At 43.5% G+C, this 60,948-nt stretch overlaps 1 protein-coding gene across 1 annotated transcript; it reads right to left on the reverse strand.

Annotated features, from left to right (window-relative positions):
• Positions 1-17,305: 17,305 nt before the first annotated feature.
• On the reverse strand, positions 17,306-59,680 carry SIAH3 (siah E3 ubiquitin protein ligase family member 3). Its single transcript, XM_021528456.3, has 2 exons — positions 59,119-59,680; positions 17,306-18,123 (listed from the first exon to the last, which is right to left on the reverse strand). Exons 1-2 carry the CDS (start codon positions 59,593-59,595, stop codon positions 17,530-17,532), a joined length of 1,071 nt encoding a protein of 356 aa, XP_021384131.2. The 5' UTR covers positions 59,596-59,680; the 3' UTR covers positions 17,306-17,529.
• Between the last annotated feature and the right edge of the window lie 1,268 nt (positions 59,681-60,948).

The following is a 60,948-nucleotide window of genomic DNA, read 5'->3' on the forward strand; positions in this document are numbered from 1 at the left end:
CACTGCCTGCCAGCTGTGTTGTAGGGCTGCCTCTGTCCCTGTCCCCACAGGGCATTGGCCACTTCAGGCTCTGCCATGGGCTGTGAGCTCCTTGTTACAGAACACATAATTGCATTGCTTCAGAGTGCTGCTGAGAAAGCTGCCTGCACAAACTGTCCTGCTGACATTAAAAGCAGCTTTTAGGGATGTTAGGATTTGGCTGAATTGGGAGCCTCAGAGACGCCAGGATCACCCCTGGTTATGCAGATGATGCAGAATATAAATACCATTGAACAATTGCTCATAATGACCAGAGAACCAAGGAGGCAGAGGGGCTGAAGTGCCCTGGCATGCTGGCACTCTCCCTGACAGCCTGCCTGCTTGCTGCTGATTCACACCTGTGTACGTGGAAACAAAAGTTTATGGATTGCTTCAGTGTCTTACAAAACACCATGTAACCCCCAAGGGATGGAAAAAGATCCTGATGGTTAGCTTCCCTGGTGGTGTTGGTAGTCTTGGGGTGCTAATGAAGCAATCAGAGAGCAGAGAGCTCTGCTACACCAGTCACTGCAAGCAGCAGTGTTTGCTTTCTTATGGTTTTCTAATTAGAGGGAGAGAAAAAGCAATATCCATGCCTGCCATCTTCTAAGAGAAAATTGAATTTTAGCATGTAACTTCAGGAAAAGATAGAGATATCTTTTCTCAGGACCCAAACTAATCTCCCCTTTCCACAGGAGAGGATTAGGGTTAGGGTGCTAGGATTTGCAGTTTTAATCAGAGGAGACTTGACAACTTTCATTGTCTGCTCCAGATTACTCTGGCGTCTCCATATCCTCCCATCCCTTTGAATAATGAGGAGCCGTGGACTGAATCCTATCTTAGTGATACTGCTGGACCTTTATGGCTTTGTGAAAATTGGCAGTAACTTCGGCTGCTGCCTCTCCTTTCAGAGAAAAATGAAGATTTTGTTGGTACTGAGCTCTTGCCCTCCTCCCTTCAGTGACCCAAACGATCTGGAAAACTTAATAAACCTATTTCTGCTGGTGGTGAGAACAGCAGGTCCAGTCCTGCCTGGGGAGGGGAGGGGAGGGGAGGGGAGGGGAGGAGAGGAGAGGAGAGGAGAGGAGAGGAGCTCTCAGCAGCAGGGTCTGTCTCTCTGACCTCACGAAGTTCAAAGGTTTACAGGGAAAAATATTAGTATTCTTCAGGACTGAATGATTCAAGAAATTGATGAATTATTATAAATGTTTTGTTCCATTTTATGTGCAATAGTAATGTTGTTAGTATAGGCCAATGTATTTTGGCAAACAGCCATTTATTCACACAAAATTAAAATGAAATCTCATCCCCCTTATTGAAGTAGAAACAAACATATCTAGCCTCTTACTGCCTCAGAAATCCATTCTGCTGAGCTCTGTGACCAAACCCAATCTCATCTCTGTCTTTGCATAGCCGGTCTGCACCTGCCCCTTCTGTCTTCACTGCTGCCAGCACCCTCACAGGGCAAATCTAAGGGGTCAGCTCTTCATTGTACAGTCAGAAAAACCAATGACCAGCATTGTCCAGCAATGACCAGACCTTGAGAGGATGATAATTGTCTTGGTTGAGGAGCTAACATAATGTCCAGCTACCTGACAATAGAAAGAAGCTTGAATTTTCTTTCAGCTCGGATGGCTGGGAAAATATATTTAGGCTAGTGGCAGAGAATTTTTTCTTTTTAATTTAAAAAAATATATTTTTTTACTAGCTTCTATTATTTTTTTCCTGAAGAAGACATTCTGTGATCATGTATTGATTTTGACTTGTTTTCCCATTCTGTATTAGTGAAGTTTGAGGTGGACCATCTGGTTAAATCTTGAGGGAGGGAAACAAAGAGGGAGAAATACAGAAAGACCAGAAAAGCCTGACCTTTTCAATCTTCCAAGGGACCTTTTCAATCTCCCTTGACATAATCCTCTTCTGTGAAAACCATCAGAAGTTATGGGATTTCTTCTAATGGGGAAATTAAAGCAGATTTCAGAACTTCAAAAGTTATCGTGACACCAAAGTGCATTTCCACCCTCCAGCCTCCCCCTGTGCCTCGCCCAGCCAGGTGCTTTAACCTGACCTTCAGCTGGCCTTGAGCCTTATCTCCCCTCTGCTGGCCACCACTTTGCCTCCTCCAACTCAAGAGCACTTCAGCTTATGTGTGACAGGTCTGTCCCAAGGATGCTACTGAGTGTCCCTGTGGCAGCAGCTCTCTGGCTACAGACAGCAACAGGAAGCTTTCCCGGGCCTTTCTGGGGAAAGATCAGAGAAAAGGATGAAAAACAATTCTTATCTTAACTTGCTACACCTGTTGTTGTGAACATGTGGAACATGTTATGGAGATTTGTTTACCAAAGGGTGGTTTCTTAATTAGAAAAAGGTGATGGTGTTTTAATTAAAGAACCAATCAATTCCAGCTGTATCATAGCTGTCTATGAAAGCAATGGGTCACCCCCAGAAGAGGGTTGAAGAGAGGAGAATGTAGGGAATTCCTCTGTGTGGGGAACTGCTTGCCTTTAAGTTCTGGGAGGCAAGACATGCTGCAGGGCTCAGCAGCTGAGGAAACTCATGGCTCCAGTTATTTAGATTGAGGCATGGTGAATAAAAGACATTTTCACTTTGAGCTGGGTGAGAGGGCATCTGATGTATCACATGAGAACCTCTTACTTGCTAAGGAAAACAACCCTGAAAAAATTCTCAGGAGCAGCAGTGATCCAGAAAGGGAGAAAGCACGTGTATAGTAAAAAGAAAATAATAACTCCCCCAGCACTGGTGTATTTATATGGGTTACACACAGATGTGCTTATATTTGAGGTCGGATACTCTTGGCCTAGGGACACAAGAATCTCCATCCACTGGTGAATGGGGGTTGCACTGTATTCCCTGAAGTGTCCTGATATGGCCCTAAATCTGGTATTATACTTCCTGAGAGAAAACACCAAAATTTGCACAAGATTCTCTTGTAATTGTTTTGGATTAATCTCAGTGATCCTGCTGGCATGATAACTCATCTTTTTTCTATTTCACCTCTAGTGCTTGATGTGGGACTGATCAGTTTTCAGTCAAAGCTGGTATTTTTATAAACAAATTTGAAAGCAAATTGAGTTTGCATTCACTCTCTTTGTCTATAATGTAGTTTTCATTGATGCAGCAAGTATGCAGAATTAATTTCTTCTGAGAGTCTTTATTTGTTAACAAGAGCAAGGCTATTCCAGTGAAGCATTTATGCTATAGTATTTTAAATACAGAGATGTTTTAATCTCTCAGATGCTCTTACTAAACTTAGTGACTTAAAATACATGACTCCATCTGGGCAGTTGCAGGCATAAAGAATTTATCATTTGTTAAAAACCACTCATATGTTTCCTGAATCCACCCTTGGTTTGCCTGTAGCTCTGGGAAAACAATTTTTTTTTTTTTTTTTTTTTTTTTTTTACAGATGTCTGCAGCCTCCTGCAATACCCTGTCACTTCCAGAAAATAGGATTTCTCACCTACAGATGGTGAGGAGAGAGGAGGGTAGCCGTGAACATTAGGTTGAAATTACTTGTCAAGTTTGATCAATTCACAGAAAGACAAAAATCCCTTTTGAAAAGGCACAGTTGATTTTTGAAGATTAGTGGCGGTGTCCTCGCAGCTCCTTTGTTTGGGTAAATTATACAAGGGTGCAGTTTATTACCTAAATGAAGGATACATTTGCATGTAGATGGTACATAAATTATTTAATTCTGCACCGGACGGTGCAATAAACAACCCCTCTCCTACACACACACACAAAAATACACACACACATTCACCTACCCAGGACTTATGGTACAGGGGGTGGTTCTTTATTTTGTGCATTCTTTTCCCTTTTATTGCCTTGTAAGTATTATTATTTGACAAAGCACTAGGGAAGAGTACATGAATCTATTAAAGATAACAAAGCTCCATTGTGACACAATACTCATGAAAGCAGACAAATAAATCTTCCATAATGTGGAATAGCTGGTCCCTAGCTCTTCAAGGAATGAAGAAGCAGTTGATCTTGAAATGAACACTAATCTGAATCCTGCTGTTCTTGGGGTGACTTCTTGTTGCAGCAATTTCTCCTTACAATTTAGGCATGCTATGATGTATTAATTACCATCTGTGTGCTTTGTTTAATGAGACCCATTCAGAGACAATACCTGTTTTTTTCCCTCCCAGAGTAGCAATTATTCCTATAAATAAAGAAGATGAGTGAGTGTGTGAGATGAGCGTGCCTGTGCCAGAAAGCACAGAAAACAGCTCCTGATCTGCTCTTATGCCCCACCAACGTGCATGCTCTTATGGTCCACCAACATAGACTGCTAACAAGCAGGTAGTTGGCTCACTCTGATGGGAAGAAAAAAAAAGGTATTTCCTGACCACTTATCTTCCTGCTGTGATTTTCAGCCTGGTTTCCTTCAGACGTGTAGTTTACACAGACCTGCATCATTCAATGTCCTTACCATGCCCAAACCATTGGGCAATTTTGCCTGGGTGCACCAGAGTTGGGGATGGCTCAGCTTTACTGCCAGCAGCTGCATGCCATCCTGGATTTGGGTTCTGCTGTGCCCACGCTCCTAACAGACATCAGCAAGTCCTTCCCTCTGGCTTGTCTTCCTCCCAGGGTAGTGGGATGTCCATCCCCAGGGAAACTCTGTGTGTGAGCCAAAGGGGCAGATGGTATCAGTGGTGTGGCACAAAAGCAAGTGTCCCAGGCCAACCTGAGCTGCCAGGTGGGTTTTGGGTGTAGAGATGACCAAGCTGATGACAGGGAGCTTCCAGTGGTGGCTGCAACAGAGGCAACAAATTGGGAAAAAGAGTCAAAGTCCCTCTTTGTAAAAAATATCCTGAACCCCCATCTTGTGCTGTGTGGAAATCCATCTGAAGTGTTATGAAAGCCTGCTCTGACCCACTTTGTTTGCTGATCACATGTGAGCAGCCTCAGGAAAAATAAAGCAACTCTTGCTTTGAGTTGTTTTCTTCTTTGTCCATTACAATTTCATTTTTCTAAGATTAAGGAGAAAAAATTGAAGACCCAAACAGCCTCATGTTTCTGAACATTTTGCAGCAGCAGAAAGAAACAAAATGAAACAACCCCTTAAATTATTGCATTTTCAAAAAGAATCATCATCTCATTGTGCAGATGGTGTGCGCCAGGCCCTCATTAGCATCTTGCTCTATTTTTAGCCCCTCTTCTTGCTGCACATGAAATCTGGCTGTATTAAAGGAGTTACCACAATGCCTTCCCCAAACATAATTTTGGTTCCCAAATGGCACTCTGCACCTTCCTGCCTGAGGTTTTAAGGCACAACTGACTTCTCTGCAAATCAGTGTCTGCTCTGCTACCACCAGTGTGTTTGTTCATGGGCAAATGGAGGAAAATCACCTCTCACATCACCTTCCTCCATCATCAGCAATTTTTTGTGTGTCTGTTGTGAAGTTGTTAATCCTGAAAGTAGATTCTCTTGTTTGAACCTTGGTGAAAGAAAGGCTAGCATTGCTCTGGCAGACCAGAGAAGTGAGGATAGTGAAAATCTAATTCTCTGCTTGCTGCTGAACTGGATCCCAGTGCTAACCCACAGCCCAGGATGCTCCTTTGGTAATCTCTTGTTGTTGTCAGCTGGTAAATGAATGACCTTTCTCAGCAATTTTAACATCTGGGAGGAGTGCAAGCACAAAGTACCCTTTTCTCCTAGCCTGTGGTATTTGGGGTAGGTTTCAGTCTGGTTTTCCTGGAGATTTGAGCCCCCAAAAGAGTGGAGGTTGATGTGAGCAATTTATGGATTTTATTCCTTGCCTCCTGAAGTTGATGTCAAAATACCTGAAATGTATCACCTCCTCAAAGTGCCCTAACTCCACCCTCCACAACAGAAACTATAGGTCACCTGGGCAAATGCAGACACTTATCTTCTACTTGTCTAAAATCAAAGGGAGCAACACCCTTGCTTCATCTCCAATGGGAGAAGCCAGTTCTTGTAGTCCCTTCAAGTCCACTTCCATTTGCAGATACAGCAGGAAATTTCAGGTGCCTCCACTCTGGATCAGATACAGTTCTCTTTCACTTTTTTTTTCTGAATTATTAAACACGAGCTCAATGTCCCTTGCAGCTGAGTTCCAGAGGAAGGAATGGTAATGAGGTAGTAATTTGTATGAGAGACAACAGGTCAGCTGAAGGTATCCTGCTCTGAGGGTGGAGGTTGCTTCAATAAACCATGAATATTCATCTTGCATGTCTGGTCAGTTTTGATCATTCAGATGAATTTTCAAGGCAATTCCTATCAAGCTTCATGAGAGCCTGAAACAGGTTTTGGCAATAAGAAAGCAAAGAAAAAAATATGATGTTAAAAGGAATTGACAGGCAATAGGGTTAGAGATCCTGCCCAAATCCTAGCTTGCAAATAACCAACCTGAAATGAAGTAATTAATCTGTGAAGGTCTTTGATAACTTATGTGGTAACGCTGAAGTATATTCCCCTTTATATATTATTATATAAAGTATACTTCCCGCTAAAGTATATTCCCCGCTAAAGTATATTAATTGTCCAGAAGAAAAATCCCAAACAGACAAAAATTGATGCCCAAAGCCTTCAAGAAATGAGGAGCAGATTGATGTTGTTTCCATTTAATGAAATGACAGAAATATTAAAAAATGCCAAGAGCCCCTTTCTTTGCTTCTCCACAGGACCAGCTCTGGGCTAGACACAGGTTCAAAACTGATTCCTATGAGGATTCTTAAGCTCCGGCCACAAATTGCAGGTCATGCTAAATCCAGCTCATGAGGGGCAGCCCAAGCAAGAGTACAGGGAGCTCTGTTTTACCTTTGGTGACAGTGACACTTTTCTCTTCAAACCAGTTGTGACTGAGAAGATTAAATATAGCAAACGAATTGTAAGACAAGCTTTAGCAGGCACTGCATTTTGGCAAAATTTCTTTTCCTCCTAGTATTTTATTTCAGCTGTCTCATGATGCACCACCCTCTCATAAAAGTAGCCTTCCAATGCAAGCAGGTGATACAAGCTGAAAATGTAAAATAGGATTTACGTGGCACTCGTGAAATATTTTAAAGATACCCATAGAAAGGTTTATTGCTGCTCTTTCATGTAATACATCATCATAAGGATTTCTAGAAGATTATATACATTGGTTCAGATTAAGAAATTATCTCAGAGGTACCATTGCATGTTCTATGAGAGCATTTCACGTAATGTAACATGTTAAGTCAAAGTCAAATATTTGGGGAGACAGTGGCATATGAATGACAACAAATACAAATATGTGTCAAAATATGTGTGGAGAAAAACACTGCTCAGGATTTGTGCAATAAATAACCTATTCCTGTGCTACTTTCTTTACTTAAATTCCAATCTGGCATACCTAACCTGAGTTCAGGCAGGTCATTTGTGCTTGTCTTCAAGTCAGTGCTTGACTAACGGCATCCTGGCCTGTATCAACAACAGTGTGGCCAGCAGGATCAGGGCAGTGATTGTTCCCCTGTTGTTAAGGACACTGGTGAGGCCACAACTCGAATCCTATGTTCAGATTGGGGCCACTCACTATAAGAAGGACTCCCAGGTGCTGGAGCATGTCCAGAGAAGGGCAATGGAGCTGGGGAAGGGTCTGGAGCACAAGACTGATGAGGAGCAGCTGAGGGAGCTGGGATTGTTTAGCCTGGAGAAGAGAAAGCTCAGGAGGGACTTTATCACTCCTACAATTGCCTGAAAGGAGAGTGGAGCCAGGTGGAGTCAGTCTCTTCTCCCAGGCAACCAGCAACAGGATGAGAAGACAAAGCCTCAAGCTCCCCAGGGGAAGTTCAGGTTGGACATCAGGACGAATTTCTTCAAGGGTAGTAAAGCATTGGAATAGGCTTCCCATTGGAAGTGATTGATTCCCCATCCCTGGAGGTATTTAAAATATTTGAGATGTGGCACTGAGGGACATGGTTTAGATGTGGCCTTGGAAATGCTGTGTTAATGAGAGGACTCAATAATCTTAGAGGTCTTTTCCAACCTAAATAATTCTATGGTTCTGTAAGGATCAGTCTTGCACTGTATATCCAAAAAAAGAACAGTTTTAATTTCTCAAAGGATTAATTTTCTTGACATAGCAGTACAGTTATACTGCTTGAATTTTAAAAGAGGAAGTGGGCTTTTGCAATTCTGTCATTGATGCTCACAGATGGATGCACCTCACCGTCTCAGAGGATGATCTAAGCATTTGGATTAAGTGACCTGAACTGTCATTAATAATGCAGTAGTCATCTTCCAGGAAACCCTCTCCTCCACAGTCCTCTGCCGAGTTCCAGGGGTGCTCACCTTGCCAGCCCAGCTCCAAGCCCTCCAAAGTGCACTCCTTGATGCCTCTTCTAACTTGCTGGAGCTAGAAGGATGCCTCAGTCTCTGGCTGGTTTTCTGACAGCTGTGTGATGTGTGATGCCATGCACTAGTTTGCCTTAGGGTTCAGTGTGTCTGTCCTGGGAAATGACACTGTTTCATGACATGTGGCATCTAAGGCAAGGCTGAAGAGAAGCCCAGGATCACCTACCCCTCTGGCGATATGAATACTTGTGCTATTATGTTGGCATAATACAAAGGTGGTTCAAGTTCACTTTTTCAGCTGGAAAATGTTCATTTTAAAAGAATTAAAGAGAGGGCCTTTAAGCATTGGAAGGGGATGAGATTGTTACCTGTGGAAGAACAAGGATATCTTTGTGGCGTGTTTGGGCTGGGGGCAAGGCTGCTTGCCGGGAATAAACCTGGGGGTGGGGTAATGAGAGGATAGCCAGCTCTTCTTGTGAATGGTGACCCCATACCCCATGACACTGATCTGGAGCTGCAGCCTGAAGGCTGTGGTCTGAGGGACTGAAGATCGTGCTTGGAGCCATGCACCTCCATGAACACAATCAAAATTGATGAAGCGATCTGAATGTAGTCATCACCTCTGGATGAGAAGAGAGCAGTAAGCTATAGAGATTTTAGTGATAATGAAGACGCTTCCCACCAATATTATTTCTTCCTTTTCCCAGAGAGCCTGAGGCCAAAGATTTTTGAAGATCTCCCGATCACAGCCTCACATGGACCTAGCCAAAAGCAGTGTCTAACTACACAGCCCGTTTCTGACACACTCCCACTTGAGTACAAACAAGTCCCCAGTCCAGTTTGATTAGTGCTTCTCTGATCAGAGACAACTCCCAACGAGTCTTTCAACATGCAATTATACTTTGAAAGGTCACTCTGGGAAAACTGTGCCATGAGGATCCATGTTTATTGACTCCCTTCCCTGAGCAATTTGCTCAGTTTACATGTAATGAATAAAAGCTGTTCTTGGCTGCTGTCCAACCTGACTGGTCTAAAAGCTAAGCTGTGTCAGCCTTCTGCCAAGGCATTAACACCAAAACTAAAGGTTGTTCCAGAAAAACTTCTTGACCTAGGAGTGTCTTTTTCCTGTCACCTTTGCATTTGGATACATTACCATAATCCCCATTTACCATAATCAGTATCAGTATTTCCCATTCTTGTTTCAAGCTGCTGATTAAGTCCACTAATCCTTGCACCCAAATAAAATTTTCCTATCATTTGTCCCACTGTCAATTTTCACCTGCACATTCGCTTCTAACTTAACTGTGATGGTTCAGACCTGTCTCTAGAGCTGGCTGTTGTGTCTACTCAGGGCAGACGGGAGAGGAGAATGGGGTTTGTTTTGTTAGACAGCGTATCAACCTTGTAGATGGGTGTCATGTGTATGGTAAGTTTAGCTCCAGGATGGGCAGCTGACCCACCATGGCTGAGCAAGTGCCTTAACCTGGCCAAGCAGTGGGACTATTATGGCAGGATGGATTCTGATGCTTGTGCTGTAGTCAGATCACAGACCACACAGCAAATGCAGTGTGAAATAACAGCTTTACAGCTCTGGGTCTGGGATGGACCATTCTGATCTTGTGGCCAGATGGTGCAGAGAGGATTTCTGCAGCAAGTCTGCACCTAGGGGAGTATCACTCAGTCTGGAGAAGAGCTATGCTGTGCCTATAGAGGAAAGTCATATCACTGAGGAACTGAGAGCCCATCTCACCTGCCAGTCTTCAAGGCCAAATAGGAAGTGCAACCACCACTGCATATGGAAATTTCATAAGTCATGGCAGAGCTTTCACTGAGGTTGCAAATTGAGTGAAGATGAGTGTGTTTTGCAGAAATAAATCCTCTGATGTGTGGAAACACGACATTATGGCTCACATATAAAGATTTCTCCATATTTGAATCGGAGCTCTTTGGTGTTACCCTCTGCATAGCCATGGGCCCTCCAGGATGAACACCCCTGTGGTGTTCATTGTGGGCCTCAGTGCCTGGAGATCTCTGTGGCTGATGATTCAGCTCTGGTTCATCCATGTTTCCAGCAGAGAGAAGAGCAATCAGGAGGCATGGGTGAGGTGTGATCCAGCACAGACAGTTTGATTATGTGCTTGCCCTCAATACACTAAGGACATCTCATGCAGAAATCCTTTTTCAACATGACTTCTCAGTGTACACACAACCACCAACACATGCCAGTCCTGCATATGGGCTGTAAGGCCAATGAGTTTGGCATCATCCACAGCCTGGCTGTCAGCATCAGCCAGTGCAGACATACACTGCTGGAGGGCCCAGGTTTAATCTTCACTGGTTTTCAGAGTGGGAGTTTATCACACACAGCCACTGTGCAATTGCAACAACAATTTACAGTCTGCCAGGAATCCAGCCAGTCCTCCTCATACCTGGGGCTGTCCCTGTCTTCTGCCAATCCAGCAGAGGAGCTGTGTGGAGGTTTACCCAGAGGAAGGCAGATAAATCTCCTTGGCAGCTCTCACACTGGTCACACCATCCAGTGGATGTTTATACTCTCTTTTTTTTTTTTAGTAGTCCTGATTAAGTATTTCTTAGTGAAAACTCTGCAGTAGCTGTGACATGCTGAAGTTCAACCCTCTCTGCCTACTGGAATTCCTTTTTCAAGGACACATGCCACAAGAAACTGCTGCCCAGAGGCAACACCAATATATATTTCTGTTTCACTCAGGACTCTTGTAGTTGATTTTTTTTTCATTCAGCATTTCTTTGAGTAATCAAGGGAGTCCTGAGACTGTCACTCTTCTGGATATCTCCTTCCACATCTCAATTAGGCAAAAACACAGGCCTCCCCTGAAGCTCACTTTAGGTAATGACCCCTTTCAATTACATCTGCTACTTTAAAGACGTTGTCAACCCTCATTGTGTTATTATTTTATGTTAGTATATTATACAATTATTTTTTTGTGTTACTGTAGTTCCCAGAGATCTCTCTCTGGATCAGAACTGCACTGTGGAAGTTGCAGTAGCACTCAGCTATGTTTTGTATTGTCAGAAGCCAAGAGGAACCTCTATCCTGAAATAGGAAATATCTGGTAGTGATAAGAACGGGCCTAATGTTTCTGATGTCAGATCCTGTTTTAATTCTCAAAGCTAAGGGAGGAACTCACATTGATTTTGGCTGCTGTTAAACTGAACCACTCTAGAATGGTAGCATCCAGTTTTGTGGCCCAGCTACTTGCTACAGTTTGTTAGGAAAGACTCAGATGGGTCCCTGTGGGTGGATCTAGTGGTCCTGCTGTGAAAGGCACAGGCAGAGGTGTAAGGCTTGCCTGCATCCCTTCCATGCACTCATGCTGAGCAGCCTTGCGGAGCCTCTGTGGAGTCTTCCTGTCTCTGCCCTGGTACCATCTCAGCCTAAAAATGAATCTTAGTAGCTATTTAGAGAACAGTCTCAGAGTCATTGAAGTTTTCAAGCCAGCTGCTTGGCAGCTATTATCTTCAGTGACTAAAGCAGAGATTGCAACATGAAGAAAATTCCTACACAGACTCTGCTTGCCAGTCTGGATTCACCTTGAAAAGGTGGGAGATGTAGTCCTTTCTCCACAGTCTGCTCGCCAGGCAGTCTGATCTGAAAACAAAGATGCTTTCCAGACTTGTTTCATGCTTTACAGTGTTTGCTTTACTTTTTTAAGTTGTCTCACTTAGCAGATCACCAAAGACTATCTGAATTTTTCCTGAACTCAAGCCAATAGGACCTGGCTGGCAGTGAGATAGATCTTGCTATGCAGACAACCAATCTCAGCAATAAGAAAAGTGCTTTTAAAATCACCTGGAAACTCTGCCCTAAATCTCACATTTGCATTTGAATAAGTTTATTTCTTTGTCTAAAAGCTTTGATTTTTCAGTCTGTGCTGCATGGATGTTGAAGCACTTTGTCACTGTTGCTGTGAAAGTTCAAAGCCATTTATCATCAATAAGGTTACTTGATGCAATTTCTAACAGGAAGAACCTCTCTGTCCTGGAGCTTTCTGCAGGATTAAGTAATGTATTCAGATAGGCAATATCTCAGGAAGATTTTTCCTACTTGGAAGACATAAAGCTCATTCTGGTTGAAGTACAGCAGGTTTTGCAATTGGTGTTTCCCATTTTCCTTCCACCAGAGTTTGTTAGTTTCTTTCTTGGAGCCTGGCACCCTTTTGTGAAAGTACTGTGAGAAGAGACATCTTTGCAATGAAAGTTAATCCTCATTATTCCCTTGAAGATGATCACTGCTTCCTAATCTTTCACATGTATTTTCTAGAGTGGCAGAGCCCAAAGGGCAATAAGAAAGCTATGTGTTAGTCTATTGCCTGTGTGGAGAAAGAATGACTGCTTGTAGTCCTAGCCGGAGGTATGAGGTAGAGGTTTAATATGATGTTCTGTCAAAGATTTTTTGTGTCGTTTTCAGCAAGTACTTTATTGCCCTGGTGGGAACTGTGCAGGTGAAAGGCAGCAGAACTGTCAGGTGTCAGGACCTGGAGGAACCATTAGCAGCTGCAGGCAGCTGGGTACCCACCAAACCCAAAGGTGCCAGGCTGGACTGGGGTTGGGTGTTTGCATTCAGGATGCAGCATCCTTGTGCAGGACCATTCAGATGCAGACCCAGCTGATCTGATCACCTGCACTGCTCCAGAGACAAGGTTCCCAGGAGAGGAGACACTTTATAGCCAGGTGGAAGGTGCTGATGAGAAGAGAAACGTCTCTACACAGAGCTTTAACTCCTGCTGTTTGCTACTCCCAGGAGGTCCAATTGCTTTCCTACCAGTCCCACCATGACCACACTCCAAGGGGTTCCTATTGAGTAGTTTCTGTCTGGAGGATGAGCTCTGCCCTCAGCTCTATGTGCACACCTCTGGAGCCTGCAGGTGCTGCCCTATGCTACCCTGCTGTGAAACCCTCTCTGTTCTGCAGGCTCATCTCTGCAGAAGATGAATCATATTTGTGCGTGAGGAGTTCTGGTGATGACACATGGCAATCTTTGTTTTCCGCCCTTCACTCTGATGGTGTGAGCAGGCAGAGTTTATTGAACTAAAAAAAAAAAAAAAATTAAAAAAAACCTTAAAACTTATGCTTGTGTCTGAACAGTTCAAAATCTGAAGCTCTTCCATGTGAGAAGCTGTTTCTGATTCAATTGCAGAAGAAGTACCTCTGAGTCTGTTCTGACAGACTCTTCTCCAAATAAAGTGTTTGTCAGGTGTGTGTTAGGCTAGAAAAACAAATAAATCACCTGTACTACAGTACTGTCAATTGGATTTAGTTTGTCTGATGCACAAAAGAGAGAGCCATGAAGTAGCATCCAGCAATTTATTGTAAGTGACTAATTTTGCTATAACCCTAATTTGTCCAAAATTTACCACCTCTTGTTCCTTCAGTATTTACTGGCCTGTATTCATTAGGATGGTATGAAACAGAGGGTGTGATATCAAGTCCAGTGAGAGGAAGACTACTGCCCTACTTCTCAACAAGCCCTACAGCCAGCACTGGCACAGCAAGATCTTCAACATGATGAGACTTGAGATGCTTCAGCTGATTTATAAGGACTCATGGATCTATGATGTGAGCTTAATTCATAATGGAATTGAGCTGAAAGCACTAATGCTGTTTTACTGCAGATCTGACATTTACATTCACATGGTATCTGATGGATAGTGCAGATGAACCAAAGTAGGTTTTCTAGTGTGTCTGGTAGCAATCCATCTGTCTCAGTCTGATGCAATTATTGTTGCAATTTACTAAACTAAGCACAAGAAAATCCATCTGTGAACAGAGATATATAAAAACCCTAAAAATAAAACCACAAACCCAAAGCCAATATTATGTCTGTGTAGAAAACCAAAAGACAACTGAAACCCCACCAAAAGAAAGGGAGAACACCACTCCCAGATAGCTGGGAAAACAGAATTTTGCAACAGCTGCATAGCAGTTTTGAAAGACCTTGTTTTCTCCTGCACCACATGGAGGGTACTTCCTTACTTCAAAGAGATATAAGGCTGTGTTCTTCACAGGAAGGCAGGAATTCAAATTTAATACACTATAAAGATGCAAAATATTAGAGTGCGAAATTAGTTTTAGAAGCCCTGATTTCAGATCAAATTTAGGAAGCCAAGCTTCAGCTACCTTTCAAACATAAGCAGAGCTGTAAAAAGTGTTATACTATGAGCACTGAAAGAATGCTGGCAAACTGAATTTTATTGTTGAGCCTACTTGCCAGTATTTTAGGATTTATGCCCTATCGTGTGGAATATTTGCTTCACCTTTGCTTTATAGCAGTATAAGGTTGCTCACAGGCTTTGAATTATGACAGAATTAGACTGTCTTCTATGGTAGAAAGTCCTTAAATATACCTTAAAACATTTGCACTTCATGTTGAGACACTTATGAAGGCTGGATTTAGGCAACCGCATCTCATTTCTTCCCAAAATATGTCTTCCTTTTCTTTATAGGGAGAACTTACTGGACAGATTTTAATCAGTACACCAATGTATCTGAATTTCTGAAATCCCCGAGAGAGCTGGGTCTTTTTTCAGATGTGGAGAAAACTGATAAAGGAGGTTACTTGGTTAGCTTCAGAAAGCAGGGAGAACAATTTAGACAATCCCATCCAACAGGTACAAATGTGAGAAAGCAAGAAGTGCCATGGGCTCTGCAAGTCAAAGGGTGAAACCACAGTAGAGGGCTTGAAAATGGGCTGAGAAAAGCAGCTATCAGATGAGGGGAGAAGACTGAAAACAAAATGGAAAAGCTGAACTGTTGGTGTGGTTGCTAGAAAGCTCTGGGAGATGAACACATGGGATGTTTGGAAGGTTATGTCGGGAAGGTTACATTTCCACTATCCCTCCTTCAAAACCAGGGTGCTGGCAAGGGATGGAGATATCCATTCCAGAGAGCTGATACTGTTACACTCATCCTACCTGAAATATGCTGGTCCTTTAGCAAGGACCATGCCCTAAAATACCTACTTTTCCATAGATATTTCAAGGAAAAAAATGGTGCAAACTAACAAGAAGAAAACAGACTGAAAAAATAAATAAGTAATATACCTCCCCCTAGAACGTGTGTGGTCAGGCAACAAAAACATCATTAAATTTGGTCTCTACCCCATTGTAGAAAGAGGTCAGGAAGTTTAAACTAGAGGAACTGGTTTTATTGAGGTTTTATTACTTTTGCTTTGTTTTACTTCAGCAGCAGAACAATTGTTAGAGGAGCTGGAGAAGCCAGTTTCAGTCCACAAAAACACCAATGATTTATTTATTGCTATCACTTAGGGAAAGGGCAGCATTTGCTGGTCCTGAATATTTAACATCGCAGGGAAAAAGCCAGCTTCTCTGAAGTCTGACTGTTCCAGTGAGGCACTGCAAATCAGTGTGCTACCCTTGGCCTTCTAAACTCAGAGATGGGAGAGCTGGGAAGTTAAGCTCAAGTGCCTTCTGACAGGGACTGAGACTTCCTCAGATCTCAGCTTGTGTGGTCATGAGCAGCCTGTAGAAGAGACCCTCACACTTCTCTGACCTGCTGTGAAAGTCCAGGTGAGGAGGCAAGGTGCATCTATGCCTCAGAAGTCATTTACCTGCATGGTATTCATCTCAGGAAAGCCACAATTCATTTTACTTCATGCATCATTTATAGTAATCCTCAGGAGAGCAACAAGTGGGAGAGATCAGCATCAGTGTTTTTGCCTACCCAAAGCTAGAGTGAGATGCATTTTGAAACACTGAAGGACTGTGCATAGCTTGTTTCCCCAGCTTCCTTGGTTTTCCAAGAGGCTCAAGTTATGAGCCTCAGTCTCTCTAGCTACTAACTGACCCAACCCACCAGATGTTTCTTGAAAAAGCATTCAGGAGCAGCCAGACCACAGCCACACACAGGCAGAAGGGAAAACGGGAAAAGACACTTTCCCATGCTTCTCATGTGTCACACTATCTGTTGAGGCCCTCCTTCAACACGTCACATACTGCAGTGGGATTTCACTGCTGCTGTTGGCTGTGGAGGAAACAGGCCTGACTGCAGATGGGAATGCGTGACAAGAGATGGCCAGCACCTGCCTCCAACTCTCCCCCAAGTAACCATTCAAGGGAGAATCTCTTAGAGAAACCTGTGTCTTTTTGTGACCATCACTGTTTGTGAAACACCCTCAGGAGAAGGTGATAGTCACCCCTCACCACCACCCCACAAAATGTATGCAAGGGAAAAAACGTTGAGGTTTTCTTCAAAGGAGTGCCTGCCAAATCTCAAAGCCAGTTTGCAAACAGGTCTCCTATCTATATTGCTGTACATCAACATTTAGCAGCACAAACTGAGGATCTAACTGGCACAGAATTCAGTAGCAAGATCAGTACCCAGCTTAGGACTCTTCTTATGCTTTATTTTCTGAAAATCTCTTATTGAATATTTAAGGAAACAGCAGCTAAAAAGATGAATGCTCCAATGGCTTGGTATGGTTATATCCATCCTATGGCCAGACCATCTAGAAATCCCTCCCTGCTGTTTATGATACAAGAGTAAGATTTAACCATGCTCACAGTGACCAACCACTTACTGTTATTCCCAGTTTAATGCAGGATGAGGTTTCCCAGCCCTCTGCTCAGCAGAGGAGTGACTTTATCTTCTAAGCTTTCAGTGTCTGGGTGAGAAAGTTTTTCCTCAGAAGCAAAGGGAGCCCTGAAACTGCCAGCTCCCACAGGGCTTGGCTGTGCCCAAAATACAGGAGTTAAATTACTATTGCTAATATGGAAACCTGTGTGCTCTTGTCCCGTAGTGGAATACTTCACCTTTCAACAGGCACAGGGGCCTCTGGTCCATTAGGCAGGCAATGAAGGAAACATATTTGCCTAGCATGGTCAGAACAAAGGTTTCTGCGAGTCACCCAGGGTGCACTCTCCATTAACAAGTGTTGTTTCCAGTGCTGCTGGAGGGAAACAATAAATTGATTAGCCTCTTTAAAATTTCTCATAAAATTGTATTAGCAAAACGGTAAATACATGACACAGGGACCGTAACCACGGGATGTTTACATAATGCCCATTGTGGACAAGTACTAAATACCATAAAAGACTCGAGACATCCCCCTCCCCCCCAATAAAAAGTCCATGAGTTCTGGCTCGCAGAAGAAAGATAGAGCACCATATTGTTGCTGTTGTTCCTCCTCCTCTTCCTTCTCCCCATCACATTTCAGCTTCGGAGCTGTGAACTTTGCTGGTGGTTATGGCAATTCCTATCGCTAGGCTTCCATTGTCAGAAAAGAGTTGAGCCAGGGAAGTGTTCAGCACAAGGCAATCCCCGTCCGAAAGGACAGAGTCAACACACTCCAGGATGGACCTGGGGGTCGCCTCCCACTTGAGGCGCCGCTGGTTCCTGTTGAGCTCCAGCCGGTAGGTGAAGTTGTTGGCTTGGGTGGGCGTGCCGATCAGCATCATCGTGGCGAAGAACTGGGGGTGGCCCTCATACTTCTCCTGCTTCCTGAGGACCAGCAAAAACTGGTGGCCAAGGCAAGAGTGCATGATGATCCAGTCCGTTGGTGCGGGCAGGTGCATGTCCGTGGCCAGGAAGACAATCTCCGCGCCCTGAAGGATGTTGATGCGGTGGGTCTGCCTCAGGTGGGACACCACCACCTCTAGGTGCCCTTCCCATGGGCAGGAGAAGAGCGGGCACGTGCAGGGGACCAGCTGGGGGTCGTGCACTGCTTCGTGGTGATGGCAGGGAGGAAGGATGCCTTGCTCCGTGGATGCCTGCGCAGCTGCACAGCGGGTCGGTGCATACTATGGGAAGAGAGAAATTTAATGTGAGACAGAGTGGGCCAGAAACCAGTGGAGATATGCAAGGTGCAGACCCCACAGACATCATACTCCACCTAAAGCAGCATTAGTGGGGGTGCAGAGAACTCAGCACACCGGGCATCAGAGGCAGTTGTGACCTGGACCTGCACAGCACAAGGAGATGGCAGTTGCCTTGTTCTCCAGGAGAACAGACAAACTGCTTGAGCCATGATAAGTCACTTCAAATGAAAATGATGTATGTGCTTAAAGAGCAATTTCATTAGTTCAGGGGGAAAAATCTGATTAAAAGGAAAAAACAACCCAACAAAGCAAGGACAGCATGGGGCATTTTATATAGTTAAGAGTTTTGCTGCTCAGAACAAGGGAATGAAATATGTATGGCATTATTATTCTTTAATGAAACATACGGGCAAATACAGTAATTTTTCCTGAAACAATAGTCTTTATTACACTCATAATTTGTGAAATAAATGTAGGTTTTTATTGTATATACCGTCACTATTTTTTTTGGTCAATGTATTTGTGCCTAATTGATGCTCTTACCACCATAAAACTTAAATTGCTCTCAAAGGTGATTGGATGGCAGATTTAGGGCATTTTTACACTAAAGTACATTTGGATTAAGCTATGACAGTTCACTAAAAAGGTAGCAGCTCTTGCAGAATTATTCTACGTGAGGAATAAAAAGCAAACTGCTCTGCCTCTCTCAACAGAATGTTGTTGAAGAGAAATAAGTCTTACTCAACCAAAAGTGTATTCACATGCAATGTAATTCAGGAAGAATAATGTCTCTCCACAGTAACTGTGTGCATAGACAAACCATAAGGCACAGACATGGTGGTCATGATTATCTTACACAATTTTAAGCATTTACTTCACCCACCCAAGATATAAACCTGGTTACCTGGAACTGCCTCTACAGCCTGTAGAGTGAGGGAGCCCTGGGAGTGCAGGATTCAGATCTTAGCTGAAGTAGTTCAGCTTCTAAAGGTGACACCAGCTGATGCTAGAGAGACTGACATCCAGTCTGCCTAGCTATGCCTAAATTTTAGCTGTTTAAACATTTTCTCTCTGAACTCCTCTTATAAAGATGCATCTCTTACATCCATTAATGTCCCTTATAGCAGAACGTACATATATACATACATTTTGCTTTAACGTAAGTCCTAGGAAGATTAATGTAATTCCCTAACTAGTGTCTCACATCCCCTTATTTTAATATATGTACCAAAAATTGCATGAACTACATTATAGTTCTAACATTTAACAGTTGTTCTCCTCCACGCCCCATCCAACTAGTAGCAGATTTTGGATTTTTGAGCAGAGATTTGTTTTATCCAGTGGCAAGCATAATCCCATATAATGGATGGTAGATTTCCTACAAAGGGTGTGTTGTCTTGTTATGGATACTGTGAAAGTTTTCATTACAGCCTTGCTGTAAGATGTTTTTCCCACCAAAACTTGCACATTTCTTTACAGGATGTTTTGGAAGGCAATCTCTTGCGTAAACTGTCCTAAATCTCAGAGGACCAGGGCTTCCTTGCCAACCAGGATAACAATTCCATCTGTTTTCATTGTGTCAGTAGCTGCCAAAGGCTATGATGGATAGAGCAGGGTTGTGATTGCTGTTGCTGTGAAATTCATTGCTCTTCCCAAGGCACTGGATGTCAAAGGGAGCTGTTCCTACTTCCTCTGACATTTGATATAAAGAATAATTGACAAGTTAAGCCTGACTATTGAAACTGGCAGCTTTTTCTTTTGACAATTATTACTTCAGTAACTACTGTTCTACTTTTCCCTTCCTTATATTTTATTTGTTTTGCTATATAAAATCCAAGAATATAAGCTTTCTGAGAAGATAATGAATTGAGGACAGATAAATTCCTATCATTGTCCAGGAAATAAAACAGGTCATTATAACCTAATCAAGGTTTGTGGCTTTAGCTGCCTGCTTATCTCAGTGGGATTACTGGTTCACACTTAATTCTACATTAATTTTTGCATCCCATTAGGATGAAAGTTATGGTTAATTTAGATTCTTTGGTGAAGGAGGCTACTGCAGTGGCAGATCATAAAAGCCTTAAAAAAAAAAAAAAACTGAAATGCTAATTGCCTCATAAAATGAATTCTAATCTCCCAATCTAATACAGTGGGTGTGAGCAATTGCATTCTCTTACCAAACTGTTAATGCAAAATTAGTGATTATACTAATTAAAACTAATGAACTCGTACTCACATGCTGATAAACCTTTCAACCACTCGACAAGTTCCAGCCTTCTATCAGTTTTATTTAACTCCCCTTTTGGAAGATGAATCTCAAATTAACCTCTTGACTAACATTCAAAATTAGGTTTTGAAATTTGAAGCTTTATAGACTATGTATAATTCTTCTCCAAAGATTACTAGAGTGAGAGAAACCATTTCCACTGAGGATGAAATTGAATTTAGAAATGGATTCTCCTAATTTGAGAAACATGGAGAACAATAGTAGCTCATCCATCTAAACTGCATCCAAGGTAAGAAAATACAAATATCTTCAAAAATCATTTTATGACAAGCATGTGTCTATGGATCAGGAACTGGAAAAATAAATTACAATGAGCAACGTATACAATATATCTTTCTTCTTTCCTAAATTTGTGAATTTTTGTGTGTGTGTGCATAATTATGAATTCCCTTTCACAACTCACATTTCTGAAATATTTCCACAAATCACTTCAACAAAGGATTTCTGGTCTAACTTTGTTCATTTCAGGTTTATTGAAAATTCTGGAAACTCAGCACAAACCTCATGATCTATTTTTATTCTTTCGCTTGGTAAGAACCATTTTCAAAATCTGGCTTCTGAATTGTTTGACACTCCTGTTTCAAAATTCTAAATTTGTAGTATTTTGAAAGAAATGTTTAATAATTCCCTGTCACTTTTTAGAAAAAGTCTCAGAGAAAAATATTATTTTACATTTACTTTTGAGGTATGAGTTTGTGATCTTGTTGGTCATTCATATGGCTGTGAATTGAAATGCTGAAATTGAAATGCAAAACAGGCAAAAAATGGTCACCTTGAGTGTATTTAAATGCTTGAATAAATATTTATGAACAGTTTTTTCCATGTTTAATCTGCTCCAGTATTTATTTTCTACCATTTATTGCCCAATTACCTAATAAAATTAGATTTATTATATTATTGTGTTAGTCCAGTATTATTCTCAATTATCTTTTAGCCTGTTGGCCAGTTTCAGTCAAATTGAACTGTGGGATGGAATTCTCAAATGCTTTAATTTTCAACCATTTCTGAGAGAAGAGGCATCAGGGTAGAGCAGCATAACTCTTTCATGTCTCCAGGGAGGAACAGCTGGCCACGTGAGCAGTATTACATTGACGGATAGGAGAGAACCTAAACAATGGCAGTTTGATCCCAAATGGATTATAGACACTAGAGAACTCACATGAGACAGTGTCTTTATGAACAGGAGAAAAGGCTTCAGCCAGAGTGCTCCTCATTAGATGCAACATAATCCTACCATGAGGCACCAAACCGCAGGAAACCAGGCTCTGCTGCTCACAGAAAAAATTATTTTTAATGATGCAGCTTATTACAGAGCAGCTCTTTTTAAGACCAAGTAATTTGGCAAAGACCAATTTATAAACACATGGTGCTTTTCTTATGGAAAAAAAACCCCAACTAAACCATGACTAGATTTGGACCATGACACAGGGCTTCTGCTAAAAATTCAACAAATTGATTTAGATGTGATACGTTTGTTCTAACTTTGATGTTTGAGGGGGAAGTCCCTAACTCTGAAGACTGTCAGCTCCTTTTACAGCCCATGAAGAGCCCTGGAGTGCAATTCACTTGATTCCAAGTGGTGCTGAAAGAACATCCCCCTGGACACCCTCTCTACATGCAGATCCATCCTCAGCACAGACCCACAGATGTTTAACTGTTTTCTAGACAGAAAACAGAAAGGCAACCCAATTTCAGTCAGGAAAGATGTGTACCACAATGGGCTTCTCCTTCTCCTGCTGCGCTGAAGACAACGCAGCCCAAGGAGAGAGCAATGGATGCCTGCTCACATGAGGGTGTACATCTGTGGCTCCTTCTCATCATTACAACTCCAATGACTTGATAGAAAAATCAGGGGAAGGATGAAAGGTAGATCCAAGAGTTAAAGACCTCCAAGAAGTAAAGAATACACAAGCACATCTCTGAGTCTGCAGCTGCAAAGCAGAGGCACCCATCCAAGAGAAAGGGCTTTGCTATTGCTCCTCATGCTCCGAGGGACCTTCTGTGTTTGAACTAGTGAAGTCTTCAGATCAGCTATGGTGAAAATAGTGGAAACAGAGGCAGCAACCCACACTGCACCTCTGCTGGCTGAGCTCATGGCCCTTTAGGGTGCAGGCACTCGATACACCACCATCCCTCAAGCCTTGCTTCTCTGCTGCACATTGGCACAGCTTCAGCAGGGAGAACAAGTGCAACTGCTGCCCTGAACAGCTAAGTGTCTTGCCATTGAAGTTCTGACTTAAAAATTATGAATTTGTCAAGATAAATCCCACAGGGTGAGGGAGTGTTGAAAGCAGTGCTCTATCCCATGGGAGAGGGCCTGGACACTGCTAACCTAGAGTATAAGGAAGGTGAGTAGCATCACCAAATTGTAGAATTAAAAACACTGCTTGGGTCTTCAGAGTAAAGGTTAGGGGTCACCTTTCAGCACTTTCCAATGTTCCTCATGCCTCGTTCATACTTTTACTTGCTGTAATGCACATAATGTTCAAAAATCAGCCTTTCACATCCCTGTGAACAGTGCCAGTACGTGCCTCCCAAGGAGGAAGGACAGGGACTGGTTCACTGCCCAGTAAATAAGTGTTTCTGACAGGAAAGCAGGTGCTGCAAATAATCATCTTTTTCCAGACACTTCACACCCATGCAACTGCATTTTCTCCAGTGGTCACACACACTTTGCAAACACTTATTGATTCACCCATTCGCTGGGCTCTTTGCTTGGGGCAGTCAGTGGTGTGGTCTGAAGGCCACCATGGTGGAGCTTCTAAGCAGGGCCACACAGAAAACTGCAAAGATGAAAACAAAGCCACCACACATGTCACCCAGACCAAACCAGAAGACAGTGCTCCCTCTCTACCCTAGTCCAACTTTAGCACACCCTGAGACATTGCAAACTAAACCTCCTCCCAAGAGGAAACTACTCCTTCCATGAACCCAAACTCTTTCATCTTCATCCACAGTTTTCTTGGCTGTGTTATGGGAGAGTTGATAGGAGCTGTACATGTTCATGGCAGCTGCAATCTTTGGTGGGAGCCAGGGATTGAGAGGGGCTGTGCTCACACCTCCTGTTAAAACCCATCAACCTGCCTGTGACAAGAAGCAAGAAGAGACACAGTCACCCTGTAGGTGTGTAAGCAGCTGGAAATGTGCAGTGAAAACTCAGTGGATTTTTGACATTGACCTAAGGATTTCTGCAGACAAGGAGGGACCTGGGCCTGCAGCTGTGAGAATGCTTTGAGCAAGCAGCTTCCAGGGTTTTCAGCAAATTTAGGAACCATAGTAACTTTTAGGGTTTCTGCTGAAACAAATTGACATTTTCTTTGCCAGAGAAATGTGCCATTTATTCAGTTTTCTTGCTGTCTTCCTCCTATTTCTTGGCTTCTCAGGGACTGACTGCTTCTTCTCATCTGTATGGAAACTGCCTCCAGTAATTTTCTAATCCTCAATTTCTTTCTGCCTCACAAAAGCTTTACCACCCACTAACATCCACCTCCATGTTACTTACACCCACCTCACAGGGACAGAAGCTCAAAAGAACTATAAAGGTGACATGAAGAAAGTAGTGAGTCTTTTAATCCTGGTCTTCATTTAATTTATCTTCTGCTCTTTTTTTAATATGCTGATGAGATTTTTTTAAGTCTTTCAGATGAAAGAAAAGAGAAGAAAAAAATCCCCAACCCCCTCAACCTATTTTGTCAAAAGCTGTACTTTCATATCTGAAATTAAGAAATCCAAGCCAGGGACCATGTTGGGGATTTATTTAAAATTTTAATTTCATAAAATCCTGTTCATTATGAATGCATCAGTTGAATTTCTTAAGTACTGAATATTAGTTGCAGCTTTGGCAGTGGAAGGATTTGTTTTCCCTACTATCAAATGGCAGTGAGAGGACAACTTCAAGCTCATTTTACTAATCTCACTTTGCAACATAATCAGGCGTGACTTGGTGACACAGCACATGGGATGTGTTAATGGCTGTCCTCATGCTAATTACACACCTCTGACTATGCAGAGAAAATGCAGCTTTAGTACATGTCCACACACTTCTCTCTATTGGATGACCCCGAATTTGAGATGAATCCACATATATACAGGGGTATTTTGGAAAAAAACCACTGATTTTGTGGTAGATCTAGCAAATCTATGATTCATTATTTTAAATGTATCTCAGGTGAAAAGAAATATGCTATTCTCAAATTAAATCCCCTTGCTCTCTTTTCAAAAATCATTTTTTTCAGCATTAACTGTTATGAACTATTGAAGTGCAAGCAAAAAAATTCAAGAAACTTAACCTTCTTCAATATATTGGAAACAATGTAATTATAATGAAATATAAACAGGATCCACGCTTAAACATTTCAATCCATAGATGCTTTCTAAGAGAGCCCATGTGGACAGTGGTAGGATGGAGCAAGGCCATGCTCTCCAGCTCTCCTTTCAAATCTAAGTTTGATGAACCTTTCCAAGCCCAGGTGGGCACCAAAACTTCCTGTGCTTCAAACTGAAGGGAGACATACCACCTTGCTGACCCTCAGCCAAAGCTGCAGCAGGGTCATGGACACCCCAGAAAAAGATCCCAATTTAGCTGCTGTGTTTGGTGGATCTCACCTGAGATCACTTTCTGTACTTTATTTCAGAAATAAAATACACTGATTAGATGCAAGCAAAACCATATGCACAGGCAGTTCCTTGTGAAGCATCTGGCAGTTATTTGCTAGTCAAAATAAAAAGCTAGGCTGGAGGTGGGACATGCCCTTGGGACCTGATTTGCAACTTGTATTCTCTCTGCTGCATTTTAGGACTGAGCACAGTGCAGTGACAGCAAACCATAGCATATTGAACTTGATGCTGCATTGCAACTGGTGATGCACTGGGGTGTGCAAACATTTACCACCTCCTCTTTGGGCTAGATTTTATATCTTGATTTAAGCAAGGGTGATGCCTCTAAATGCCATCCCTTTTGGCCAAACAAGGCAATATCAGAAGCCAAGGCACACCCTATCAGCTGTTTCTCCACAAGGGCAGGGTGCAGCATTGTTTATCAGCAGCTTGCTCATGAGACACTGCTGATCCTGGCTCTGGGTGAGGGAGTGAGCAGCCTGCATATGTACAATAGAGATAATCAAAAATGCAGAGTTATCTGAAGATTTGCTTTATCCTTTATCCACTTTGTATTTTGGATAAAGCCTGTTCACAAAATGCAAAACCATTATAGGCTTTAATTAAAAGCAAAGTGATAAAGTGTTTCCAAGCTGCATCTGCGCTGACTGATAGGGAAGGCAGAGTTCACAAGAGCCCTATATCTGACCTGTTGATTTTGTGGTTTGCATTCACACTGAAAAAGAAATTAATATGGAAAAACATTTAAAAAAAAAAAAGAAATTATTGCCCACTGTGCTCATAAACTCAGCAGTTCAGACTGCCTCTAAATTACTCATCATCTGATATTCATTTACAAGTTACTACAGTAACAGCGTGTCTCCAAGAGCAGCAGATTTGCTGGTGTCATCTGAGATAATTAGACCAAATCCACCCTGAGACAATTGAATTTCTCCCCTTCCATCAGACAATCTCTAGCTATCACGATTGTCTGACAAGTAAATCCATTAACTGCTCTTTCAGAGACGCACCCCAGGAGTGCCAAAGGATGGCACAAATGTTACTGGCCTGCTGGAAGGAGAGAAGGGATAAGGTGGTGGCTGTTGAACAAGCCCCCAGCCTCTCTTGCTGGGACCAGTGTCTCCAGTCCCATCTATGTGCCTTTCCTGGCAAGGATTTGCTCTGTGGTCTATGTCACATTGCTCTGACAACTGTCACAGGGCAACGTGCAGCTAAACCTGTGTCAGACTGGCCACAGCAGAGTGCAGACAGTAGGCTGGGGGCAGGTAGGTGTAGTGAGGAGGGAACACAGGGCTCTCAGTGCTGCCAACCCTGTCTCCCTGTCCTGTCTTGTAAGCTCTGCCTGTGTCTACACCTCTGTAGCAGTCACTGAGCAATGTACGAGCCATAAAACACTCCACATTTTTAGTTAAGACTTTCTCCTGAGAGCTGTTTCTGAGGAAATGCAAGGGTATCTTAAAGTCATGTCTGTCTCCTTCTTACTGAGGCATTGCTGGTACCAGCAAGCAATGGGCAACCCAAACACACCCACAATGGCCTGGTGTGGTAGGGGTCACGCTCAGGTTATAGAAGAGGGGAAAATAAATTGTTTCTAACTCAGAGCAATTCTCTGTTCCCCTGCACATCTCTGCCCATTCTTCACTAGTGTCTTTCAGCTTGCCCTTGCTCTGGGTACCTTGCAATGTAGAGATGGAACTGAAAGAAAAGTGTCCTTGTGACAAACCAACCCAAAATTCATCCTTATTCCACTGTCAGATGAAAGTGTGTCTTGAGTTTGTGCAGTCAAGCTTAAGAAAGAGGAATAAACCTACAAAACAACCCAGAAAATCTATGTGAGCTGTTAGCTTTGGGAATGAAGAGCAAAAGGCAAGTCTGGATAAATTAATTTAGTTGGTGTAATGTATGCAAATGCTTCATTGACATATTCTTTGCAGTAAAGAAAGGGGCATTTCTCTGGGAACATTTGTCTGTGTCTCAAATATTCTTTTAATTTTGTGCAAATCATAGCCTGTTCCTTCATCATCCTCCCCCTCAAATTCTCAAAGAATAGTTCTTCTAGAAGTTTTCTTCATGTGGGGAGGATGCAGGTAGAAAAAAAGAGCAGAAAGGGAGGCTCAGCTTAGCCTGAGAAGACAATGTTCCTTGCCATTAATAGACTGAAAATTTAAAAGGTTTTGTTAAAAAATCTAACAAAAAATGAAAACTAAAATCCACAGCAATCTTCTAAGTTAACATTCCTGCTTACAGAAAGCTACTGTCTACCCTTTCCAGGAGAGGTTGAGTCAGTCAGACTCCGTGCTGTGCCTCCTGCAGCTCTGCTGTTTTGGGGGAGAATACCCTGGCATCCCCTCACCTGCTGGCACCTGCCTTCTGACCTCACATGCCAACAGCAAGAGGTGGTGTAGCACCACTGAGTCACAGAAGGTTTGGGGTAGAAGGGACCTTTGAAGACCATCTAGTCCCAATGCCCTGCCATGGACAGTGACATCTATCACTAGACCAGGTTTCCCGAAGTCCCATCTGAACTGGCCGTCAATAATTCCAGGGATGGGGCATCCACAGCTTCTCTGGGCAACCTGTTCCCCTGTCTTACCTTCCTCACAGTAAAGATTTTCTTCATAATGTCTAATGTAAACTTGCCCTCTTTCAGTTTAAAACTGTTATTTGTCCTGTTACTACAGGTCCTGGTAAAAATGTCTCTCCATCTTTTTTATCAGTCCCCTTTATAAACTGAAAAGCTGCAATCTGATCTCCTTGGAGCATTCTCTTCTCCAACCCCATCTCTTTTAGCCTGTCATCACAGGAGAATTGGTCCAGCCCCTGATCACCTTCGTGGCCCTTTGTATCTGCTCTGACAGGCTCACATCCTTCTTGTGCTGGGAACCCCTAGAGCTGGATGCAGTATTCTGAGTAGGGTCTCACAAGGGTGGAATAGACAGGCAGAATCACCTCTTCTGACCTCCTGGTCATGTTTATGTCTATACAGACCAGGATATGGTTGGCTTTTCAGACTGCAAGTGCATATTGCAGAGTCATATCTGATTTTACATGGACAGCACCCCCAAGTCCTTTTCCAGAGGACTGTTCCAAACCCATCCATCAGTCAGCCTGGATTGATACCCAGGATTGACCTGACCCAGCTTCAGGGCCTTGCACTTGAGCTTCATGAGATCCACAGGGCCCTGCTCCTCAAGCCAGTCAAGGCCCCTTTGGATAACATCCCTTCCCTCAAGTGAACCAACTGCAGCACTCAGTTTGATGTCCTCTGCAAACTTGCTGAGGGTGCACTGATCCCACTGCCTATGTCACTGATGAAGATATTAGATAGTATTGGTTCAGCTGGTGGGACACACCAGTCATTAATGGTTTTCACTTGGATATTGGGCCATTGACTGTTACTCTTTGGATGCTGCCATCCAGTCAATTCCTCATTCATCTAACAGTTCATCTGTCAAACCCATAGCTCTCTCCAACCTGGAGGTAAGGATATTGCAGGGGATTGTATCAAAACCCTTAAAGAAGTTGGAGTAGATGGCAACTATAGCTCTTCCCTTGCCTGCTGATGCAGCCACTCCATTGAAGAAAGTTACCAAAATAGTCAGGCATGATTTGTGAAGCCATGTAGGCAGTCTCTAATCACATCCCTGTCTTCCACATGTTTTGACATCTTCCAGGAGGATCTGCTCCATGATTTTACCAGCCATGGAGGTGAGGCTGACTGCTTGGATATCACCAGGGAATGACAAGGTTGTTCATCGGGAAAACAGGCACAGTCAGATGAGAGAGACCCATTATTCAGCAGAGCTGCAGTCCCTAGAGTCTAGTTATTTTTAAAGTGAGAAACCCATTAGCATAGACCATGCAGCTCTGGCTGCAGCACCACGGGCTCTTCCTATCAGCTCTGGTCTCTATGGTTCTCCATTCTAAATTTTCCTATTTCAGTGCAAATGGAGCACCAGGAAAAGGAGGCAGAGGACTACATTTCTTATTCAAAGCCATTCTTATTCTTGAATGTCCCTCGTCACACCTTCACCTTTCTTGTGGCAAGGTTTTATGTTTTAACTTCAGCCAGGTCCTACGCTGGCAGCTTAATACATGTTCTTATAAACTTGTCTGGCTGTACAATATTCTATAACTTGCATATCATAAAAGTGAATAATTTTACAACTATTCTCATACACTTATGGGTTTTGAGGATTTGACATTGGGGTAGATTTTTAAAATTTATTTTCAGCCTTCTATAGAGAGCTTTTAAAAGAGTTTTCTGCACTACACATTATTGAACAAGATGATGGACCACTCATTTCATCACATCAAAGGTGTTTCAGCCTTTCTTTCCCAGGACAAACTTTTATCCTTCTTCCCAAAGGGCTGCACAGAGGAAGTGTGGTTTCTCAGGGATGGGATAGAGGGAATATCTGCTCCCAATCTCTCACAGTGCAGGCAACAGCCTCCCTGCTCTTGGAGGGTGCCCTCAGGCCACTGAGATGTCTGCTGTAATCCCTGCAGCCTGTTGGAATGTGACCCTGCAGTGAACAGCATGGCTTTGCTGCAAGGGACTGCATCAGTCAAGGTGAGCAATGTACCCCCCAGCTGGTTTCAGATGGGAGAGCTCTGGGCTGCCCTCTGGGATCAGGCTTAACAAACACGAATGGCTGTGTGGTGTTTTGTGCAGTCTGTCTTACCAAAAACACGAGTAATGTGTGAAGTGTCTGCTAGAGGGACACCCACACTCCCAGGAGGAACGACTCAAGTGTTTCTACAACTTCACCAGCAGCTACTTGCTTGATGAAGGCTGTTAGGCATCTTCATGACCCTGTCAACAGAGCTTCCATCTGTTTTTAAGCCCCTTCATTTCCTTCTTTTGTACCCTGTAAGTATGCAGTGATAGCTTACCCCTTAAATTCCAACTCCACAGAGAGTCCATGCTAATTCAGAATAACATCTTTTAGATCCACAGGGTTTGCAAAGATTTCAAGGATAAAGATAAAAATATTCATCTGAAGAAACACCTGTGACAAACAAATGGCTAAATTTTGAGCAGGATTTGTCTCATCTAAATGTATATGTCTAAAAGATCAACATGTTCAAATCTGACCTACTCATCTGAAGCTCCCTTAATAACAGAGATAAGATGTACCTTCACAGAGAAATTCATCATCCCTATCTTGAACACGTCTGTCTTCCTGAAAGCTGAAATTACCATGAGCGCCTGGAGGAGATGTTCACTTCTCTTCTTAAGCTAGAAGTGGAGCTGGGGTCACTGGCCCAGAAGTGGGCACCAGGCTTGCAAACTTTCACCATCAGCAGTCACTCAGACTCTGAGCAGACTCTGAGGGTGTCAGGACACAGCCAGTGTGACTGTTTAATGGGTGATTATGAGCTGCCTGTTTGCCTAATGCAGAAAATCCCTTGAGCTGACACATTTTCTTCCCAGCTAAGGGCTGGTCATTATAATTTTCAGGCAGCTAGATTTAACAGTTAAATAAAACTAATTTACAGCTCTTGCCATTAGGAGAACAAATTTTCATCTCTGTCCTATGGGTGAGAGGCACTATAACAAATGAGTAATTACTGACCCATGATACCTATTAGAGATTGCAGTTGGGTCATCTCATTTGTTGTTTTAACACAAGAAATTAAGAGCCTAACAGGGCTATGGCAAAAATTGAATTGATAATGAGATGAGCACTGCCTTTACTGGAGGCTCTTTATAGAATTATATGCAGGAAAGGCTCAGTGACATAAGGACCTTGAGATGTAGGCCCAAATTTTTTGAGCCTAGTAGGACTTTCCACTTGCACAGGCTTCCTTCCATTGCAACCTGGATGTGCAATCCAGCTGCCACATTATGTAGTTCATAGAGACAAAGGATCAGTTAGCCTTGTACTTACTTTCCTCTTTTCCCTCTGTCATTGCCTGCAGCTAAACTGCCCACCAAAGAGGTTTTGAATCAAAAGGACATAAGTGCATAGTACAGTTTGCTCCCAACAGTAGCCACCGTGACAGATTCTGTATTCTTAGTCTGATGCTGATTGAAAAGCAGTCTCTGCTGTCAAGGAGCAAAGTCAGTCTCCTTCAAAAGCATCCTCAATGCAGAGAAACCAATAGCTTCCAAGTTTTAGGGGAAATATTGAAGAATGTAATGGATAACCTAACTTTGAGCTGTGTGAAGGCAAAAATAGACTCTAAAATGCTGCACAGCCTCAAACTCAAGGCACACATGTTTGACTTCTTCTCAGTCCCTCCTGGCCCTAGACAGATTGTGGGGCCATCACACCCTAGTGGCTCAGCACCACAGCACCCATCCTGGTCTGAGCCTGTGCTCCAGCTGCACCCTCGGCCAGCCTTCCCTGATCCAGCAGCATTGCTCCCTCCTTGCAACCTACCCTGACTCTCCAGTCTTTCCCAATTGCATGACACAGTGCCCTGGCCTTGTCTCATGTACTGAAGGAAGGAAAATTCTAATAATTGCCTGTCACTTAATCAACTAATTGTTAATCTTTAGTTGAGTTCTTGTTCTTTTTTTGTTCCGGTCCCAAGATGGAAAACTGTCCCATTATCTTTCACTCCTAGAAGTCTGTCCACGCTCTGACACAGAGTAAATATGCAGACACAGAAATTACCATCTCTACTTTGTTTTCCACATGAGCTTTCTCCCCATTTATTTCTGCTGCCTGTTTTACATGGCGATCTGCTTTAGCTTTTGGGCTTGCTCCAGCACCATTCGCTAAAATTATATTAAGTATTGATTGGTAACAGATATATTACAGGGTAATGCTAGTGAGGATACATTAAGTAAATGGAGGAGCAGGCCCATGCTGCTTTCTTCCTTTTATCAGAAAGGCAATCATCAGCAACAGATTTGTACAGGTTCTGCAAAAGCTGTGGCATGAACCAGCCAGAGATCATCCAAGTTAACAGACTGGAGAAGGTGCTGTGCTAAATGCTGTGGGCCTGGTAGTGCCCTTGGTTACAGAGTACATAGATGTCTTGTGAAATTAGAATGGTTTAAGAAAAAACTCTTGTAATTCAAGACCCCCCAGTATTCTCATGAGCTGCCATACTGATCCATGTATCATTTTCACTTATTACTGCTCAATATTTAATTTCCTTTGTACTTAGAAAGGTGCCAAGACCAGGGGACAGTGATGACTGGCTACTATTTTTCAAGGCATGTAACTCAGGCAGTGAAGTAGAAAGGACAGTACAATTGAGAACAGCAAAGGTGAGGCATAGTCACAACTCCAGCTGGTGGACATTAAGGTGACCCTGGTAGAAGATGAGAGTGAATGTTTCAGGATGAGAAACTGAGGTTAAAAAGAGTGTTAAGATGAATTCTTTGCATTAAAGCAGGGAGCAAGGTAATCTACAACTTTTTCTTAACAGTCGCATGTGAAAATGAAAATTATTGACTGTGGTTTGAACCTAAACTGACTTGCAAATGCCCTTTGTTGGAGTTTCTTGCTACTGACCATACACAGGTGACTGTAGTTAAAGCAATACAGGTGGAAAACTTAGAAAATACTCCATAAAATAGCATCAGGATTGGGACAAACCATCCGTAGCCATAGAGTAGCAGTTACAGCTAAACTTAGTTCTCAGTTTGGTCTGGCATTGCCCTCACTCTGGCTTCACTTGGCTATTTCTGTCCACTGTCTGTAAGGGCTGTTGAGGGTGACTAAGCAGAGCTTAGATGCAACTATCAGGTTTTCAGTTCTTACACTAAGGTGAGATGAATCCCACTTTGCTCCTGCCTCTGAGCTCCCTGGTAACCTTCAAGCCCTTTGAGTCTTACTCTTCCTGATCCATCCATCTGGCCCCACACTGGCTCATCCCTAATTTATCAGCAGAGGCTGCCTTTATACAGGTGAATAAAACAATTCAGGAGCCATTTCCTGGCCCTGAGATGAAGTGGAACATCTTTTGTCTATGTGGTTTAATTTACCATTCATACAGAGTGGCCTCTACTTTGTGTCTGGTGGAAACAGTTCCTGGTCTCTCTGAGTAAATTAAGGAGAATGCTTGCTGGTATGCACCAAATCTGGGGAGAATGCTGCCCATCACACTGCATGGATAATTGCAGGTCAGTTTTGTAGCCTTGGCCTGATGTGGTTTGGTAGATAGAGCCACATCTGAATTTCCCCACACCCTGAGGTGGCTCAGCATGTGCAGGCAAGAGGTAAAAATCCACACCAGGGGTGTTTTTGTCTTGCTTCCCAAGCCCTTGAAGGTTAATGGCTGCACAGAGACAGACAGCTTTCAGGGACTTCTTTTGACACCTTTCCTAAGCACTTGGTCATTTGTAAGTGAAAATAATAAGCACTTTCCTGTGAAAGGCTTTTTCTTTTGACATCTTATGTCAAGATGCAGTTACATGTCAAGTACGTGTTTGTTTTCATAAGGCACTATGTAAAAATCCTCTCTTCTTCAAGTGCACATTTTGTCAGCAGCTTTTGGACTGATTTCAGCTCCTCAGCCGTACTGCAACCCTTCTATATCTAGAAGAGGGCATTCAGGTTTTACCTTCCCTGTCAGCTGTAGAGTCACACCATTTTGCAAACTGCCCTTGAAATCAATGTGGTTGCTGCATTAGAAATACTTAGCACATAAATTGTAGGACATGAGGCAGTGTGTGTAACAAGGCATGATAACCATGCACCAAACCTGCTGTACAAGCTCATTTCAAAACCTAGCACAGACTCCTTGCTCTTCCACTTGCTTGATTCAGAATTTTAAGGAAGGGTGTGCTTTGAGCATGCATTGCTAACCACATCCCAACTCCAGTCAGTCAGAAATGGGGCTGAGCTTTCTCACACATTGTATTTTTTAATGTTGATTTTCCCACACTGCAGGCTTGATGTTAAAATGAGCTTTCCCACCTAATTTTTTCACTTTCACCTGAATCCCAGGATGTTTCTGTGTGGGCAATGGTTAAAGAAAAATAAAACAGGAATGGAAGAGTCACGGCCCTATTTCAGCAGGTGCCTCTGCAGGACTTGATTGTGTGCACAGTGATAAACAATTACAAAGGGACATCTTACCCTAGGGTAGTGAGACAGGGAAAGAATGGGAGCTAATTGCGCAAGTTTACATATGTGCAGGCATTTGACCATGGAAAGGATGCATCCAGAAGGTGTTTTGGTTTCCAAACCTACCAAGAAAGGCTACATCTATTAAAGGTTTATCATCTGTTTCATGAATCTGACCCTATACAAAGACAAACTCATTTACCAGGGAAAGACTTTCCATGAAAAAAACTAAAGTCTCCTTAAACATGCCAAATTGATTTCTTCGTCTTCAGACACGAATATCAATTAAGCAGAGGTTATGTCCTAGCTTAAAAGCAGTGTGAGATTTATGTGAACAATCAGTTTCAGCTACAGAGAATTAATTTTAAGTGTATACTGTAGTCATAGGAGTGCATTATTTCCTTTCATCTCATTTGTTTCCTGATACTGGCACTCTCGAGCGAGGGTATCTCAAGTAAACTTGGCTTCTTGTTATATATCTGAATCCTATCCACACAACTACAGACACCTGGTGAGGGGTCACATTCAGCTGAACATGCTCAGCTGTGGGCAGGTGACATCATGATTCAGTGGAGACACCTCAGGGTTTTGTAGACATTGCTGGTAGTGGAGCTGCAGCTCCAAGGAGAAGAGCAGGTGCTGAGTGGCTAGAATGAGTCTTGTTGCACTGGAGTGGTACATTTCTCACTTGGCTGCTTTACTGTTATGCCACCCTTGTTATTTCTGCTATTGCTTTTTCTCCAGCTTTAAGCATAACAGGTATCTTGAAAAAGCACTGTACAGAAAGGGTGAACAATGCAAACCCAAATTCTTAGAGGAACAAAGCCAGGAGAGCTCCACTGCAGCCATTCCACAGAGCTGAGCTGCTAGGAGCAGGGAAGACATGGGGAGAGCAGAGGCTTTCACAGGTTGTGTGCTGACGTGAAGGAAGATAAATTTAGTATTGAGCCCTAGTTTCTGTGAATTGTGCTTTACAGGAGAGAAAAAAAAAAACAGGCTGTGGTTCACTGTTTCCATAAGAGACATAGGTATTTAATAATATTTTTCCTATTCCAAGATGCTTGTGTTTTTGCCTGCATGATGATCTTGCTTCAACAGAAAGAGTGAAAGGTGATCCCCGCTTCAATCTGTTCCACCACTAGGGCACTCCTGTAGGAAGTAGCAGATTGCAGCTCCCTCCCGTTTTGGAGAGGCTTCTTACTAGTTGAGTTGCTCTGTAAACAATGGATGAGACATAGACTGAAAGCTGCTGCTAGGGAGTTCTGTCTTTTCCTGTCCTCTAGACTGTCAGTCTGTGTTGGGTACACCCAAAAATTAAATACAGGATCTAGTCCATTGGGGAGCATGGGACTATCTGATTTTGCACCCAGGGAGGTACAAGTGGGAGATGCAGAGCTCAGCAAAGTTGGTCCAAGGACATCAGCCCAGGGCAAAGAGGCACACTGGGTACATTTACACATTTTCAGTGGCAGCTTTGGTGTACAGGGATTCTTGACGACCCTAAGTGATCGGGTGAGTCTTGTGGAGTCAGAGACCAAATAGCATCTAATTGTATTTTAGGAGCTGGATCCTTCCCCCAGTCCCCAGCAGGTCATGTTCATGAACAGGTGAAGGAAATTGCACAATTTTCTCCCACACTGGCTTAGCCAGCATCCCTCAAGGGAACTTACCAACCCCCTATTTACTGGGGGACGACTGAAAACCTGGGATATTTCAGTGTATTGACTACAGAGAATTACTCTCCTCTGTAGGGACAGGTAAATAGTTAGCAACTACAGGATGCAAGAAGAAAAACACCATCTTGGGAAGAGACAAAATCCTAGATGGCAACAAAGAGATTTGGAGATTGGAAACTCAGCAGCACTGAGAACATGTCACGAGTGCAAACCTTCCCAGCCCGTGGCTGACTACTTGCCCAGCAAGGACTCTTCAGGTGTCTGATGGAGGCACTGAGCATTCTAGCGCTTAGTCTGGCAACATATTAAATCCCAGATATCCCTTGTCTCTTTCAACCAATAAATAACCGTGTTATACTTCAAAGTTGTGGATATCCTGCTTACAAAATCTCTTTGTGCATAGCAAAAGGTGCCTGAACAAAGTGACCTAGAAAAGGAGGGTGACTGTTTCCTCTCTCCAGTACATAAATCCAGCACAACCAATAGAGGGAAATTGGCTTTCTTTGTTCTGGTTGTCCCTCTGAATTGTTGTCATCTCTTCAGCTAGTGAGCATGAAACACTTTCATAGTTATTTGTTGGTGTTGAAGTTTACCAGAAAGGCATATGGGTAAAAAACACAGCCAAACTTGTATTTCACCTGTACACAAGTGGAAAGTGATGCATGGTGTGGACTCTTTTTAAGGGCAACAATTTAGATTTTAGTAAGAGCCACAGCAAAAAACTTTTGGAAGATATAAACCACTCTGGTAAATGGAAAGTGTCTGATATCAAAAAGAGAAATCTGGTTAAAGACTTTTGGTTTGTGTCTCAGAGTTTTGAGATCACTGAAAGGGTTCAAAGACAAGTTTGATTCACCTTACCTAACATCTGAGCTTCACAGACATCTGCTCATTACCTAGTCAATGCAGGATCTCCCAAGAGTCAGAGTGAATCACATTACTCACCTTGTGATCTGCTTTTGCATCTGCTCTAGGCATACCTATTTCCCTCCACTGGTAAAATGGGGCTCTGCATTTATTCAGGCATTCCTTTATATTTGGCATCCGAAAAGAGCAGTGCGCAAGAAGGGAAGAGTCACTGAGGGTGTGGAGTGAAATCAAATAAGGAGTACTGGGTCCAACTTGGATGGAATTAACTTTCTTCTCAGAGGCCCTTACGGTGCTGGACTTTGGACTCATGACCAACAAATCTGTGATTTGAACACAAATCAAAGTGTTGGTCAAATACAAACATTTTAGTTATTGCTGGGAAGTTCTTGCACAACATCAAGGTTTGTGTTTATCACTCGGGTTCCCCCCAACAAGTTTATTCGGGTTGATTGAGAAATTTGGAAGGGATACAGCCAGGACAGATGGCCTGAACTGATCAAATGTGTAGTCTGGAATGTCATATTAATCAATAAATCGGGCAGAGGGTATTATTTTCAAAGTAGTCATTGCTTGGAGACTGACTGGACACCGGTCTGCTGATGGGAGGTGGCAAGTGACTGTATTTGCATCACATGTTCTTTGTTTCCTCTCTTTTTTCTCTTATTTGATTATATTTATCTTAAGATCTGAGTTTTTCTCAATCTGTTTCTTTCCCCCATCCTGCTGGTGAGCAAGCAGATTGCAGGTACTTAGTTGCTGGACAGGGTTATCTTACCACAAGGGGTAAAAAAAGCCAGATACAGAGCAACTGCAGAAGGAATAAAGTAACATCATCTTTTGAAAATTAGTTTGTTGGTGACATCTGATGGGGAACTACAGGGGAGGGATGTCATAATTTACATCCCCAGGGCCAGATGAGAGTGCCCATATGAAAGCTTAGCAGTGCTTCTCTCCACCCAGGCCTGCTGTAGGTAAATGCAGCAGAAGTGATCAGCTCTGTAGCTTTTCCATATACGGCCCTGGTGTGAGGCTGTCCCAAAACAGGGCAGATATGGCCCGACCACAGGCACTTTCAGCATTGCTTATGTCACGTGTACCTCCTCTGATGGGCTTCATCCTACAGCTCTGCCCCTTCCCCCTGCTGCTCCCTCCCCTCTCTGTGGCTCTGAAGCTCTCATGACCCCATAGCCCATAATGACCCTCCAGCCTTGCTGCCCATGCTGTTCCCTGTACTTGCAGCCAAATCTTGACCCATTGGCCAACACTGCACCAACATATCTTTAGAACTTTCTCCCTTTTTTGGTTGCTATTATTATTTCACACAGGCTCATCAGGGTGTTCTCTGAACTTAGGCTAAACTTCCTTAATGACTGCTTTAACTTCTTATCTGGTTCTGCGTGACAAGAAATGTTTAAGAGCTCTGGCAACCAAACCTGTTGTGCCAACACTTCTGCAGCTTGCTCTCGGTTCACTGGGTTTCTTGTGGTCCTCCACTGAGGTGAAGCTGTGATAAATCAGATGTGATGAGTGCAGCCTCAGTGACCAGGTTTGGGAGCCTCTTTTTTATAAAGTGCACCTGTGGAAATGTGGCAGCCCATTGCTTCCAGATAAATGCAGATAAGGAAAGACTAAAGGGGGTTGCCCTCCCCTGCCTCAGGATGTGATGAAGGACACGGCATTAACAAGTCTGCTTGCCACCACGATAACATTTCTGAGCACGGAGCCAGCACTGGCACCCTCAATGTCTCCTTTCCCTACCTCCTCAGAGACAAATTGACCCTGCCTAAGTAAGAAAGGACTTTCCTAATCACATTAGGATCAGTTTAGATGGCAGAGAGGGTAACAAAATTAGAGCTTTTAAACCATTATCTCTTCTTAATGAACATCTGCGTTGATACTAGCCCATGGAGAGTTAAGGAAAGCTGAGCTATGTCTGATCTCATTACAGCTTTAAAAAACAAAATATGTGATGGAGAGCTGGTTCATGGCTGCAAGAAAACCATCAGTCTTTTTATAAGTGGCAAGAAAGGGCTCTGTTCAAGCCCAGAGTGGCTATATTCTGATTCTTGATTTAAAAATAAAATGATCTTTGATGCTGCAAGTCATTTCCTAGGTCCCATATGCAAACTAATATAATACCTAGTCAAGTAATGTGTCTATAATTTCATATTATATGTGTCATGCCATAGTGTTTTAATCCTGTTGTCTGCATCTTGTTTGATGCAATAATTGTTGTAATATTTTACATAATCAGAATTAATATGTTGTACGGAGATGCCAGGGAGCGTGTCTGATCTGCTTGCTACAACAGCAATAACTGAAGTGATATTGTTATTGTACTCAGAGGGAAACATGAACTCTGCAGAAAAACTGGACTGGATGAAACTGAGAACAGGAGTGGGTTTTGGCTAATGTCACATAGACCGGTATGGAGGGTCAGGAGTTATACACTGGTCAGGAGTTTTACTGTCATCTAAACATGTTTTCTTAAAAAAAGTAGATGGGAACTGTTCACATATTTCTTAGAATCACAGGGTTGTTTAAATTGGGAAAGACTTCTAAGATTGAGTCCAAATGTTAACCCAGCACTGCCAAGACCACCACAAAAGCACATCCCTAAAACCACATCTACATCTCTTTTAAATACCTACAGAGATGGTGACCCAACCACTTCCCTGGACAGCCTGTTCTAATGTGTGGCTAACTTTTTAGGGCAGAAATTCTTCCTGCTATCCAATCTAAACTACCCTGACAAATCTTGAAGCCATTTCTTCTTGTTCTGTCTCTTGTTGCCTGAGAGAAGAGACTCACCCCCAACCTGGCTACACCTCTAACATAAATTAGAAAGAAAATAGGACTTCCTGTTGACTCATCAAAGTATAATTTACTGGCAAAAACCACTGTCCTTTTATGCATATATGTACATATGAAAATAAAACTCCAGATCTTCCACAAACCTGAACAATCAGCTCACTCCCTGGTTCTTTTTGCACCACCCCAGCTACATCTCTCCAAGGTGAAATTGCTGTGGCAAGAGCTAACCTTAACCAGCTGAAGAAGTAATTTTTATTTAACTTCAGGAAAGAGGTTACTTCCCACCCCTCTTTTATTTATACATAACCCACCAGTCTTAGATGTTGATACTGTGCAAACATCACTTCTGCAACACATTTATGTTGATATGTGTAAGGGCATATGTGCTGCACACACACACACACACACACACACACACACACACACACACACACACACACACACATCTCCTTCTTTCCCCCAATTTGGCAGAAACCTAAGTCTAATTTTGAAATGTCACACCTCACATATAATCCCCCAAAAGAGTTTGCAATGCAGATCCCTTCAGCAATCTGGTTCACAGCACATCCCTAAAGCCAGTAATACTGGTAACAGCCTGAGACGGGAGAGCAAAATCTTTTTAAGCCAGCCTCACCACTGAAGTCCTTTATGAAACTACTCTCTCCATCTACAGACATTTAATTGCTACCTAGCTTTTGGCCTCATTAAATTCCAGATAATTAATCCCCAAGTACTAGATATTCACTCTGCCCCAAGACACTTCGACAGGTTTTCTTAGCAGTGGCCCTGAAATGATTATTTCCTGCTCTCAGTGCTGAACATGCTGTCTCAAGCAGTTTGATGCATGCCCATTAACAGCACACCACTTGGCTATAGTAAGACCAAGAAAAATACAGGAGAAAAGTACAAACCTTGCAGTATCCATCAACATTTCTGTGCATTCGGGTGATGAGAAAAATGCAGATTTGTCTCCTTCCAGGACAATTACCCTGTTGCTCTCCAGGGAGCTCAGTTTGCAGAATGGCCAAAGAGCCAGGCTGAGCTCCAGAGCTGCTGCCATGCACCTCTCATGCCTTGGGATTGTTACCTGCCCATCCATGGGGGAGAGAACAAAACCCAGTCCCTATATTTTGGCATTGAAACCATCTCCCACTCAGACTGTTCATTCTCCAGTTCTGATTCAAAAGTGGTTAAAACCTCTAGGAAATGAGAACAACATTCCCCCAGTTATTAAAAAGAAACATTAAACTTTGCTGCAATTTAGTCCTAAGTAAATTCTACCACATACTTAATTCAATCAAAACTTCTCTCTTCCTCTTAAATAATCAGCAGAAGGCATTTGCTGTAGGTCTCCCCTGCATGACCAGCAGCAGCAGAAGCACAGCAGGAAGGCAGCATCCCACAGGCACTGCCCAAGCACTGCCCTCGAGGACAAACAGAGGCATCTTGCATGAAATTTGCCCTTTTGCCCTCAGGCACTTAACAGTGTCTTCCTTTTTTTTTTTTTTTTCTATTTTGTATAACAAGTTTAGTACAATCTACAGATGATGCAGCACAGTCTTGAACGTAACTTCCTTAATTTATTTTCTATTGAATTTAATTCAATTGAAATCACAATTGAATAATTGTGATTTTCTAGATTCTTTGTGCTAGCAAAACAGCCCTGACAAGAGCTGGGATGTTCGCACAAAGCCCATGGACTTTGGGGTGAGATAAAGAATAGTGTTTGTCCTTCAAAGGACACCTTTTCCTCACTATAAATGCTATCAGCTTACATTTACTTTTCTTCTTTTTTTTAGCACTGTATTGCTGTTTGTTGTATGAACAGGTGCCTGGACTGATTATCTACAAAACCAGAATAATTAATGGCTTTCTGTAACTTCAACATCAAATGTATTTTGATCAGCTTCAAAAAAACCCCTTTCTTTCAGCTAATGGGAGGTGTGAACCTTTAAGTGCTGAGCCCGTGAGACTTTCTGTGACTTCAGAGGAGATTTCATCTCTCATTCCACAAAATTACTGAGAACATCTTAATGAAAAGAGACTGGAGTTTTCTCTTTTCTGTGTCGCAGGTCTTGCTTTAACCTCAGAAAGGCCTTGGTTTTTCCAGCTCTAAAATGCAGGTGACAATATTTATAAGCCAACTGGGAGTTTCTACTTGAGGGACATTATATGGAAGCCTAGCTATTTGCCAATGACAAGCACAATATTTTCCAGATCAATGAGCCATGATCCCTATACTGCAGGTAAAAAAAAAATATAAAGGTACAAGAATATCTAGTACCAGTCCCCTGACTGCTTCAATACTTAATTAGCACAGAAGTAGCATTAAGACATTTTAATTCTGCCAGGCTGGTAAGGCCAGGGCGAAGGGAGCAGAAAGCCCACAGCTGATCCCCATGGTATGGGGTGACCAGGGTTGCTTCAGGAACCTGCAGGAGCAGATGCTCTGTGGGGAGAGTGCTCTCTGCCCTCTCCTGGATGGAGAAGCCAGCTGGATGGGTCAGGAAGTGGCTGGGGGAAAAGTAAATGAGCAATCCAGCAAAATGGGGCAGGGGCAGAAAGCTGCAGCTACCTGGGAAAGCAGTGGGGAGAGCTGGGACTCTGCTGCGGGGTAGGTGGTGTGTGCAGACATCGCTGGTTTTACAGAGTGCTGAAGCATCAGCCAGGAGGTTTGCAAGCTGGGGTGACTTTCACAAAGCCTCAGAGGGCAGAAAGTGCTGATCCAGCAGTCAAGATGAGCTGCATCTGCACCTGCAAATCTGGTAGGGAGAAGAGCACAGGGAAAAGGAGCTGTGGAGGGAGAAGGCTGATGTAGTAAATACCAAGGGAATGTAAGCCTTCTGCAAAGCTATACCAAATTGATACAAACCTTGCTGCTGTTTTGTTAATATTCAGGAAGAAAAAAACATGGAACAATGCCTTCCCAGCTTTGCCAAAGCCTTCCAAGGTAATCAAATGTAGCTTTTTTTTTCTGCTGACAGTAAAATTTCTAAAAATATCATATTTTACCCATAGACATGTGATCTCTATTGACTGAAGTCATTGTGTTCAAACCAGAGGAGTTTCTAAAAGACATCTGGGAGATGAAATTTATGGCCTTGAGCTCCTGAGGAAGGATCTTGGTTTTGGATTTGTGCAGCTAGTCTGATTAGGTTGCCATAAGAGCCTCTTCTAGCTTTAAAGGATGTGAATTTAAGTCTACGAGGCAAGAAAATTTCACTGTACCCTCACCAGAACTTCTGCCTGTGTTATGTCAGTGAAATTTCAAATAGGATCATAAATGGAAAAGCCATTTAACTTGTACAATTTCCATCTCATCTGGAGAGTTACAGCACAAGGAACACTAGAAAGATCATCCTGTTGCTAGGTCATGATGGGTGCAAATTCCCCTCCTAATTAATATTTGTTAATGTGTATATATCACTTGTCCCTGGTCTGAAAGACAGAAATGTGCTGTTCATGGCAACCATCTCCTCTCCTCTGATCATGATGGGCCAGCAGCTTTATGAAAACTTTTGGTACCTGCTGTCTACAGAAGAGTTGATTTATGGTTCTCTTAATGAACATTCCTCTATTACATATTGATTTTCTGCATGTTTAATAGTTTAACTTTGAAATGATGTGAAGGCCAGAACTACATTAATGCCATACAAACAGCAAAACGCCCCAACATAATAAAGCAAAAAATTATTGCTGACCTGCAGCTGGTGCATTCTCCCTCTGAGAGCCTCTCTAAGCATCATAGCCAAATGTTCTCTCAAATAATATTTCTCAAAGGTGAGCTCATAAGCGAGTTAATTAAATACCAAATTGGTTATTGTGAGTGCATTTACTGGGCATGAAAAAATAATGCATCTCTAACATTTCCTTCTGTAAATATGTTTTAAATCATTTGTTGGTAGTTAATGGCCATCCTGCAAAATTAAGGCAAATAGATATGTTTTGAATGCTATAAGGCAGCTGCTTCATGATAATTAAATAACACCAATAGATTATGCTTAGATAAAAATTCTGGAAAATCAGGAGTATCACATGAAGGTATGGCATTTATTGGTTACCTGGGTGTATCTCCTGGATTAGCGCAGGCATGGAAGACAGAAGACACACCCACATTAGCTACAAGGGCAGCACAGAGCAGGGAGGGGGCTGATCTGCAGCAAGCTGTTATAATTTGAAGATGACCTGTCCACACTCCCTGTTCCCTGGCCATGATATCTAGGGTGGTAGCCAGCACTGCAGAAGACCACAAGTCACTTGCCACCATGAGACACAGAGCACAGATGCAGGCTTGAGGTATCAGGGGGCACTGCATCTCTCCTGCTTTGGTCTAGAGAAGGATTTACCCCTTGAGCATATGAATTTATTTCCTTCTTCACCTTAGGGACAGGGTGTGAGGAGTAAACCCATCATAACAAAAGGCTTCCTGCTCTTGTACTTCTCTTTGGCTTATGGCCAGGGCAACCACCTCCCATTTTGAGATTTGGCCAGGACACTGTATTGCAGCTCAGTCAGCCTTAGCCGTATCTTGCACACTGAAAGTGAAGATAATGCATGAAGAAAATATCATATGGAACTGCAATAACCTCCCTACTCATTTGCTATGGTGACAGGTATCAGGAAAATTAAGTTACTTGGCAAGACAAAGGAAGATCTTGCTTTTAACTGTGTAGTACATCTACTATTGCCCGATATGTCTCTCCATTCTTGTTTGGTCTTGTCCTAAGGCAGTGCACAGTATGCCCTTGAAATTTCTGCCAGTTAAGAACTTCCTGGAGATCACTTAGCTTACAAGATTTTTTCGTTTTCCATTTGATATTTGGACATATTGCATGAGAATTAACTCCCCATAATTAAAGCCCAGAGACTGGTGGCTGCACTGCAGACAAAGATTTCTTCTTCAGGTCTGGCAATTCCTGATACTTAGGACTGAACGATACACAGTCTTAACACTGTTGTGTACAGGGAATCACCAAGAAAACCCAACATGATGAAGACCATTTTTGTTTATTGGTGAAGATAAAGCTGGCAAATACTTCCACACATTTATTTTTTTATCAAGTCATAGGTGTGGTGAAGCCTAGAAGATTGAGCTCCCCAGGGTCTTGCCTTTGCCAGGGAAAACCAGAGAGGTTGCTGCACTGAAACATACTTTTCCAAAGCACAGCCTTCAGCTATGATCTAGGTGGCTGAATTTTACTCAGGTTGGAAGCTGAAAGAAAAAGGTGCCAACTTTGCTGTTTTCATTAGGGGAAAGAGTCAAGCTGTTGGCACAGATCTGCCTCCAAACCCCAATGCACGACAACAAGGGAGGTTAGGGAGATGTGCATGCCTTGTGGTGCCTACTTCAGACCCTCATTTTCTGTCCAGCTCTGCCTCCTTCCGCAGTGCCAGGCTGAGGGGCATCCTGTGCCTCCCTCCTGAAGCCGGGCAGTGATGGCACACTGCGCAGTGCCAAGGCGGTGTGATTGCTCCTTCTCTTCTCAGTGGTGGCTGTATATTAACCATGGATTAATGAGCCCTCTAAGGATTACTTAATGCTCCTAAAATGCTTTATATTTTCTACTTACATTGTAATAATCATTAAGGGATTAAAGTAAAAAAAAAATTATCAACTTAGATGGCTACAGTTAAGCTTCAGCATCCTCATTTTGTTTCTTACCTATTTACAATGGTGAAATCAGTGGAGTATATCCTTTGGCCTTACTGATACCAAAAAGATTGGCAACTTCACAGTATTTATGGCAACAGCATCAGTTTTACAGATGGACCCTTTGCACACACAGTGAAAGGTAACATACACAAGTGATTTAACTATTTTCGCCTCCACTCCAAACCACTTAACTGATGTCAGGGAATATTGTCCCTCACTAAATTACAGAGAGACAAACCAAAGACAAATATTCCTGCAGAGCATCCCAGCTAGATGATGTCTCCTGCAGCTCCAGCAGCCTGATGGAGTGCTGCAGCACACGGATAGGCCCATCAGGTTTGGAGGCAGATAGACCACAAGGCCTTGGCAGGATGCTGTTGAACAGATCCTGTCTCCTGCAGGGCTTACAGCACCCGCCTGATGCATCTGTTTATTCCTCAGGCTCAGCCTGGCTCCTATCCAGCCTCTGCTGCATCTCTGCTCCATCTATTCTTGCACCCCAGCTCCAAGACCTAGAGGGGCAGGAGACAGACAGCCTGCCAGGACTGTTGGTGTGCCTAAAGCCTCTGTTTGTACAGGGAGGGGAAAGGCAGTTTGGGGAACAGAGGAAAGCACAGCAAACTCTGTCACTGTTCCCTGTAACCTGGGCTCAGAGTATAGGATCAGTCACCCCTGAGGGCTCTCCAAGGGGCTCATGCTGATTTTGCCCCTGAACTCAGGAATAGATGGATGGATCTTGGGGAAATCTTGGTGGTGCCCATTAAGATGTAGGGTTGCTCCCTATCAGGGAAACAAATTACCCACAAACCCAGACCTGAGTTGTAGGACTTCTTGGCTACAGAGGGTAGATTTTTGTTCAACTTTTAACACTCAGTTATTTGCAAGTACCAGGTAGCACAGGCCTTCCTGGAGCACCTGAGCTGTAATTTTGAGTCATCCAGGACCAAAGGAGGCTGCAACCCACTCTGTGACTTGCCTGTAGAGAGCCTCAAGGTCCTTTTCCACAGAGAAACCCCTCAGAAGATACTTGATCTGCAAGTTTCTTCTAAAAGCCAAGAAGCAAAAGTTACAAAAAGCAAAACTTACATTACAAAAAAATGCTGAAAGGCTGCTTTTGGCAGATTTTCCCTATGAGTGAGCAATGAAAAGGTTTTCCCTTTCCCAACATCTGCTTCATCAGACTGAGTTCTCTTGCTACTGGCTGTTCATTGGCCTCTGGCAAATTGAAGTTGCTTTAGTTAAAGCAGCAAATAAGCAAAATATCCAGACACAGGCTGGATTTATCTGTGAACTGGGATGTTCTTTTCTAATCACTGGTTTATTATTAAAAAATCATTAAAAGCTTAAAAATTATTAAGAGATACCAGTAAGCTCATGTTTAGCTGCAAGTATAAATTATCTCCAGTTGCCTTGTGAAGCTTCTGGAGATTAAGCTGCTTTCAGATCTGTTTTCTGATAGGGTCTTCATCTTTTACCAACAGCCTGAAACAAATTTCAGTCTTTATAATCAGTTATTTACAAATCAGTGGTTATGTTTGTGCAACCATTCATGACCTTAATAATTTTGAATCTCTTTTTTGAAATACTTTCCATGGAACTCAGTAGAAACTCAGTAAAAGTTTAATTTTCTTTTAAAGCTGTAACATTTCCCATGTGAATTAGACCCTTGAGATTCTAGGCAGGAACAGTAATTGGACAAAGGGCTCCAGTTTGGTTGTAGGGGAGGAGCCAGAAGAAGCAATGGTGAATTACTGCAAGCATTTGCATCTGTTTTCCTGACACAGTTTAAACCTTAATCTGGACATAGCCATGAACTGTCTGCAGGCAGACACATACCTATTTGTAAGGAATGTGCTCCTGCTGCATTGCTGCCTTCTTTGAGTTTGCACTCTGCTGAGGCTGGTATATGGCTGTGAAAAACTTGTATTTTCAGCCACTCCCTGAAGCACAAATAATGAGAAGTTTAACCTTCTTGAGTTGATGTCTTGAGGGAAATATTTATATAGGACACTTCTTGGCTCAACAGGGGTAAAGACATCCTCAAAAAGCATTTGCTAGAATGATGATAGAGAGGAAACTGAATGAGCCAGGCAATGCCCTGACCACATGACAACTATTTCCTAGGAGTGTGAGGATAGAAAATAAGATGTGAACATACATCCCAAGCCAACAAACCTGAAACAAAACATTTTTGAAGGACCTGTGTCTTGGGCTCCTGTCAGACACCTTATGGTGAAGCTTGCTATGGTGGCCTAGGACATTCCTGGTTCCAGGACCAACACAGCCACTGCCAAGGCAGCAAAGGAGAACATGTACCTGCATTCCAGCTGTCTCTCTAGTCTGACATACAAATGCAAACTATTTTAATAAACCCACAAAAGGCTGTGAAATGGGTTGGGGGTGGCCTAAGGACCAAGTTTTGTTTCCCCCCTCTGCTGCTGCTGCTGCAGGGCTATGACAGCTTTTAAGGAACCAACAAAATCATAGGAATGGCAATATTTCATTCCAACAAAGTCCCCCAACAAAACACAGGTCACCCACAGACTTCCATACTGCAAAACATGAGCTGGCCTAAAAATGCTGGGAAAACCAGCATTTCCTCACCTCTAGTGATGCTATCTCATCTTAAGTCACCAAAATCTGCTACACCTCTGGCTTTCACTGATCAAAGACAAACAGAAACAGACTCCTTTGAGTCTGTGAACAGACCCAGAATCCAGACAGGGAACAGATATTACACTACCTAAGTAGCCTCTCTGCTTTGTGCCTCTTTTCACAGCAAATTATCACAGCTTGCACATCCAAAAGCAGGTCTGAAGCATCAGGGATTCTACCATAGAGGGAAAGTAATCATGAAGCAGTTAATTGAATAAGCCCAGGAATTTTCTTTCTGCTGGAAGCCATCCCACAAGGAGAATGAGAGGAAGATTTGTCCAAGTGGATTATTTTCTCCCTGTGACTTGCTCCATATTATTTTCTCCACTCAGCACTCTTTAGGAGCATATTTACACTTAAGCCATGGTGCAAAGTCTTTTCTGGTAGATGTTGAACAATCTGTCTTCTCATTGTCAGAATTTATTTAGCATTGCTTGTAATTAAAAATAAGGGTACTTGTCCCAAAGCATATTTTAGAGTACGTCTTACTCTCTTTTCCCATCCCTCATATGCCACAGTGACCTTCTTTCCAGTTCAGACTGATTTAATTAGCTGGTGATGTCTCTGGGCTTTAGACCATCATGAGGATTTGGATTTCTGATGAGTTTAAATTACCAGATACTTGTGTAACTGGCATAGCTCCATACATTTTCACTGGTGTAAGTCTCCTGTGCTGAACCTTGGATTTCCAAGTGCATCCCACAAGACTTTCTGTCTGCCTTCTTTGTTCTTTTCATATATACTTTTCTGATATGACTTTGGTCATTGTTGAGGCAAACGTTCAAAGATTGCTCTCAACACCCTTACTCTGCTGCACCTGCCTGTTAGCACCAAGTTCTGTTTTTATAGATTATTTCAGGGTCAGAACACTTCAGGTGGGAAAGGAGCTCTGGGCAGCTCTGGATGCAATCTCAGAAATTGCACTGCATCTGGTTTACAGCCCTGCTAAGGAAGCTCAGGATAAGGCTGGTCTTTGCCCCAAGGTACATTGCTGGCTCATGTTCAGCTTATCTACCAGGGAAGTGCCCTTTGTCCTTCTGTCTTACCTGGAAAAAGTAATAAAACCCATGCTTTATTCACCCACTTTGCCTGAAGTTCTCATCAACTAGTCTAAAAAGTAATTCCCTAAGTTTTGCTGGTGATGAGTTCCTCCTAGTACAAATAAATTGAAAGCTCCAGCATGCAGTTATGTTGCCAGAACTCTTTTTTCTATGTCTGAAATCTCCATAAAAGCTTTCTTTTCTGGAGTGGAAAGAAAGTTGTTTTACCTCAACCTGTATTAAACAGTGAACATAGTATTTGGTATTACTGTGCCCAAACTTTTGGATTTGTCTTAAGGAGACAACTATTGTGTCTGGTTTTCTTTTGCATGAGTCAAAGGAACTGTAGGGTACCAGAAGGGTTCATTTAATTTAGCTTTAGTTTAATTTAATTTAATTTAACATTTAGACAAAAATGATATATCGATCCCAAGCTATTTTTCTAGCTTCCTTGATTGTTGGTGGCAAGAACTACAGTCTTTCTTTGAGAACAAAGAAACGTCATTGATCCTAGACTCCTAAGGATGTTGTCTCTCTCACCACAGAGAGAACCTCAGCTCTAAAGCAGAAAAAGCAGGGAACTCACAGTGCTGCCCTCCTTTTACAAGTAAAGCCTGAACTTCCCTGGACTCCCCTAGCCTGTGGTGTGCCTTTTCATACAGGGGAGTCCAACCAGTATAGAGAGCATATCCCTATGTGCAACCAGGTGTCCTCAGCTGAGCAGACATTGCAATGTAACCCTCAGACATCCCTACTGAGGAGGAGGATGTGTTCAGTCTGCCCTGAACCCTTGAAAAGAGGTGGGTAGGTCTGCTGAACTCCAGCAGGTTTTTTATATGGTCCTTTGCTGGATCGAGTTTGATAATTTTCAGAATAAGTATGTCTGGGTGTCTGAATCCTGCAAAACATCCATATTCTTCCATCTGTGCATGTGCTTGACACTGAGCTCCTGAGTGCTTCTGCTGAGGTTGGGTTACTGCTACAGTCAACACACTTGCCACCATCCTGCTGTTCTATTTCAGCCTCTCATTTTCACAAAGCCTGAAGGTGACCATAACCATCCCCTTACCCCAGCTGCCCTATGTAATCCCTGTGTGCTGATCATTTACTCCATTTTTAGGCTTATTACTCTGCTTATTTTCCACGTAGTGGTTTCCAGGAGTGGAAGAACATTTTCATCCTCTGCTGATGCGGTTTTCTAATGTGCAGCATCCGCCTCCTTGCTCATCTACAGCATTTGTGTTCTGCACAAGGAGATGTTACCAATTTAATATTTTTCTGTCTTATTTATGCTCCATTTCACTATTTCTCCTTACATTTCAGCTGGCATTTGATGTAAAAGAGTGTGTGATCTTGTATTTAAAATATTCACAAGGACTAGTGTCTCTTCTCAGCTACACATTTACTAGGAGCTGATGGGCAATTCATCAGCTACTCTGAACCCTAATATTTCCATGTGTGAAATTCTAAGGCTGTTCAAATGATTTATTTTTTACTGAGGAGGCCAATCTGGAAGTTTAAAAGAGTTTCAGTTTGGATCAGTTCAGAATGAAATTGCTCTGGAAGAAAAGACTAGAACTGAAAGCACTGCATCTGGTATGGAAATAGGTGGTTAATTTCTTCCCAAAGTTCTTTCAAACATTTCTGCCTTTTAAGAAAACAACACCAAAATAAACATACAAAATACTCAGAGGTCTCTGCTGTTCTCCTCCAGTGACGCTTTCATGGTATTGCTGAGATGAAAGGGGAGAGATAAAGATAAATCCATTAATGTTATATAAGATGCTCAGAAATGCCTCTAAATAAATAAAAATACTTCAGATTGTATACTGCACATGTGTCAGGAAATTTATTGGCACTGCCAAGATGCTCTTCCCGCTTTGGAGAGAGCTGTGGGAAAGCTGAGCAGAAGTATTGCAGGTGGTTATTAGCAGCAGGTCACCCAGAGTAATTTTCAAGAAGTCTCCATGCACAAGTGAAATTTTTCCATTCAGCACAGCCCTCAATAATCACAAGGGGTAAAAGCTTTGTGTGAGGTTCTGAAAAACAGCTGAGCCACTGCCCTGCCCAACAGCTTGTCCTTGCAGCATGGAAGCAGAAGGGACATTTGTCTACTTTGGCGGCATGCACAGGAAACTGCCAGCTTAAATCCCTGCTGGAATTGGATTTGCTTTGCCACACCAAAGTAGAGGGCAGATATTATCTTTTGGGAGCTCTTGGGATGATTTTCATATCTCACTATGCTGGGTGGACAACAAGGGCTGTGGCTCCTTCACTTGGACCTGCTTGCTCGAGCTCCAGGCCAGTGCAGGGTGGCAATTAAGTTTTGCAGGCATACAAAGCCCTTGGCTTCCTTGCCAGCTGCATCCATGGCTGGTGACACAGTTTCACTGCTTTTTGCAGCTCTCCTGGTCTTGTCTGTGATCGTGTAAAAGTGAAACTTCATCTGTCAAATTGGTGACATCAAGGATTGAATGATTGTGATTTGTTCTGAAACAGCTTGGAGGAAAATAAGACATCCAAAGTTGCAGTGAAGTTAGTGATGCTTTCCTTTCAGCAGGAGCAAGAAAACCCCAAATTATATTTTTGAATGACAGATGAGGATAATCTTTTGCTTTAAAACTTTGGTAGAGCAGGGAATGGGAAGCATGAAAAAAAGCAAAAGCAGAGAAGAAAAGACACTTAACAAAAAGAGGCAAGCTATGGAAAGAAAGAAAGAAAAAGAATGCAGTCTGATAAGGTGTTTAATGACTGAACATCCATGCTTTTTATTTCCAAATACACCACATGCGTACAGAGGTGGGCTGGGAAGTTGTCATGTTCAGCTAGACATAAGTGGCTTCCCCTAGCTCCATCAAGTTGAAGTGGCTCAGCTCTGCTCAGTTCTGCTGCAAAACTCACAGCAAAAGCAGGCCCAGAGTATTGCCTAAAACTAGCTCAGCTCTCCAAAGGAATTCCCTCCTTTATGGTGGCTGATGTGCTGGCTGACACCCAGCTCCAGGGGCTCCAAAGAGAACCGTGGCTCTGTACCAGCCTGTGTCGTGCCATGTGTGCCAGTGCTGGTGCCACAGGGGGTGCCAAGGGCAGCTCACCAGGGTCACTGTTCCCATGGGAGCAGCAGGCCTCGGCACCCAGCCCCAGGCAGCCAGGAGAGCATGGCTGTGTCCCCCCTTGCTCCTCACCTCGGCACGCAGTTCCCAGTAAAGCTGCATGAAGACTGTCCTTCCCCCACTGCCACCCTGTGAAATGATTGCAGGATTCAGTTTTTCTCTCTTGTGCACTCGGCTGAGGGATGCCAATTCCCTGTCGTGAGGGGAAGACTCCGGGGGGGCCAAAGTCTCAGCTCAGAGCCAGGCAGAACAAGAATTAAGGGCTTTTAAACAGCATAGGAAGCACCAAAGTCCCAGGAAGACAGGACACAGACACAGCAGCTCCTCTCCCTCACTTTACCGGAGCGCTTGGGATCTGATGTGCTACCTTTAAACTCAATTTCTTGCATTACTTAAGAACCTCAGATTGTTTCTGAGGAAAAAAATGAAGCTTTTAAATGTCACCCAACTACATATGCTGGGAGTTCTTTGCTACCAGGTGAGAATCTTAATGGTTAAACAAAAAATTATACTCTGTAAATTCTGACTTTGAGGCAAAATTCATGATGTCTGGGAACTTGACTGAGGACATTTTAACACCTGAAGGGACTTGCAGGACCATATGCATTGTGTCCCAGTCTGCTGGGAAGCAGACAGAGACCTTGCCACTGATTTAATGTAATCAAGCCTTGTATTAAAACACCCCTTTTTCCTCTGCACCCTCTGTGCTAGTAACAGCAATTCCTTTGGGACAGCATTTCTCCCAAGAGAGTTACCTGGACTACTATGTCTAACCTATATTCCTGATATACTGAGCCATATCAGAGTGGGTGGGTTACAAAGTAATATGTGGCAGTGTCTGATGGCTGCTCCTCACCCTGCTGTCAAACACCCTGTCAAGGGGAGAGGCATTTCTCTAATATTAAAATAACAGCACTTCCATTGATAACATCTGACTTCAAATGTCCTGCAACCGGGTCAGATTTAATATAGAATCAGAGAATCCTAGAATAGTTTGAGTTGGAAGGGACCTTTTAAAGGCCATCTACTTCAGTCCCAGCGCAATGAGTAGGGACATCTTCAATGAGATCAGGCTGCTCAGAGCCCTGTCCAGCCTGACCTTGAATGTTTCCAGGCACAGGGCATAAACCACCGCTCTGGGAAAACTGCCAGTGTTTCACCACCCTTATCATAAAAAACTTCTTTGTTATATCTAACCTAAATCGATCCTCCTTCAGTTCAAAACCATTTCCCCTTGTGCTATTGCCTCAAATTCACTCTCAAAATCAAATGTGGGTGGGAAGGGACTCAGTGCTTGCCTGATTCCCCCTCCAGAGCTGTAGCAGAACACACAGGACCAGTTAACAGCGGTAATTAACTTTCTGCAGTGGGTTTGGGCTGGGAGGTGAGGAGAAGGAAGTCCAAGAAACTTCAGAGGTGGGGGCTGTTTCCCTCCCTCCCTCTGCCAAGGAGACTCGGGGGTTGTGGCAGAGGCTGGAGCTGTGCCGCTCTGCAGCGCGCTCGGAGCGCAGCGCGCTGCCCGTGCCGTGCCAGGCGGTGCCGGTGGATGGATCCCGGGCCGGTGGTCACGGCTGCTGCAGAGACCGGGGCTCCTGGAGCCGAGAGGCAGCAGCGAACGGAGAGCCCCGGGAGAGCTGCCTGAGCGTGCTGTGCCTCCCCTCTGCAGGGCACCCCGAAAGTCTCGGACAGATCGAGCCTCCTGGGGTGGTCAGGTCACTTGGAACTCCTTCAAACAGAGGCGTAGCTGAAGGAGGGCTGACAAAGCCCTGCCTGCTGTTATCAACATCCCTAGAAAAGGGATGGATCTGTGCTCACACAGCCCCAGCCCACAGCTGCGGTGGGAAGTGTTATGAACAAAACAGCCTGGTTGGGACACTTGGCTCGAATAAGTACTGACATTGAAATGTTAATTAGCTAATTGCTCCTGGGAATCACCTACAACCCCACCCACACTAGGACCGGGATGCAAAATAATCCACTGGAATCATGGGAGGGGGTTTTGGGGATGAAAAACACCCCTAAATGGAAAAGATGGGCACAGTGGAGGGGGCTGGATGGGTGTGCTGGTTGGGGAAAAGGGAACCCCATCCTTAGTCTGTGTTTAACCTGTCACTATAACCTGCAGAGGACCAGACTGGACTGGGCTATGGGAAGCAGGCACAAGCAAAAGAGCCACTCTTCCTGGTGTTACCAGGAGGGCAGGAGAGGGATGGCTGCTGCCGGATCTCGGCAGCAGGCTCTGCACACCCCCCCACCCTGCGGCTATCAGTGTGTGCCAGGAGGAAAGGAGAGAGGACGGTCTGCTGATTGGGACTGCAGATACAGACTGGACACCTCTTCACCTCTGCAGATACAGACTGGACACCTCTTCACCTCCGACTACCAGTGTGCTACAGAAACTCCAGGGACAGACTCTGCACACCTTCTCACCCGTCAGCTGTCGAGCCCCCTGCCGAGCTGACTTTTTAATAAAGAGCTGAACATTACTGAAGGCATAGACCCTGTTCATTCCAGGAAGCAGGCACTTTGCCAGGAGCCCAGGTTTGCAGGTAGCAGAGCATTTTACATATCTTCTCGCTGCAGCTGTCACAGTCCTGCTGGACACTGGGGCCAAATGCCACTTTGTCCCCAAATCACAGCCCTGCATGGAGATTTGAGGTTGTATGGGTCGAGGCAGGGACATCCAGGTGTTGTTAGCAGGAGGTTTCATAGTTGCTCTCCTCCTTTGCACCAAATAAATAGATCCTCATGGGGGTGTAATGCACCCTAGCACTTTAATCCTCCTGGGGATAAAGTGGATTTCAATGCTATTTGGCTAGCCACTGGGTGCAGAGCCAAACTGTTATAACAGGATTCAGATCCCTTCCCCAGAGCAGATTTGCTTGTTGCTTTAAAAACTAGCTGAAAGAGAGCTTGGACCCATAAACCATGTTTTGACCCTTTTAGAATATTAAGATTGAACCATTTTTGTCCTTGTTTGATGATTTTTTTTTTTTTTTTTTGTAATTCAACAATCTCCTTGAAGTCCTACAGAGGTGGAGATTGATGGTTTTTACAAGAGTAATGTAAACACAACTTTTTATTGTTTTAAAGAACAGTTTTCACACTCCCCAAAGAGTTAAAAATTGTGTGTAAAAAGCTAGTAACTCCTTGAATGAAGAAGATCTGTTTTACTAAGCCATATGCAGCATCTCATGAAGCATCAGCACCTGTCAGGAATGTGATTGCATTTCCGTCCCCTGCCATGTGAGGCTCCCTATGGGGACAGGGACTGATGCTAAGGACTGAGGATACTCCCCCAGCTTCACCTTCTTTGCAGTTTGCAGTTCTGGGGAGAATTGTTATTGACAGGGGGCAAATGGACAGGAATTCACTGAGCCTCATCTCTGTGGGATCAGAAAACCCTGCCCATTTCTTCCATGCAAATGGAGAACCTTCAGACTTTCCCTGCATGCTGGGACCTGCAGCCAGCAGCATAAGTGCTGCTCCTTTATTTGGTGTGGCTTTGGAGGGAGCAGCCACTTGGATAGAGAGCTGTGTTGCCCAGCTGTGCCCCTCCAAGAGAAGATGTTATGTTGACCACATGCTTGAGAGAAGGTGGGTTACAAAGAAATAGATATAATATGATTGAGGACGAAGGTGACCTATAGAAGTGTGGTAAGTGGTTTTCTCTGCTTGGCAAGTGAATTTTGATCCCAGCATAGCACTGTGCTGTGAGACGCTGCTATGTCTGGGAAAGCTTTGTAGGAGGACAAAGAGCAGAAAGTGGCAAGAAGGACAAAGGCTCTGAAACAAACACCCCCTCCCATTCATACTCCTGCCAAAATGACAAAACAGAGGTGGACAGTTGCAAAATTGTCTTTCTTTCTTAGAGTCAGCCATGTCAGCCGGTTGAGTGCAGGGAAAATAGCAGCAGATCAATAGAGGTGTCTGTACTGACACTTTTACCATCTTGCCCTTTAAGAAACACAGAAATGTTCATCAGCCTTCCCAGTTAATGAGCCTTTCAGTGGGAAGAAATACATAGGTTGCTCTCTAAGTGTGTGCTTCTCTACCAACTCTGGTAGAGAACCTCCTAAAAGAAGATGCAAGTGAAGGCTCTGGTCATTGTCAGAGGTCCAGGCTGTGGTGATGATGATGATGACATCATTCTGGCATAACTTTACAGGAGTGCCCCCTTGTTCTGGCTGTGAGTCTGAGACAGCAGAAGCTAGTGCAACCTTCCCTGGAGGATACCAGGTCTCCTCTGTCCTCTGCTGCTTACTGAGTGCTTTCTGTGATGCACATCTCTGACACACATACATGATCACTAGCCACAGATCCTCCTGTGTGGGCTGAATCCTACTACATCCCTGAGCACTCCCTAGGGTGGAAGGAGTGAAAATGGAGGTCCTGCAGCAATTGACTTTAATGAAGTTATATGTGCTGGCACTGATTGAAGACCTGGCCTGTGTGAAGGATGTCAATGTGCATAATAACACCAGAGTGTGATGCCTGTCATTTATCATTTGCACCAATCAGCCAGGAGTCCCCTTGCACCAGCACTGTGGAGATACAGAACGAAGTAATCCCTTTGCAAAGGGCTTATTATTTTGGAGTAAGCACAAACATTTAAGTCTTGAAGAAAAAGGAAAGAAACGACATTGCTTCCAGCCCTTGTTTCCTAGCAGGTTTGTATTCATCGACCGCAAACCTTAATACAGTTTTCACTCCATTTGTCAATTGTTAAGATAGATTTAGGGGCTGTCAACAAAATGTTGCAGTTGAAAAGACCCAGCTAGAAATAATAGACTAAGAAACATCAAAGTAGTCATAATACTGTAAACCACCACAGAAGAATAAGTTTAGCCTTTTCACATTTCATGGTCCCTTAGATGCCTTTTGTGAGCAACAACAGCCTCCTTGTGCATCCTTGGGGGAGAAATAGGCACCCTGAGGAGCAGGTTCACCTGGCTTCACTCTGACACCAGGCTTTGGACAAGATGCCTTGCTTGCCTGGAGCCAGCAGGCTCCAGTTGGCCCACAGGCTGCTCTGGGTGAACAGCTGTTTGTGCCATGCTGGGCACAAAGGGACCTGATCCTCACATCTCCTCTGGATGCTGCCACAAAGTCGTGATGCATTCCTTATGCAGCTGGAGGGAATCTGAACACCTGGGAAGCACATCAGAGCTAAAGCCCACCATATTTATGAGGCTGGTTGTGAGCTGGGTAACCTGGGAGCACCTGCACAGCATGTTTCACTCTACAGTCGGAGGGGTTTATCACAGCAGAGGGTTTCTCATCAGCTTGTTCTTCTGAACAGTGTCTCAACAGGCTGCTGTGGAGACACCTGTGTCTTTGGGTTCCCAGTGCAGCCTTATCAGGGGAGCAATTCCTACCCCGGTCAAAACAATTCTTACTGGGGCTTCACTGACACACCAGACCTCTTCCTAGAGGGTCCTGTTTGTTTCCAAGAGAATCTGCTTCCAATGCCTGCATTCAAATGCTGCCACAGCAGGACTGAGATTGTTCATCTTTCTGCTGGGCTTCTGGTCTGAGCAGTGAAGAGCTTGACCATGGGGGATTTTAGTAAAATGAAGTGCCTTATGTTTAACACAGCTGCAGCTCCTACCATAGCAAGCCTGCAACTCAGCAGAACCTGCAATGATAAACTTGGGACTAGTCTTAGGTGTGGAGCAATAGTCACCCCCCTGTGTGTTTATGGGACCTTATCAGACAGTTCCCCTGGCGCTGAAATTGTGTTGGGACCTGTTGTGCGTTGACAGCCTTTTTTCTGCTCACTTAAAAAAAATAATTAAAATTATAGATGAAAGTAGCAGGAGGCGGTCACATAAAAGGGTTGAGCGCAGAAGAATTCACTTACAAAATTTCTCCATGCACTTAGGAATGCAGCTATTTCTTGTACTCATTCAGACAACCAGACGCTTTCAGATAATGACAGGGCTGTGTGTTTTTAACTTGTCTTGCGAGCAGCGTGGTGCCGGGAGAGGCGAGCCTGCACCCAAGCGGTTCAGCCCCGGCGAGTGCCTGCCCCAGCCGGCAGTGCTCAGAGCACAGCCTTGCGGGAAAATCCTCCCGGAGCCGGCACCCTGCTACAGACAATCTCTTAATCTCTTCCTGCCTAAGCACAGCCTGAGACGGGGAGACGGGAAAGATGACTGTGGGAAACATGCCTTTTTTTTTTTTTTTTTTTTTTTTTTTTTTTTTTTTTTTGGTGAAGTGATGGTATTCTGAAGAGGGATTTGCGCCATCAATGGACATCCCAGGGACCAGGAGCTCGGGAAAGATGCTTCCTGCAACCCCTCCAAGTACCTCACAAGCATGCTTGCAGACCAAAAATAAGTTGTCCTGAATTAAATTAATTTCAAAGCTTGCACCAGGATAACGGAGCTACCTGACGAGTCAGGTCAGCAAGGACTTCTCACAAAACAGAAGCCAGTTCATTAAAGTTGGTCATTCACTAGTGTGATAAAGTAATTAAAGTCTCCTGATTACTTTCTCCCCCTGCTGCTCCTTCTCTACTACAGACATGAAGGCTTTGGTAGAGATGGAGCTGTTGACACTTTGTCAGTGAAAATTCAGAACTGTGCAAGTAAAAGAAATGTTTTTTTTTTTTTGGGACTATAAATAGTTTTGCATTAAAGCAAATGTATTCTCCTTCCTAAAATAGATTCACCTTGCAAACAGCTTAAGGACAGTTTCAGCGCCAGAGGAATTCCTTCAACTCCCCCCAGGAGACAGAAGCAGCCGGTTTTCCGCTGAAAGAGCAAACGACAGCAGAGGAGATCCCTCTACTGCCACCCCCCTCTTCCTGTTCCCTACTGCCGGGCAGCATCCCTCTGTGCTGGGGTGTCAGCCTGGGAGACCACACAGCATCTTTCGACTAGAAAAGGATGTTAATTCATCCAGCTAACTTTTCCAATAATTTTTACTAAACGCTTGCCACATGCACGCTCATTATGTGGGCGAAATGGATGAGGAAACTTTGGGCAGGGGGAACCGCGACTTCCCACGATCGCTCGGAGCAGTGGGTTGCTTCTCCTTTGCTCCAAAGGGAATCATACATTCAGACAATGCAAACATCCTCTCTGCCAGGGCTGCAATGTGTTAACAGCACTCTCCCCTTGCTGCCAGACCATAATTTCATTCCCTATGGAGAATCACGGTGGTGGTGCTGGGGAAGACGAGGAGATGTTAGAAGAGAAAATATATTTTTAACTCACCTTGAGGCTGTGCGTTGGGTTGACGACGCAGACAAGTTGCCCGGCAGCTGAGAAAACCCTCTTTGCCTTGTAGTGCTGAAACCGCAGGTGAATAAGATCTAACACAGCCCCAAAGCACTGGGTGAAGAAAAGCATCACAACTTTTGGCGTTGCTGCTGCTGCTGCTGCTCCTGCTGCTGCTGCTGCTGCTGCTGCTGCTGCTGTGCTGCTGGCAGGGGAAGCAGCCGGGGAGCTCTGGAGTCCTTGAGCCCGGGGTGGGAGTGTAGTCGGCGAGAGCTGCTCTCCGGCACAGCTTAGCATGCCTTCATATTCATCATCAAAATAAGACGGGAAGAGGCTTGCAGCAGCGGGGCGGCCAATGGAAAGGACAGGAATGTTATCCTTGAGGTCCGGAGACAGCCAATAACAAATGCCTTCCCTCCAGAAACTCCCTGATGAATTGAGCCTGGTGGAGAATGTATTATTGAACATTACCATACATCAGCACATTGCATTTATCTTGTGATTACAGCCAGTCATACGTAAGGCTGTGGAGATATGCAGGCAAAACTGATTGCTTAACATCTCCATTTATTAATTGCCTTAATTTTACAAAAGAGTGCTCAGATAGCAAAGCTAAATGCAAGGCGCAGGGAAGAACCCCTCCAGTGAAACTGTTGGAAAGTAGCAAAAATAGGTTAAGCAGACTATATTTTATTGAGGGAGAAAAATCAAATATGCAAAGAGAGTTACAGATCCTTGCAGGGGTTAAGCAGAAGTAGAGCTTGCTACATAAATAGATTTTCGTCTGTGCATTCACAGGCTTCAATTTGGATTTTCATTGCTCTGAAGTTTTCTAAATTTTATATGCTGCTACTTCACAAGAGTCCCAGCACACAAATAACATTTTCTCTATCATTGAAAATAGGAGAGGTCAGGTCTCAGGTCTGGTGTAACTTGGAATAACTCCATTTAGAGACAGCAATGTTTTCCTGATTTACACTTGCTGGTGGATCAGGTCTGTTGGACACAAAACATGGTAATTACTGGATGCTGGAACTATGGGAGCATAAAAAAGCACAGAGCATGCTTCTAAAAATAATGAAATACGTGATGCATGAGAGCACACACACACAGAGAGAAACTTGCACTGAGGGAAAAGTGGCTTTTAAATCAACAGAATAATTAAACATGCAGAAGGCTTTTCCTTGTCATTCATCTGCATATCAGTGAGCAGGAAATTACGAATTAACCATTAAATAGTCCTAGGCATTAAAAAGGAATTAGGGAAGTGCAACGAAAATAAACATGCTTTTAGGTATTATTACCAGTGCGTATCTCTGCTGGTGGGCAGGGATCCTTCTCGAGCCATTGTGTCTCATTAAACTTGAGTCCCTGTAACCGGTTTTTCTGGGAGGTGACTAAGCTGAAGCAGCTGGGGGAATCAGAAAGCACATTAATTTCATGGGACAATCCTGTGCGATATGTTCCTCTGCTTGTTAATAAATCAAAGAGAGTTAATTTAATTAGTTCTCTGCCAGAACTTCCTATCAGGGTACTATTTAGGCTTGCTAGCTAAGTACTCAGATGGCTTATTTAGCCTGGGTAATCCTTTTCCCCTTCAAAGCAGAACAGAGGGAAGTAGCTTTTCTTTCATTCTTTTTTCTTCATTTTAAAAGTGAGCCCCATGCTGGGGGTGAAGCTGCTGCTGCGGACAGAGCAGCCCCTGTACAGCACGGGAATTAGCCTGGGACTGTCTTGTCACAACTGCTTCTTCCTAAATCAATACCACAATCCTGCCTCTGCCAGACTGCAGAGAGGCTGTGCATGAAAAAAAATCTCAGTAGATAA

The sequence above is a fragment of the Lonchura striata genome, chromosome 2 (genome assembly GCF_046129695.1).
Source record: "Lonchura striata isolate bLonStr1 chromosome 2, bLonStr1.mat, whole genome shotgun sequence".
Taxonomy (NCBI): Eukaryota; Metazoa; Chordata; class Aves; order Passeriformes; family Estrildidae; genus Lonchura; species Lonchura striata.

What these genes read in the sequence shown, in the direction of transcription:
- SIAH3 (XM_021528456.3), bottom strand. Translation starts at nt 59,595, where the DNA reads ATGGTAATGTTCAATAATACATTCTCCACCAGGCTCAATTCATCAGGG. An exon ending in ACCCAACGCACAGCCTCAAG is followed by an intron (nt 18,124 to 59,118) that starts GTGAGTTAAAAA and finishes CTCTTCCCATAG; the next exon opens with TATGCACCGACCCGCTGTGC.